Source organism: Bidens hawaiensis, unplaced genomic scaffold, assembly GCF_021521415.1.
Source record: "Bidens hawaiensis isolate Kalapana, Puna unplaced genomic scaffold, B.hawaiensis_p1.1 tig00026942_1, whole genome shotgun sequence".
Taxonomy (NCBI): Eukaryota; Viridiplantae; Streptophyta; class Magnoliopsida; order Asterales; family Asteraceae; genus Bidens; species Bidens hawaiensis.
The window spans coordinates 46,015-116,720 of NW_027494351.1; the positions used below are offsets into that span (position 1 = coordinate 46,015).

At 36.2% G+C, this 70,706-nt stretch overlaps 7 protein-coding genes and 1 pseudogene across 8 annotated transcripts; 5 read left to right on the forward strand and 3 right to left on the reverse strand.

Annotated features, from left to right (window-relative positions):
- Positions 1–8,533: 8,533 nt before the first annotated feature.
- On the forward strand, positions 8,534–10,424 carry LOC143574487 (uncharacterized). Its single transcript, XM_077059094.1, has 4 exons — positions 8,534–8,579; positions 8,682–8,888; positions 9,556–9,759; positions 10,024–10,424. Exons 1-4 carry the CDS (start codon positions 8,574–8,576, stop codon positions 10,078–10,080), a joined length of 474 nt encoding a protein of 157 aa, XP_076915209.1. The 5' UTR covers positions 8,534–8,573; the 3' UTR covers positions 10,081–10,424.
- A 2,363-nt stretch (positions 10,425–12,787) lies between these two features.
- On the reverse strand, positions 12,788–20,256 carry LOC143574472 (AUGMIN subunit 3-like). The gene is made up of 18 exons (XM_077059083.1): positions 19,901–20,256; positions 18,899–18,935; positions 17,955–18,058; positions 17,265–17,460; positions 17,086–17,152; positions 16,875–16,978; positions 16,644–16,728; positions 16,465–16,522; positions 16,239–16,370; positions 16,043–16,112; positions 15,722–15,779; positions 15,568–15,623; positions 15,284–15,436; positions 14,519–14,630; positions 14,309–14,441; positions 13,537–13,612; positions 13,293–13,388; positions 12,788–13,158 (listed from the first exon to the last, which is right to left on the reverse strand). Exons 1-18 carry the CDS (start codon positions 20,074–20,076, stop codon positions 13,027–13,029), a joined length of 1,845 nt encoding a protein of 614 aa, XP_076915198.1. The 5' UTR covers positions 20,077–20,256; the 3' UTR covers positions 12,788–13,026.
- A 1,690-nt stretch (positions 20,257–21,946) lies between these two features.
- Positions 21,947–25,525, forward strand: LOC143574488 (uncharacterized). Its single transcript, XM_077059096.1, has 8 exons — positions 21,947–22,084; positions 23,170–23,326; positions 23,433–23,518; positions 24,046–24,158; positions 24,238–24,303; positions 24,442–24,551; positions 24,639–24,704; positions 24,795–25,525. Exons 1-8 carry the CDS (start codon positions 21,990–21,992, stop codon positions 25,137–25,139), a joined length of 1,038 nt encoding a protein of 345 aa, XP_076915211.1. The 5' UTR covers positions 21,947–21,989; the 3' UTR covers positions 25,140–25,525.
- Positions 25,526–28,573: 3,048 nt separating this feature from the next.
- On the forward strand, positions 28,574–32,767 carry LOC143574474 (asparagine--tRNA ligase, cytoplasmic 2-like). The gene is made up of 8 exons (XM_077059084.1): positions 28,574–29,459; positions 29,908–30,144; positions 30,559–31,164; positions 31,245–31,430; positions 31,836–31,900; positions 31,981–32,110; positions 32,212–32,270; positions 32,381–32,767. Exons 1-8 carry the CDS (start codon positions 29,001–29,003, stop codon positions 32,562–32,564), a joined length of 1,926 nt encoding a protein of 641 aa, XP_076915199.1. The 5' UTR covers positions 28,574–29,000; the 3' UTR covers positions 32,565–32,767.
- Positions 32,768–35,938: 3,171 nt separating this feature from the next.
- LOC143574480 (uncharacterized) lies at positions 35,939–36,367 on the reverse strand. The gene has a single exon (XM_077059090.1). The coding sequence runs from the start codon at positions 36,365–36,367 to the stop codon at positions 35,939–35,941; it is 429 nt and encodes a 142-aa protein (XP_076915205.1).
- Positions 36,368–43,064: 6,697 nt separating this feature from the next.
- LOC143574489 (ras-related protein RABA5b-like) lies at positions 43,065–44,841 on the forward strand. Its single transcript, XM_077059097.1, has 2 exons — positions 43,065–43,461; positions 44,282–44,841. The coding sequence occupies exons 1-2, from the start codon at positions 43,125–43,127 to the stop codon at positions 44,584–44,586; spliced, it is 642 nt and encodes a 213-aa protein (XP_076915212.1). The 5' UTR covers positions 43,065–43,124; the 3' UTR covers positions 44,587–44,841.
- A 6,407-nt stretch (positions 44,842–51,248) lies between these two features.
- On the reverse strand, positions 51,249–52,154 carry LOC143574481 (cytochrome b561 and DOMON domain-containing protein At3g25290 pseudogene; annotated as a pseudogene). Its single transcript, XR_013142596.1, has 2 exons — positions 51,594–52,154; positions 51,249–51,492 (listed from the first exon to the last, which is right to left on the reverse strand). The product of XR_013142596.1 is annotated as a cytochrome b561 and DOMON domain-containing protein At3g25290 pseudogene (transcript).
- A 5,856-nt stretch (positions 52,155–58,010) lies between these two features.
- LOC143574482 (glutathione S-transferase F11-like) lies at positions 58,011–64,918 on the forward strand. The gene is made up of 4 exons (XM_077059091.1): positions 58,011–58,067; positions 59,370–59,535; positions 59,631–59,681; positions 64,179–64,918. Exons 1-4 carry the CDS (start codon positions 58,011–58,013, stop codon positions 64,631–64,633), a joined length of 729 nt encoding a protein of 242 aa, XP_076915206.1. The 3' UTR covers positions 64,634–64,918.
- Positions 64,919–70,706: the final 5,788 nt, after the last annotated feature.

Consider the following 70,706-nt stretch of genomic DNA (forward strand, 5'->3'; position numbering starts at 1 on the left):
CTTTGTAAATAGAAAAGGTTTTGATACTTGTATTCTCTTGTAGGTTGTGCATCGGGTCTTTGCGGATACGTCTTATGACGATGCTATAAGCGCAGCCCTCAACGCTTCTCATGAGGATAGAGAAAAGGCCGGCTTCCTGCTTGGTCTAGGGTTCGTTGAGAAAGGCATCCCGCCTTCCAACTTCCCTTTATTTGATGTGGATACTGAAGCTGTGTACGACCAAGCAGTGAATCAGTATGCCGCCTTCCCGCATCCGGTGGTGGAGAAGGTAAACGAAGTTGCTGCTGCTGATGATGGGCTGGCTATCCTTAAAGCTTTCCTTGAACCGCCACGCTCTACTGATGGTGCTGGTCCAAGTAGAAGTGGCCCTGAAGCTTGATCCTGAAGATCCCTTCCCACTGTTAGGATAGGTTTAGCTTGTATAGATTTTTATTCTTGTAGGCGGGTAGTTACCCGGCCATTCTTGTAATGAATATTATGAAATATAAATCTTTGTGCGGTTAAGACCGCTATTTTCACTGGATTCCTTGCTTTATAAACGTTATATGACTTGCATACTTTAGTTTAAATTAGCAATTTTCCAAGTGTTTAGAATAAGTTAACCTTTGAACGTGGTAGATAATAGGTTGAAGTTTTGCTTCCTCTTTCGTGATTGTGCGGGTAGGACCGTCACTTGCACTTAGTAGGATGGCTAAACTTTACCTACATCTGACCTTCGTGGAGGTTTTCCTCATCTTTTTTGAAATTTCTAAGTGTTTAGGATAAGTTAACCTTTGAACGTGGCAGATAATAGGTTGAAGTTTTGCTTCCTCTTTCGTGATTGTGCGGGTAGGACCGTCACTTGCACTTAGTATGGTGGCTAAACTTTACCTACATCTAACCTGCGTGTAGGTTTTCCTCATCCTTTTGTTAGAAATTCTCTGTTTTGAATAAGTTATCCGTTCGACGCGCGGTTGTCAATAGGTTTGGTTTCCTCTCATGATTTGTGCGGTTAGGACCGGCACTTTCATTTAGTTGACCAAAGTTTACCTATGACTGACCTGCGTGAAGGTTTGCCGTTTTTTGGGTTTATGCGGGTTTTGCCGCCTTCCCCACGCAACGACTTTCCACGTAATTATGCGGTGAAAACCGGCATATCAGTGTTGAATAAATTAACCGATCGACGCGCGGTTATTAATAGGTTAGTGTTCAGTTTCCTCTATCATGATTCATGCGGATAGACCGGCACTTTCATTTAGTGGGATGACTGAACTTTTACCTTTAACTGACCTGCGTGAAGGTTTGCCGTTTTTTGGGTTTATACGGGTTTTGCCGCCTTCCCCACGCAACGACCTTCCACGTAATTATGCGGTGAAAACCGGCATATCAGTGTTGAATAAATTAACCGTTCGACGCGCGGTTGTTAATAGGTTAGTGTTCAGTTTCCTCTATCATGATTCATGCGGATAGACCGGCACTTTCTTTTAGTGGGATGACTGAACTTTACCTTTAACTGACCTGCGTGAAGGTTTGCCATTTTTTGGGTTTATGCGGGTTTTGCCGCCTTCCCCACGCAACGACTTTCACACTTATGTATGCGGTGAAAACCGGCGTCAGTGTTGAAAGTTCATAAAAGTATAAATGTAAAATCATCAGCGTCGATGTTCTAAGGAGAATCATTTCCATTAGAAGTGGCTCTGGGCCTTTTCTTTACAAATTTGGAATTGATCTACATGCAAACTGTGTAATTGAGCTCCCTTCCATGTTGTTGGGATGGGAGTGCCATCGAGCCGATATGCACCTGGTTCGGGATCTCGTTGTTTACGCAGTATGTAGTCTCCAACATTGAAGCTGTAATTTTATTCGTGTTTTCTCCAACTGGGGTTCTACACGCATCAGCCTGCTCAGCGTTCATTGCGCCACGAGGTGCGCGAGCGTCCCATCTCTGACAAATGCTTCGACCATGTCCTTTACGTCTGTGCATTCTTCAGTGTTGTGGCCTTTTGTCCTGTGAAAGTCACAGTATTTGCTCCGATCAGCATTGTGACGATGTTGGATTATTGGAGCCTTTGGCCATGGGAGCTCCTCAGTGGCGAATATCTCGGTGACGCTTTTGGTGAGTGGCGTCCATCTGGAGTTCTTGTTTGACTGTACGTTATCCCTTCCGCCTAACCGATGTTGCAAGCCGGATGAGGTGTCAAAGTTTACCCTTGACTGCCAAATGCCTAGCTTCCGCTTTTTGTTTAGTCGGGCGGTAAGGACGTTGTCTTCTCTTGTTTTCTGGGTGTAGAGGTTTGTGCTCTGGGGGAGATCTCTACCCAGTTGCTTCTCTGTTTCCGCAAAGCGTTTTGCTGCTGTCATGATGGCATCCCATGTGGATGGCATGCCATCTTTACCCGTTAAGGTGCGGATGAGCTCTGGGTCGTTCGCGCCCTGGATGAAAGCAGCGCGAACAAGATCTTCGCTGATGTTACCCAGACTTAGCTTCTTTGAGTTGAAGCGAGTGATGAAGTCTTGCAAAGATTCATCTTCCTCTCGAATGCATTTGAGGATTGTCCATTGCTCTTCGGTATACTTTCTTTGTTGGCTGAAGTGTTGGCTAAACTTCTGTTGGAAGTCTGTCCAGTCGTAGATGTGGTTGACCGGTAGACGATCAAACCACGCTCTAGCTGCCCCAACAAGCGTCATTTGAAACATGTAACACCACGTAGGTTCCGTCCAACTACTGACGGTTGCCCCCGCTATGAACCTGTTCAAATGATCGTCTGGATCAGATATACCATCGTAAGTGCCGATGTTGGACATCTGTTTGGCACTTTTCGGGACGATTGCTTCCGCAATGTCCCTTGCAAATTTGGACGTTCCCGCCTTTGCAGCAGTTGGTGTAAATGTTTTCGAGAAGTCACGTGGATTTCCACCTGTGTTTTTTGGTTTGAAGGTTTCTTCAAAACGCATTCTCGGTTGGGAGTCCGTTTCCTTACGCTTCCCTTTCGCCCTATGACGAGGGTTTGCGTCACTATCGGATTCCTCCGAATCATTGTCCCAGTACTCTCCGAATTCGTCAGCCTGTTGGACAGAACGCAAGCGTTCGTCCAACTCAGCTTGGAATTCCTTCTGACATGCCTCCGCCCACGCTTTAACTTGTTCAAGTGTTTGGCGGGGGAGTCTCGTCTGTTGTCTTTCCGCCTGGGTATTATTGAATCCCAGGGGATGGTTGTTTACTGCACTTGCCCCAGCTTGGGTAACTGGGGTAGTGTTCGTAAAATTTACTACACTTGCCCCGGCTTGGGTAACCGGGGTAGTGTTCGTAAAAACTGTGTAGTCGCCGGTATTCCTCCCAGTAGGTGGGGTTGTGGTTACCGGAGTTTCTTTAACCATCTTTCCAGAAGTTTGAAAAAACTGAAAAAGAAATGAAGTTCTAGCTTTTATGCACGGATGGCGCCAATGAAGAAACACTGATCGGACCCCGGGCAGATTACGGATAACCTGGGGGTTAGATAGATGTTTCCCACGAGGGGTTAGACCCGGCAAAGATGGTTCTTCTGATAACCTGCAAAACAGACACCGTGAGCTCGTCACTGAGAAGGGGGGGGTTCCTCCTTGTGACCACCCTCCGGCGTGAGAATCAGACTAGATTGCTCTTGAATATAAATGTATATTAAGAGATTGCTAGAGCAGATATCAGGTATAATATGTAATACGAGATAGTATATGATGATAATGTGATAAGATGAGATGATCATACCATTTGGGGTATTTATAGCCGAAGGTAGGTTTCCAAGAAGGTGTAGCCGGCTGAATAGTATTCCTGTTCTACCAACTGTGGCCTACGCACGTGCCATGCTGGTAGTTGGTGGGTAGGCAGCGGCTGACAGTGACCAGGCCTGCTGTGTACTATTCCTTTTCCACCAACTGCCGGCTATGCACGTGGTATGACAGGAGTTGGTGAGTAGGCAGCGGCTAATAGTGACATACAGTACAAGAGCATGCTGCTCGCCATACTGTTGTCAATGAGCTGTCGTATCTTTGGTCAGATCTTTTGCCCATACCTCGTCAGGTACAGTACAGAAGATCTTCCCGTATCGTACGGACTGGCTTATTTGGGCGGGAGTATTCCCCCTCCCGCCTTTGTGCGGGATTGTTCCCGGCTTTGCTCATTCCTTCAGGTGACAACTGAATTATTGAGAGCTAAGTGCCTTGTGCGTGTAGCCTTGCTGCGCGGGTGGCCTTCCCTGATGGCTTGTATCCGCAGCTGCGGGAACAGGCAGAGTACTTCACCATTGGGAGGCATTTCCTGCGGGAACAGCTTGCGTACTGCGCGTAAGGACGTCACGTCTCTGAGCATGGTGGGTCCTGCGGATCCAGTTGGTTTCTGCGCAGACGTCTCTCTTAAAGGTGAGTCCTGCGGGTCCAACTGGGCTCTTCTACGTTAATATCGGGGTTCACCTTTCCAAATGATATACCGTTGATGATCATCGCCGGCGACGCAAATCTCACCAGATTCTTCCTTTCCACCGGAGTGAATTTCGGGCTATGGACTCGGGGTTTTGATCTCGAATCAAGAAAATGAGGAACCCACAAACATTCATCTTCTGTTACCCAGACCTTAAACCTCTAAATCATTCCATTTCAGAAGAAAGGAATCACGAATTTTATCACCGGAATTTACTTTAACAGCAACTTGATCGAATGAAAGGTTTCCATCACCCTCCGATCCATGGATACCTGTTGGCTATCAGATCGAAAACAGTTTTATCCCAGGGACTCCCTGGCCTGGATTCGCAACCACGCCACTCTATCAAACTCAATGGCTTGATCACCCCAAAGAAGAGAACATCTCTGGACAAAAAGATTTTGTTGACTTTAAAAGAGACAGTGGTCTAATTAAGTAGGAGTAGCAGATAGATTCTAGAGAAAATAAAATCAAGTTTTTCCTAATTTTACTCTTCATTTTGTACCTTATCATTTATTCATTCAACCCAATTTTGTACCCATCAATTCAATGAGTGTGTGTATTTCATATTTTAAAGTTTATTATTAATACTAGTTTTATTCAAATTATTAATACTTTTGTTTAATAGCAAATTTCATTAAAAAGTTAGCAGAGTGTTAAAAACCGAACAACGATACAAACTAACAACTTAAAATTACGCCAGTTATTTTAAAAAAATATTTATAAGAATGATTTTTTATCCAAACAAAACACAAAGATTTTATGCCCTCCATCGTTTTGTAAAACCTAGCCGACTTGTTTTGAAAGACGACTTCGTTGCAGGTCTTTCATATACTCAAACACCATTGGCAAAGCTTGGACCAAGACAAATAGGGGCCGGACTCAAAATGTATTCAAAATTTCAAAAAACGGAGGGGGTCTGGCTCAAATTTTCGGTCGAAAACGGCAAATTTTACACTACGTATAAAAAATTTCAGCTGAAAACAGATAAATTTACACTATTACACCAAAAAACCGGGGGGGGGGGGGGACCACGGCCCTCACTAACCTTTGCCACTGTCCAACGCGTCGTGAAAATGATATCATATAACACATGTTTTTCTTGTTTCCCAAATTGCTAGATTCATGAACAATGAGCAAGTCTCAAACCTATAAAGCGGAAATCAAAGAGAAACCAAACCACAACCTAGAAACGATAACAAAATAAAATTACGTCAATCAATGCATCTAATGCTTTTGAGTGGATACCGATTTTTTATTCATTTATTTTTACACTATTATAAAATGAAAATTATTCTTTTAATGTGGATGGCATTTGTGATGGTTCACCGCTAATTTATTATGGTTGGTATTAGTTTGTTACGTTTCTTCATGAATGTTAAATCATCGGTAATCAGTTAGTTGATATTGTTGGGAAAATAGGTGAAAATACATAAGAGTTCTTTTACTAACCTAGCTTGGACAGTTGAACACGAATTAACATAATTGTGATTAACACAAAATTGTTTTTAATTATTATCCATGAATAGCTATGATGAATGAGATAAGAGATTTGTGAATAAGAAGAAAAATTATAACTCATTTGTTAAAATTATTTTGACCCATAACCCACGAATAACTATGATGAATGTGATAAAAGATTAAAGAATTAGAAAAGAAATTATAACCCATTTAACAAAATGGTATTACCCGATAACTCATGGATAAGTATGATGAATGGGAAGACATATTAGCCAAAAATAAATGTGAAATTGTCACATCATTCTTATTATTTTCTTTTATTAGTATATTTAGAATTTAGATTATATTAGATTATATATGTCATAAGGCCTAAATGGTTAAAACACACGTTAATATATATTATCAACTATATAAAACATATTATACGTATTATAGTTGCGAGAATAGAAATAGTTGTCACGGCTTTAAGCTGTGTTTACCTGGTCTCCTCGGATAGAAGATTATTGATGTAGTTTAAATGATAAGGGTATTGGGTGTATATATATCATAAATATTGTATGACATGGTTCATTAACTAAAGGTGTATTTCATAGTTCATAATATAAAATACGAAAATGTAAAGACTTTTAAGAAAGGAATGTTGGAGAACGTGATAGGTTATTGGGAGCATAAAGTGTCTGGACTCATCGATAGTAATGAAACAGGCTTTGACATTTTGGATGAACACATGTTAATACGATACATCGCTTTCCTGCTTCTTATTTTTCTTTTAATTGAGTGCCTTGTATAGTCTTTTTTTTTCTTTTTTTGTTTCTTGACGACGTTTGGATTTATCCTCAATATATATGCAAGTCTTTTTAAAACGAGATACTGCCTTTTATAGTCTTTTTTTTTCTTTTTTTGTTTCTTGACGACGTTTGGATTTATCCTCAATATATATGCAAGTCTTTTTAAAACGAGATACCAACAGTTTAAACTAATTTTGATGTTTCTGACCTGATTCATTCACAAACGCCATTAAGAAAGAAACCAATCATCATGTGAAAATCCTTTTAGTTAGACCTTGAACCAGAGATCTTAAGATCAAAGCCTTAACCATACCCTTATATTATCGAATAATAAAAACCAACTGTCTTTTATAGTCTTCAACTATTTTTATATGGCATATGTAATAAAAATATATATAACAAAAAGAATAGAAAGTCACTATTTGGTACTTTTGTACTTGTAAGCTAAACGGTTGATTAAATGATCGTAACCTAACATATTTAACCTTTTAAATTATACTATTCTTAATCATAAAATATTAACATGAGTTAATAATACATATAGCACATAAAGCATGAGTCGTTACCAACTTTACACTGAATATTATTATATGAGAAAACCAATTAATAACCTCGTAATGATAAAATATAGATTTCTATTGGAGTAATATTTATAAACTATTTTGCAAATCTTTGACCATAGGATTGCGAGCTACCTAGATCGATAGATTTAAGTTTTAACGTATGTGACCCTCTGAGGTCTAACGTTGACCGCTTATTCCCCGACATATAATTGTCTTATACTTCTTTTTAATCACTGCCCTATAATTGCTCAACGTTAATACAACCGATGTTTTTTTTCTCCTTTTCTTTTAATTTCTGCAGCTTCTATTTTATCATATTTCTTATTTTATTATAGACTACGATTTTATATGGTTTGGTTATCCATATTTTTGTGTTAAATCATGGTCGAATAAGCAATACAATACATCAACATATTAAAAAAAATACTTTGACTTGATAAACTAGTTTGATAGTTTATTTAGATGTAAGCATTGACATATACGATGAATTTGTCACTCGAAATAACCCGAGAATGATGACCTCTAAAATATGCTTTTTTTATATAAAAAAAAGCCCATAATGAAAACAAAACAGGATCATTACAAGAAGCAAATGCTTCTGAACATAGAAGGAAAGCAAATAAAAGTACAACCGGAAAATTATAACAAGATATTAACAAAATTAAATTTGTTTCTATACTACACCCATAAAAAAGGAGGCCGTTTTTATATCTTTTACCACTTCTATCATAAACCATATAAATCAAATAAACATGTCTATCCAGGGTAATGCACACAACATTATACTTGCTATAGATGTAACTTTACACACATAACATGAAGTTAAAGCATATTTTTGTTATATTTGGTTTATTTATTATTTTTTTATAATAGAATTAAATGAGAATTTATAATATTGGCAATGGTAGGCAGAAAGCTCGAGAAAAAGCCTGTGGGATGTTCTCCCTTTTGGTCGAACTAAATTAATTTATTGAATTGTCACCCTCACAATATCAGTTAAAAACATTTTATCTTTTGTGAACAGTGTGTTTGACCTTTGGATTCTTACACCAGATGCCAACATTCCCTATACACACTACACCCCATCCCCTATCACCATCCCATAGCTTCAACCTCATAATTCTTTCCAAAACATCTATTTACCATTTCACCCTTTACCTCATCTAAGCAAAAGATACACATTCCAATGCACAACATACAACCCACCATTACCAAATCAAACATTCCTTAAATTTAACACTTTCACTCCAAAACCACATTCCCCCTTGCCTATATAAAGACCAACACTCCACTTCACACCCACACTCATTACAATTGCAATTACAAACAATGGATGTAAGTCCAAAGTTTTACTTTACACCCTTCTATTTTTGTTGCTTGTTCAACTCGTATATACACTCATATATACTCATTTGCAATAATAATGGTTTTATGCAGGAGTTTAGAGGTAATCATATTCCGGCATTTGGAAGCTGGGATTGCAACAATCATCTTCCATTTACTCAATGCTTTGAGTCAGCTAGACAAGCTGGGTTCATTGGTTATGGCTATGGGTACCCTCAAGACCGTGATCTTTATGTTGCTGGAGATCTTTATGAGAACAATGTTGTCACTCCGGCCATGATCGTTGTTCCTCGCCGCCGGGTACTTGCTTTAATTTTGTTCTTTGGTTGGTCAATGTTTTTTAGTTTATGTTTCAACTTTTGTCTTTAAAATCTTATATTTTCATAGTTTAGAAAAGTATTAGTGTGAAAATAAAACTGTTGTTCACATTTTTATTTGTATCAGTTGTATTTTTTCTTTAGAATACTATAAAATTTGTTTATTTTTACTTTAAACATAATTTATTTATTTTTTCTTTAAAATACTTTAATTGTTTTACTAAATTTGTAAAACATGTAAAAATGAACTACTTAACTACTTGTTTAAACTTAAACCTTAATATTGTTTAAATATTTGCATAATTTTTTGAAACATCAGACATCTTATTATTCATTTTTCCTTGGAATACTTGCAATATTTTAGCAAAATTCGTTTTAAAACATGTAAAACTAAGCTATTTTCATATATTTACTTTGTGTTAGATGTAGTTTTTTTCTTTAAAGCATTTGTAGCCCCTTTTTATTTTCTAATTATCTGCACCTTTTTATTTATCTTTTCTATATAGTACTTTAAATATTTTACTAAAATTGTAAACCGTAATATGCTTAAAACACTTGTATACTCTCTTTTAGAAATTTTTTAACATTTTCATGTATGTATAGTTTTAATATTTATATATTATTCATGTGTGGTTTATTATAATTAACAGAGAAGAGGTCCGGTTCGGGGATCAAAGAAGGTGGTTTGTGAGTACGACTACGAGTTCGTATACGGCGAGAAAGAATCTCCGGTGACTGATCATCATCACATGAAGAATGCTGCTAATAATAATATTAAAACTGTGAAAACAAAGGCAGTTGATGAGGACTTGTACAAAATTTCGCCGGACCTCCTCCGTGCACCACCGAGAAGGGTATTTTTCCGATATTATTATTATTATTATTATTAATCACATTTTTTATTTTTTAACTTTTCTGACATCTATAAATCCCCGTATTTCATGTTAATTCAGTTTTGTCCACTTTTAACATGACTTTTGGGCCCCACAGTACTCACATGCTACAAGTCAACTTGCTTCACAAAAGTCAAATCTCATAATATTTAATTATTTTAACTTGTTAAAAAAGATTATAAAATTGTATAAAATATAAGATTCTAAATGTTTTTTATTTTGCAGAAGAGCAAAAGGTGGGGGTTGTTTTCAATGTGCATGCAGCCTGCTTGTGTTATGTGAAGTCTTTGAAGAAAAAAAATGCTTAGTTAAACATTAGGGTTTTAGGGCTTTAGATATAATATATGTAAAAAATGGTGAAATTTGGCCATGGATATGATGTTGCAAATGTTCTTGAAGTGACATTGCTTAGAAGGATTTATGTTTTAATGTTTTGGTGCAATACACTTTGGTGTTTTTGTTAATGTAATTTCAAGAATTGAGTTTTGGGCCATTAATTACTATCTTTTAACCATTATTGGTGTATGGTTTATTTTTGTTTCAAGTTTGGGGTAAAATGTGTATGTATTTTAGGAAACGGGGTAAAAGAAAGGTGGAATTTTATATGGTTTGTTACTATAAGTATGAAAGTTTCTAACACATGTCCTAGACCAACCAGCCTTTGATATGTAGGCTCTGATAATACCACTACTTACCTTTATTTGAAAGGGACTTGGGTATGACCTACTTGTTAATTTACACATGTTGCATTGTAGTACCAATATTTATAATTCTACTTTATGTAAAAAGTGATTTGCTCTGTCAAAAATGCAATTTCTAAATAAGGTGAAAATATTAGTATTTTGAAATTATGGTTTCAATTCTGTAGATACAAAAGATAGATTTTAGTCAATTGGGGACCATGAGTAATGACTTGGGGAGTGAGTAGTAAGCTGTCAAAGAGGCAAATCAACAAAGTACTTGCAAAGACAACACTATGATCTGTTGATATATTTGTTTGACATGATGTAATCTATCATTATCATTTAATCATGTAACTTGTCAATCTTTTATAGAAAAAATGTGACTTTGAGATTTGTTTAGATATTAATAGATTTATTTAAAAATAATAAGTTTTAATACTGGAATTGAAACATACATGTATTTATTAAATAAAATAGGTATGATGAAGTTTAAGTTGTAACTATTTTGATACTACCTTTCTTACTACATGTGTGCTTTTTCACAAGAGTTTAAAATTTAGGCACTTTGCTTGCAAGATACAAAAGCTTTGTTTAGGTTATTATAAGACATATTTGAGTGAGACAATGTTAAAAGGGATTGGTCTCTTTTTAGGGAAAAAGGTCAAAAACCATTAGAAAATCTAGTGAAATGAGATATCAAACTAAGACATATATATGTTAGAAATATGTTTCCATAAGACACATCTTTTTTAAATACGTTTGCTAGGCAAAAAAGTACTTGTAAAAGTTTAACAACCATAATCTGTATACGAGTAAACGTGTATCATATGATCTAATCCACCGTTCGTCTAGACAGTTACAAATTGAACTAAAATAACAAGTTGAAACTTTATTGATTTAGATACTACCTTTCTTATGTGTGTGCTTTTTCACAAGAGTTAAAAGTTAGGCATTTTGCTTACAAGATACAAAAGTTTTGTCTAGGTTATTATAAGGGCAGTTTTGAGTGAGACAAGGTGAAAAGGGATTGGTGTCTTTTTAGGGGAAAAAAGGAACAAAAAGGAAAAGAAGATGAAATTTGTGGTGGAGTGTTTCCTTTTGTTGGTGGTGCACATGCAAAAGGAGGAACAGACTTGTATTGAAAGATAGGTGTACACTCAAGAACTTTTCAACATAAGTTTTTTTTTTTTTTTTTGAGAAAAGAACACATAACTTTTGTCAAAAATAAAATAAAAACTATATAGACTTGTTTATATGTTTTTCTAAACATCAACTAAATGAACCAAACATCATGTATCAAGTGACTTGAACAGATTCGCCTACGACGTATACCGGTATATCCGATCCGTATATGATTGCAAATGAAATACACCAGCAACATGCATTAAAAAGTTGATAAAAAAAGCCATTGGGTTATAAGCAATCGTAAACAAGTATTCATTCATAATAGACTAAATTAAAGACTCGTGTATAAAGTAAATATTATGTAGTTTATAATAAATATTTAATATATTATGTTTTAAAGTATAAATATTTCATTTAAGTTATTATATTCAATTTAATACACTTCATACCTTATGTTTAGTACTATAAATACGAAATGGCGAAATAATAAAATCATCTATTATCTTTCTGGTATAGATTTAAGTACGCATTTTCTATTCATATATCACTTATGCAAGGTTTATGCTAGTAACTCTCTCTACAAATGACCAAATACCAGTTCAAGATAGATGAATCAAGAAATAATAATAATAATAATAATAATAGTTGGGTTTTCAGTATATTAATTCGGTGAGTTTCAAGACAAGTTTATAATTCTAGAGTAATGAAATACCAAAAAAGATGGTTTCCCCTACCTATTATATGTCAGCGTATTATGTGCAAAATTGATCAACTTTTATTGTTTTTGTTTTTTTATATATTTATACGCAAAATTTGTCTAGACATCTACTTAGTTTTTGCACATGTACACTTTTCGCACATCTAGTTTGTTTGTTTGTTTGCCTAGACATCTAGTTTGTTTTTACATACTCACTTTTGACATTGCACTTTTAAATAGTTATTCTGCCATTGATTTTTTTGTTTTTACTTTTATTAAAAAGTAATTTAATCTCACATTTTTATAGACCTTTAAAAGAGTTCAAGTACACCAGAAAACTGTCATTTTCTTGATTTAGTGATTTACTTTCTATAAGAAAAGTTTGACTGGATTACCGTGTAAGAAGTCAGTGTTCTGTTCAGTGACAAATAAATGATCATAAAAATATACAGTTAGTGATTCAGAAAAAGAAATACAAAACCAAACTGACAAACTGATATTTATCTTTTCATCCAGCTATATAAGTAAAAATAATAACAATACAATGAGCATTTTACCTGTTCAACCCATAAAACACACTGTAGTTTTTACTTCCAGCATTAACTTTTAATCGCTTTCAGGAGCCGTAAAAGCGTAAACTTAACCACACATAATTAAAAAAGCAAACCAAATCATCAACAACACATGTTAATTAATTCTACACCATACAAACGACCTATATACTTAAGACGCTTGCAAAGCCCGAACTCTTTTGTTTAATTCCCTCACTTGATTTCTTAAGCGATCGGGATTGCAGAAAAAATCCACAAAAACTTGTCTTTGAAGTGCCATTTCTTGAGAGTGATGCTTTACAATCTGTCACACCAAGTGTATCAATGTACTAATTTTGATAATCATATTTAGGACACAATTATTGATTGTTATTTTTTGATATAAAAGTTTTGAGAAAAAAGGGGTTGGTCGACCCGGCTCGACCAGTGTAAGATTACCTCATTCTTCTTGTTGTGCTCGTGAGTAACTTCTTCGACCGCAGCAGACAATTTGGCATTCATCTTTTCCATCTCGTCTAACTCTTTCATTAGAGTCTGAAACAACAAAAAGAAGGTAACTTTCTTTTAGTTTTAAAAATAACACCGTCCTACATGAAGGGCATTTTTGTAAGCTAAAAGTGGCAAAATAGAATTTCATTTCTATCTAAAAATAAATATGTAAAAGTGTTGATGGACTGCGTACCCGGGGTGTCAAAATTGGCTGTGCAGTGGTAGAGGATGCAAATAATAGCTGTTGTAAACTTTGGATAAGAGTGCACCTGTAAATAATATTTAACCGGAAACATAAGATTATTCTTACTTATAAATGGATCCATTTGGAACCAGACATCCTCCTAAAATGTTTTATTAAATAATTTAGATTATTGTTCTAATCATACTGAACGCTAAGAATGTAAACAAGCCGAGCTGCTCGTGAGCTACTCGAGTTCGGATCGCTAAAAGATCGAATCGCTCTAACTGAAGCGGGGCTCGTTTATTAACCAAGCCCAAACTCGAATCCAAACTGGAGCTCATTTGATAAACGATAGAGCCTGAACTTAATATACAGAGCTTGAATAGGCTCGCGAGCCTAAACAATCATATTAATTTATATAAACAGAATATGTTTCATTTAATATATTAATGTTATAATTATATTTCATTGAATATAATAATGTTATAATTAATTAAGTATTATTAATAATTATATATCCGAACTTGAGCTTGAGCATGAAAAAATACCAACAAGCAGAGATCGAGCTCTCTTAAATTTTAAGAGGTTAAGCTTGAGGTTGCAAAAAATACTAATGAGTCGAGCTCGATTTTAGATATAAAGCTTAAACGAGTCAAGCTTAAGCCTAAGCGAGCTCGGGCTCAGCTTGGCTCGTATACACCCCTATTTAATGCATTAACTATAAAGTTCTTAAAAACTAGAGTAAAGGGGGTTTGTGGGTACAACCCATGTGATGACTTACAACTCATTGATGCATCTGTTTCTATCTTCTGGAAGGGCATTATCCAAGTCAGATTGTAGAACCATGAGGTCTGAGTGAAGGCTGGATATCTGCTGCACCAGCCCTGGTGCTGACACATAACCCCCTTGTACATCTATTCAAAAAATTAAACCTCACTAATAGAAAACACTAATATTAGTTACTAATTAATTACAGTTTTAATTTATTTACTTGAATGGATGCTTAGTAAATCTCTGACACCATGTAGAAATGTATCTCGGTCATCAACAGCTCCTTGTTCTTGTACATCTGATGCTGCTTGAATTAATGCCAGACAACGGCCCTACATAATAGCAAACCAATTAAATGTAAAAACATAATTCTCTCAGATGCAATTAGTACACTGCAAAGTTTTAGATTTTTTAATAAAGAAATGTTGAAACCGAAATAACCCAACCCAGCCCAAAACCGTCAGTTTGATTTTAAATTTTCTCAAAAACCGAATTTCTAGTTCAGTTTTGGTCACGCATCCCGGAAAAAACTGAACTGAACCAAACCCATAAAAACCGAAACACACCCCAAATAAACGCTCGTAAACCCGAAAAATTTAGGCTCATAGGTGTATTAATCATTGATTAAATGAAAATTTTAGACCCAAGGTTTAAGCCCAAATGAAAAAACTGAGAAAACTAAAGTCAAAAACACAAAATTTTCGGTTTTTGATTCAGTTTGAGCTCAAAACCGACCCATGCACACCCGCGATCTCAACTTCCCAAATATGTTTACAAAAAAACATAGTACTTTAATGATGATATAAAATTTTAGAATAAAAATAGTTTAGGAGAGGTTTTATGCATATAAAATACACTTTGAATAACTTTCAATCCTCTTTCTTTTATGTGACGATCAGAAGGGTGGTTATGAAATACCACTTGTCCTTATTACTAATTTGACCGGTTATGAAATAAAGCATAATCAGAATGGTGGCGTGCATACCACTCGTCCTTTGGTTGCCGATAGGTAACCTTGGAGTTCTGACTCAATAACTTTGAGTAATGAAAATGCTCCAAGCATTGTCTTCTTTTCAAATTGGCATGCTAATTTCAGTAATTGATGCCTTGCAAGCTGATTAACTAGATGGCTTATGAACTGTAAACCAAAAAAATTGAAAAAAACCCATCAATTAGTTCACTGTTTGGATCCAAATGATTAGGTTTGTATGTTCATTTTTAATTGAAATTCAAACTGTTAGCTTATAGTACAAGTATTAAAAGATATACCGTTTTCTGGCGTTGAATATAGTATTCTTGTCGCATGACCTTTAAATCGTAATCACCTGAATTCAAGATCGATTTACATTCTCATTATCGCTTTCATTACACCAAAATAAATTATTTTTTATAAACACAATTAAAACTTTAATCAAATATATACCTTGCAGAATGTATGTGTCTTGTAGCTGAGCCAGCTCCCAACATAGATTAGGAATAGTCTGGAAAAAATGAAACGGAAATATATAAAGTTTATGCCAATAATTATCAAAATGGGTTCAGGTTAAAGAAAGTAAAATTTCAGTGCAGGCCATAAAGTCGAGACCTTTTGTCTATTTCTGTTTTAATTAATAAATTGGCGCGCTAATTATGAATATATGATTTTAAACAATATACTATTGCAATAACAATTTAAATGTTTGAATATATTGATTTAGCTAAAATAACTAAATTTTATTATTTGAACAATATAAGCAGTGCAAACCTCAGATAACAACTTCTCTTCTTTGTTTTGTAGATTTGAAAGTTCTCCAACTAATTCAACGTGTTTTCTCCTAGAGAAACAAATGCAAACCATTAATCAACATGATGCATTATAAGTTTATAACAATGCTAATTTATAAATGAATATAATTATGGATATATGCTCTGAGAGCATAGAAATAATAGTGATTTTATACCTAAGTGAATGAAGATCAAGGTGAATATGAGCTTCATCTGAATTTACTTGACCTTTCAGTGTTACCAGAATAGCTTGCTGCTTTGCGTTCTCGACTTGAGCTTCAACCCACTGCCTTTCACTGGTTCCAAATCTGCATATTTAACAAATAATGATAAAGAGAATAATACAGACAAATATCAGGAAGGAAACAACAAAAAACAAATATCAAACGGTTACAAGCATACATGGATCGAAGCCTTTGCAATTCTGAAACGCGTTGATGTTGTGATTTTTGTGAGTCGGCTTTATCACAAAACAACCAACAAAAAAGAATTAAAGCTCTTTAGTTAATAAAAAATAGAGCAAGTTAAAGTATAACATACAGAAGTAAAAGATTAACAAAAAGGGTAAGCTTAGTAATCACCTCGCACTAAAGTATTGGAGACGTCATCAAGATTGACCCATGAACATTTAGATTTTCCCTCCTCTGCTACCAAACGGTAAGGACCCTGATTCAAAGTGTCATGTGGTATCATCATTAACAATACCAAAAAACACACCATTTTGTATTTAACTGATAAGAAAATCAGTACATTGTTCTCCTATATGTCAAGTTAAAAAGGAGTAAAACATAGATAAAAATGAAGTATCATACCGTGTCTAGTTGCTTTACAAACCATTGATTTAACTCTTTCATGCATGATGAGTCAGCAAGCAAATACGGATGAAAGTCAGAGTATGCCAAATATATGCCATCTTCTGCATATTAGGAAATCAATACCGATGAAAAATGACTTTCTTATTCAATATGTCATAATTCATAACAATATAAATAAAAATGTAATTTATAAAAATTAAATTAGTACCATCTCCTGAATGGAAATGAGCCAACTCTTGTGCAGTAGAAGCAATCCGTCCAAGAACTGCATTCATCTACAAGTACAATGAAACAAGTTTTAGGACTCATATGTAAGCATTAATCTATATCAACATTATCCTTGCAAAAGCATATTAAGATTAAATAATTATAACTTTGTGAGTGTACCTCCAAGTTTCTTGCAGATAGACTATCATCTATGGTAGTTAGTAATCCATTAACAGTAGATGTTGATGCAACTCTTGCCCTTTTTCCTTGGATTAAAGTTGAAGCTTGTGTACTGAGCATGTCATACTGAGATTGTAGATGCCCAAGTTGTCTTTGCAGCTCAACAGCTTCTGCTTTAAAGGATAAAGTAGCATCCCTTTGAAAAAGAAAAAGAAAAAGAAATCAGAACATCATAATCTTGAAATGCATTATCATTGTTTAGTAATATAACAAAAGAAGTAGCAGATATTGTTAGATTTGGTCAAGTTAGCACAAAACAGGCCCAGTTTAAAATGTTTACTTTGGTAGAAAATGTAGCATCCACAGGTCTATGAGAAAAACAACTTGTTCAACAAAATGTACATTGTATATGATTAAGAAGAGAGACAGAAGTTCAAAACAAACCTATTCATACTTATGGAAACCTTAAAAGAATGTTCTGTTAACACATTTAGATTGTTCTGATTGAGACAAAAACGAACATTTATCAGTTATGTATTTTAAACTTCAGATCCCATGACAATCTTCGCATGCTAGTTAAACCTAGTGATATTTGAATTACAGAGTCATTTGCAACGAAAAAAGGGCTTTTAGTTCATTCATTGGAGTAAAATTTCAATTGGTAAAGCTAAGCCAAGTAAGTAAAATTACCGTATCTCTTTTAGTCCTTCTTCAGCTCCAAAAACAGCCTCCTGATTGTCTCTTCTTGTTGAAAAAGCTGAAATGCTTTCATAGGCAAAATCTAGGTCTTCCCCCTATCAAAACATATGATAAGAAATAAAAAGTAATACTTAAGAAACTATGATGAATAAGGTCTCTTCATTAAATAGAAAATCTTAGAACACTTAACTAATTAGCAAATGATGCAACAGATACATGTTTGACCATCTTAAAAGCCAATTTATTAATGCTAGCTTAAAATTACAAACCAAAATCTGCCACATCCTAGTTTCAAATGCACCAAAAAGCCTTGTATTACTAATTTAGAATCCATGGTCAAATGTGACTTAATAAATAGAACAAGAAGTATAACATCTTGTGAAATTGTGATATATGTGTTGTTTGTCACACTTTCAGTAAGAATGTAAATACTGGGTTACTACAACAAGAAATCAAAACCTTCGACTGCTCACCAAAATCCTTTCGTGTTAAGCAACAAGACATTAACTATCATTGAGCCAGTAAAAGTAAACATCATCCAAATTGATTATTCCTGATGCTTAACATCATTTCCTCCCCCAGTAAGCATGTACATGAACATTAGAAGGTTATAACACAGATATAAAACCCATTCACGACATATTACTTTTACGCTTAATATCAAACTGCTGTACTTAATCTGACACAGAAATTGAGCTATTTTCAACTTGAAATTGATAACCATTTTAGCAATAGTTGTGTTTATTCAAGTTAACCCTAGTTTCATTTTTTCAGGTAAACCGGCTTCAAAGTTAAGACCCTGAAAGTGTCTCTTTAACTATATAAAGTTCCAGAATGGTAAACTTAAGACCCTGAAAGTGTGTCTTTAACTATATCAAGTTCCAGAATGGTAACAACATCAACCACAGAACATAAGCCTTTTGATTAATGATTACCTCCAAAAGCTTCCCATCTTGTATAAACTGATCATACCTGAATACCAATATAAACTCAATTTCAGCATATGCCATATGATACATGATATAATATTAGATTCAGATCCTCTAAATTCTAAGAACAAATCTCAAGTTCACATTGCTACCTAAGTACATAAATAAACTTCACTATGTGCCATATGCTACATGGTATAATATCAGATCTCTAAATTCTAAAGACAAACTTTATTGTGTATAACTTCAGTCTTTTAGATGTCTATCATTACCAGACATATCAAATATCACAAGTTCATCTTAAAACATATTAAAAATTCACAAATCACAACATTACATTGCTGCAAGCACGCATATTTCAGCATGTACCGTATACTAGATGGCACACTATCAGATCACTAAATTCTAAGAACAAACTTACTGTGAACAGTACTATAGTCTCAGTCTTTCAGACTTCTATCATTACCAAAACATATCCTATGTGGCATGTTTACCTCAAAAGATAATGAAAATTCACAAATTACAAGATCACATTGCTACAGACATAACTTTCAGCATGTGCCATATGACACAAGATATAACATCAAATCTCTAAATTCTAAAAAACAAACTTATTGTGTATATAGTACTATAGTTTCAGTCTTTCAGACTTCTATCATTGCCAACACACATCCAATATCACATGCTTATCTTAAAACATAACACAAATTCATAAATCGCATTGCTAAAATGACACATTAGAAACACAATGCTTATAAGTCACAAATTAGGGCAAAGTAAGTCGCATAACTGCATCATACAATCTGAAAATATCAAATTACACACACATGACTCACAACTAACAAATTAGGGCAAAATACGTTCCACAGCTGCATCATTTAAACCGTTAAGTCTCACAATACATTTTACCTGGCTAATAAACAACTGTAAACACATGTAATTATGCAATTACAGTCTATAGAGAGAGAGAGAGAGAGAGAGAGAGAGAGAGAGAAAGTAAGATATTACTGTGAAAGTTCGGAAGCTGAGAGGACGTTAGACGGACGTAAGCTGGAGCAGAGCCAATCGAGTATCGGACGAGCGTCTTCGTACTGAAACGGCCATTCGAAGCTGTCCGGATCGAGTGACTCGTGGCCTTCGAACCCTAATTCGGTCAATAATGCACACAGTCTCGCACCGCTCATCTGTATGTTGTTGTTGTTGGTTCAGGTGAATTGGTTGGAAATTGGAGTGATAGATCGGACGAGTGGTGTAACGTCGGAATGGTTATTGGTTTGAAAATGTGGTTCACGGTGGGGTTTGGCGCCGGCCGGGTTAACTGACCCGGTTGTTTATGTTGGTTGCGAATTGACCCCTCAACTTCCGAGTATAAGCACTTTCAATTTCAATTCATCATTACTTACAATAAAAAGTAAAAAACCAAGCTTTTGGCTTTCATTCATTATGCCAACACTTTCACTTCGGTGGCCTTGTCTCCGGTTTGGTTTATTCAACAAAAGTCAAAATCAGTTTATAATCGATTTTAGTTTGGGTTGGAACCGGATATTTTACTGGTTTATGATCGGTTTTGGTTCGGGTTACGATCAATTTTTGTTTGGTTTTAGCCGGTTTCTGTAGAGAAAATTGCAAACCGGTTTCAAAAATATAGTTTCAATAGGTTCAAACCAGCTTCTGCATAATCGGTTTTGGTTTTATATTCAGGTTGGTTCGATTAATCGATTTTTTGCCCACCTCATGCCTTTTGTCGTCGTATCTCCTACAAATGACATGCGTTTTGAAGTTTACATGTGTCGCCTTGAAACCGGTGACAATTTTGAATTGGGAAAAATCCACCTCAAAGATGTAAGCGAGACTATTGTGTCCGCTAATGCCTGCGTGTCATCTTATGAGGATTCAATGAAATAATATTTAACATTTTTATCGATGTCTATCTTGATAAACTAATAATCCAACCAGCACACAAGCAACCAATTGTTATACCATTCAACTTGCTCATGTTAGTGTTACCATACACAGAGCTTATAAGTTTATACAACGAAATGATAATTTTTGTTGGAACAAAGAAAATAAATGACTAAAATAGGTTAAATGAGAGGTAAACAGGTAATTTATATTGTAAATGGATAATTGTTTTGGTCGCGTGGCAATGTGTGATTACGCCTACGGACTATGGCGGGCTTGGGTTAGGGTTACTACGAGATGTGAATGTTGCATTATCGGGGAAATGGAGGCGACGGTTTAAAGTGGAACGTGATTGTTTATGGAGAAGGATAATCTGGTCAATACACCATTCGTAAAGTATTTCGGCTAAGCTTTCAATGCTGGGTTCGTGGAAATAGACTAAGGGGGTGTTTGGGATTCCTTATTTTGTCTCCTTATAACTTTTCATTAAGTTAATAAGTTATAAAAGTATAACTTATGAAACTTTTCCTCTCACAATATAAGCAATCCCAAACACTTTATTACTTTTCAATAAGTTTATAAGTTATAAGTTGGTGAAAATAAGCAATCCCAAACACCCTCTAAGAGCGTGGCAGACAAGTTGTTAAGTTTTGGAATAAGGTTAGCTCTACTTCTAAAGCATGTGATTAAAAGTGAAAATAACTCTCTCTTTTGCCTTGATTTTTGGATTGGTGACGAACCACCTTGTTTAAAATTCCCTTTGTTGTTCGGCTTTAAAAGGGACAAAGGGTGCACGGTAGCTGATCGATTAGTTATGGTGGATGATATATTTTGTAGCGCATGAAAAATAACTGATGTATGTTCCCTTGTTTCGGGTTACAAAATGAGTGGAATAATTAGGTCCCTGGAGAATGAGAATTCTTGCTTGGCGGATGAAGTTGGATAGGGTCCTGGTCTTGACGTCTTTGGTAAGAAGAAATATTAGGATTAAATTGGTGAACTGCTCGGCGTTATGGAGGAGATGACCGAACACGTTTTTATTCTTGTGGGTTAGCCCAAACGGTTTGGCAAGTAATCACTATTTGATATGCAAAGTTCCTTATATCTATGCTTAAGTGAAGTGAGCCCTAATTAGTAGATTTCCCGCCTTTCTTCTTCTTCTTCTTCGATTGACTTGACCATTGGCGACTGAATCATGTGCGGGCGTTGTCGGTGTTCTATCCGTCCAGATGACATCCCTCGCTCCTGTAACATCGGTAACCGCCCCGTTCGTTTCATCGATACTGATCGGTAACTTCAATCGCCCTTACGGATCTCCTATTACGCGTCTACTCTCTGTTGATGTTGCATTTGTTGTCACTGTTGTCTGTGTCAGTTTATGCTTTTGATATAATCAGTCTTAACGTTTCACTTAATAATTAATTCACATACTTTATTCGATAGTCCTGTATGTAGAACTCGCTAGGCTCTAGTACGGGCAATGGGTACTGACTAGCGATAAATAGGGATTAATCGGATTGGAATTTTTAGGGGTGGGATCCGGTACAAATAAAATTAACATACTAAGCATACAAATAACTAGAGTAATTACAGTTTTGAACTAGAGTAGTTATGTTATGAAAAATAATATATTGTAATTATAATTACTCTAGTTTTTTGTACACTTCTCACGATAAACGTCAAAAGTCATCTGTATTTGATTCAAACCCGAATTTTTATATGTAATTTTTCAAAAACTTCAAAAGTTTTGACCAAAAGTCGACTGATTTTGATCAATTTTTCCCAATCTTGACCGGTTTTCAACAAATTTTGACCGTTTTCAACAAAATTTGACCAATTTTCACTGATTTTGACTGGTTACTGATTTTAGGGGCCGATTAGGCGAAATTGAATCGCTAGCTCTTCAATTTCCTATTAATCGGCGCCTAATCGTGATTTTTACAACACTGATGTTTCGTATGGATTCATGCTAGTTATTAGATGTATATTCACTTGTGGATCGTGAAACTTATCGATTTGTATTGTTGCAGTTAGGTATAGCACATTAATGAATGTTGTACTTGTGGAACGTAAGATATACCTGCTGTAGATCACAGATACATAAATATGTAACGAGGAAAAGTTAAAATCTATATCCGTACACTTTTTTAAGTTTAAAATCTAATCCTCCATACAAGAAGCTGGAACATGGCTTGAAATTGATCTTGATATACTGGTGCTGCCTCATAACCAGTAAAATGTTCAAAATTTGGATGATAAAGAAACACTTGCTGAAGTCCATTCACATTAATATTACATTATAGCCTAGTTTAATTAGTTGTTTTATTATATGTAATGTTTCATTGTTAATTCAATTATGTTGGATGAAATTTTAGGTTCCGTCCAGCATACAATGTTTCACCTGGATCAAATATCCCTGTTGTTCGAAGAGATACAGAAGCTGATGGTCAAGGAGCTGTTGTGCAGTGCATGAAATGGGGGCTTATTCCAAGTTTCACCAAAAAGACCGAAAAGCCTGACTACTATAGAATGGTAATGTCTCAATGCATGCTCTTAGTTGATGACATTATCATAAGCTAATTATTAAAAGTTTGTGATATTATCAAGTTATTCAGACGGAGTATATTTTGTGTTATAGTTCAATGCTCGATCAGAGTCAGTTGGTGAAAAGGCTTCCTTTCGACGCCTTCTTCCTGGAAATAGGTGCCTGGTTGCTGTTGAAGGGTAAGTAGTAAGTTTTGTGCGCGCGCTGTATTGCTGTAAATGTTTTTGTAGAAGTAAAATTGTATTCAGCCTTTCTCATATTCTTGTAAAAGTCTTTATAACATTCTTTGTTTGAAAACAAGAGCTTTAAGAATTGGGTTTTTAGATCAGAGTAATGCCTATTAAAGCTTTAATGCCAGCTTACGATTTAATTTGTATGTTGAAGATTTAGAACGAAGTCCGATGTCTATATGTAAGGAATTATTGTTAGTAAAGGCTTATTGTAATAAGTGTGACTTTATATAGGAAGCTTGTTGCCCGTTTGCGGCGCAGCTTGTTGCCCGTTTGTCTGCCACGTTATTGTAACCGGTTTTGAATTTTATATAACCAGTGATAGGAAGTTGATTTTTTTCTGTTATTAATAAAACCGGTTTAACATTCATCTTTAAATCTTTTCCCTTGAGCTTATAGATTCCATACTTATAAGTATCGGTCAATTATTTGGATATTTATTTTTTCATCTTGTAAACTTCGTTTACCATTTCCAGATTTTATGAGTGGAAGAAAGATGGCTCCAAAAAGCATCCATACTATATTCATATGACGGATGACCGCCCCCTTGTCTTTGCTGCTCTTTATGATTCCTGGAAAAACTCTGAAGGTAGCACAACTTTTTATATATCTTTATAAAATGATGCTTTCTTTAGTTCTCTTGAATGATTTTTTATTTTGTGCTACAGGGGAGATTCAGTACACCTTAACAATTTTGACAACAAGTTCTTCATCAGCCTTAGGTTGGCTGCATGGTTAGTTATGTCTTATTTTATTAAGCATCTTTTTTTTATGCTCTTCTATTTCATATTGACAACTAGTGAGCTAATATAACTTGTCACACTAGTTATTTACACTAAAAAATAAACATTTTGGAATTTTGTCTATTGTAGATAGGATGCCTGTTATATTAGGAAATAAGGAGTCAATTGATGAGTGGCTAGACTGTTCTTCATCTTCCAAGTTTGATTCGTTACTTAAACCATACGAAGATCCAGACTTGGTAAGCGCACATATTTTTAGAAAAGCTGTTTATATTATTGAAGAAAATTAGTAGTTTTATTATTACTATTATTATATAATTTTGCAGGTTTGGTATCCTGTAACCCCTGCAATGGGAAAACCTTCATTCGATGGACCCGAGTGTATCAAGGAGGTATGAAATATGAGTCAGTGCCTGTTGATTTTTATATATTTAAAACTTGTCACTAATTTTATATATTTAAATTTATAACTAAACATTCAGGTAAAGATTGAGGAAACAAAACCGATCTCAATGTTCTTTGCAAAAAAGGTCACTAAAAAGGAAGACCAGTCAGAGCATCAAGAGGTAACCGAAACAAACAAACCAAAAGGCCCAAAAGAGGAACCCGAAACAGACATGCCAAAAGGCTCGAAAGAGGAACCTGCAACTTCTGCGGGTCCCGGCACATTGAATCTCAAACGTGAGTATGGTGACATTTGTTCTGATGTAAAACCTCCTGTTACTGAAGAAGCTGACAAGCAGTTTAAAAGCCCAGCTAAAAAGGGCAACTTTAAGGGTCCAGGTGATAAACAAAAAACACTATTCTCGTACTTTGGGAAAGGTTAGTTTTTATAATTTTCACGAATGTGTAAATATACTTGATCTTTTGTTGTATCTGGGACGGCTTTGTTGTAGGGGTTGAACTTAGACTGGTTGTACCTTTTTGACATGTGGGTATGAGACCCATAGTTATGCTTAAGATGTTTTTAATGAAATCGAATGAACTGTCTAACCGAAGTAAATCGGTCAGTTTGGCCGGTTTGAGATTTATTCAGTTCAGTTCACGGTTTGAGAAAGCAGATTTAATGGTTTGGTTCAAAGCTTGGAACATGGAACAACTTCCTAAAAACCAAATGTTTATTTTTTTTCTTGCCATTTTTGGAATATGTAGCTATGTATATGTATAATATTTATGTATTTAATACAAGTGGACGGTTTTGAAAGAAAAAAATGGTTTTAACTGTTCATATTGCCAAACACAACCCAACTAACTTGGCATGTTTGGTTTGTTGTTTTCCAAAATCTTAGTTGGCAATTCGACGGCAATGTTTTTGTCAAAAACTGACAGAACTGGTATCTAAGTGTGCAGAGTTTTTCTAATGACCATAGGTAGAGGTGCAAATACTGGTTAACCGGTTTGCCATACCAGTTATTGGTCATCGTAGCTAAAACCAGTTATATAAAAAAACAGGTAATAAAAAAACCGGTTATTAAGCAATAAAGAATCTGGTTTCAGTTCCCTTTTACTTACCAGTTCCCACTTGAATAACCTAAACTGATTCTATTCTGCTGTTCATATTGGTTACAAACTGGTTATTAGGTCGGGCTGGTTTCGGTTACTAACCAGTCACGGTTAGGCTAACCAGTTATTTTTTGAAATGGTAACTTTGGTGGGCCAAAGGGGGAATTTTTTGTTCATATACTAAATTGGGTCGGTTTTACCTGAAACACTTTTGTTCGAGTAACAAACTTATGGATAAGGGATCATGCATGTAAGAACCAAACATGACAACAGGTACTAATCAAACAAATGTATCCAGTAAATTCCACTCGCATATGGCAAATATCAAAGCTATTGGTATAAGATCACACAAAATGTTCTTACAGGTCGGCTGACGGTCGGTAATTGAAATTCATAACTGCTGCCTGCATCAGACTACAATCAAATTTTAAAGCTCAACATAACATTTATAACCAAATAAAGTCTAAAAGAACACAAACAGTGGAACATAGTGTAGTCTTAACCTTCAAAGTTCAAACATTAGGTTTGAAGCTAAAATCACAAAATATACCAACTCTTAACACATAGGAAATAGTTGGGGTTTGAGAATCACATAGGAAATAGTTGGGGTTTGAGAATCGGTAACGTCAAATAATATGCTTCCATGAACCTACCTTTTGATACCATCTTCATGATGAACTTCTTCAATATACAGAACGGGTTAAACACAACCCGACAATGTATCACTAATCGGGATCTAGACCGGAGCTTTATACGCCTATATCCCAACCAGACTGTGCTGCTCTTTCTCCTTCTCCGCTGGTGGCGTTGGTGGCGGCTCCATTTAATCATGGTGGCGGTGGCGGTGGCGGTGTTGGCAAACATAGGGAATGTTATAGCTTCTCTTTTATACATGCTTCTTTTCATGTTGTTCTTTCTACTAGTTGGTATTAATAGTGCTCAACTTGAGGAGTTCGAAGCTTAATGATCAATGATCTTGGTGGTCCCATGTAAATCAATGATCATTATCACTATATTAATATCTAAACCCAATTGCTTAGGATATTTTAAACTTCTTTTTTGGGTTTTTACGGAGACCAGAATAACGTAAGTCTCGCAAAGTGTGCATGTCGCGTGGGTTCGGGTCAAAACGAATTCGAGTCGAAATGGGTCGTTTTAAACAACATTTTTTATTAATTTATGTTAAGAGGTTCTAAACATGGTTACAGCATATGTTATATCAGCAATAATATATTTTTAATAAAATGACCTGAGAAGTCTAGCATACTTTTTTTAACGACAAAGAATCTCACGTGTAAACCCCCTTTCGGGGCTATGTCCAAGGTCGACTTCTCGACCGCCGTGAGACCGTACCCCCTTGATACGCGGGAACCGGATGAAAGTGTTACACTAAACTTTTAATAAACTTCTTTTTTTATTATTTTTTTAATCTACTCGTTAAAGATGAAACATAATTAAAACAGCCGTCTCATCAAGACGGAAAAGAGGATAAACCTGATATTAGAAACGAATAGTGTTGTAATAACTAAATTACAAATTAATATCATTTCGTGGTGATTATTTCATTGAAAATGTGTTTGAATTTTGTTTAATTGTGTATTAAGAATGATTATAGGAAAGAATCGTTAATGCATTATTAAGCAGGGGTGAGGGTGGGGGTGGCTACTTGCTCGAGTCATGATTAGAGGGGGATGCACATTGCTTTAAAACAGGCCTTAATGGTCCCAAAGGAATCCGGCTACTATTTGTGATCAAATTAGTGGGCAATCATCTGCTTTATCTTCAAGATTTACTTTTGGTTTAATTATCTATATTTAGAAAAAGTCTAATCTAGTTAATTAAGATGGACTAATTGATCGGTTAACAATAGTCATGGTGGTGTTAACCTGAATCCCGAAGCATCCAGGACGGGTTTTTGAGCAGAGACTCCGGTATGAGATTAGTTTTAAAATATTTTATGATAATGAGACATGCATGACATTAGATGATACTTGGCCTAATAAAATAAATATTATATACATTGGGAATTTGACTAGAAAAGTTAAAATAATAATCTTAATTTGATACATATCGATATGCTAAAAAAGAAAAAAAGAAAAAAAAAGTTAGCAAAAAATGGAAATATTAAGGCCATTGGGTCCGTCCATGTGGGCTTCAACACAATACTTTTTTCTTAGACCATGTGTGATGGCGTCATCACAGTGTCAAGTCATCATGGATGGCGTCAAACATCATTACGGTATAAAAATGGGGAGCGTTAGAGTGTTGGGTGCTACCACGGTGGAGGACGTTAAAGACACATAGCCATTAAGGGCGGGAGAATTCTAATAAAGAAAGAGTAGTTGATTGATGCTTGAGTCATAAAAAAAAAGAATATTAAACCACTATAAATACAATTTTCGGGATCTAATATTTTTCATATTTATTATTTGAATTTCGATTCTTATTTTTTATACTTTGTAATTTCTTAAACTGTATTAAAATAATAATTACTTTCTCTACAAAGGAAACGGTAATAAGAGTGACATATCTTGGAGTCAGGCCCGTGAAAATTTTTACATGATTATTAACCGACTACTTGTATTTAGTAGGGAAAAACAAATGCCGAACTTGAAGTTCTTGTGAAAGACATCTCCCGTTTATCGGGCGTGTTCGTGAAATTTACAAAAAAGACAAGCCAAAATCTTAGAATATATAGCGACAATTAAATTTAGTATTTTTTTTACTCCCGTTCTAGTTTTTTTGTCAGTTTTGTTGTAACTCTTTTGTTTACAAAACCGGTTCAATTTGCACTATAGGTTTCGAGTATCATTAAACCGTTAAAACCGACCCATAAACCAAACGGTGTATATTAATAAACCCGAATCAGTTTTCCCGCGAAAACTAGATAAAGAAGCCAACTTTTGAAGAATACCAAACCCATCTCTCTACACATTGTTTTCTCTAATTTCTTTCACTTAACAATGGCGATTCCCAAATTCCAGACACCAAAACATCTTCTTTCTTCACCATTAAGCTTACCCACAAAGAACCAAATTTATTCTCAAGTAAAGCATCATCCTTCACCAACACATCAGCTTCCAATCACCATAAAACCCAAATCAAATCATTCGATTCAATCACCTTAACCTCAATTCCAAATACCCATCAAAACCCATCTCTTAATTTAGCCTAATTTGCCCATAATGTCTTCTGCACACCAAGTGTTCGATGAAATGCCTAAGCCAAATCCAACACCTGTTTCGACGCCGGTTCCAACACCGATTCCTGTGGATCTTTCCAAGTACTCGAAACGGGTGCTCTTGAAAACGATTATGGACCGTGGAGACGGTGTTTTGTGGTTGATTGATCAGAGGGTTGTGGTTGGTGGATGGGTTAAGTCATCGAGGGAAATGAGGAAAGATCCTGTGCCGGGAGCTCAGCCGCCAGCTGGCGGTGATGCGAAAGCGGTTGATGGTGGTAAAGATGTGAAATGTGTTGAAGTGTTTCAATCGCGAATCCCGTTTCTTCGAAGCATTATTAAAGTGTTCAGTGGGAACGTTGTTCACACCAAGGAGAAACTTGAAACGGTGTTTCCGAAACAAGCAACTCCTTCGGTTTCAATCTTGCAAATTAATGATGGTTCTTCTGTGATCAGCCTCCAGGTATTGTAAAATAACCATTTTACCCTCTAACGTGTAGATTTATGTATAAATATTTGCAGTTTTATGCATTTAGGTAGAAAGCCCGCTTCAAAAACTCTCCGTAACATTGTAAAATAACTGTTTTACCCTCTTAACGTATAAATTTACGTAATTATTCACAGTTTTTCAAATTAAGGTAGAAAGCCCATTTTGAACACCCCCCCCCCCCCAATATCATTGTAAAATGACCATTTTACCCTTGTGTGAATTTACGTAAATATTCGCAATTTTCTACATTTAGGTAGAAAGCCCACTTCAAAAACTCCCGTAACATTGTAAAATGACCATTTTACCCTCGTGTAAATTTTTGCAATCTTATACATTTAGGTAGAATGATCATTTTACCTTCTAACGTGTTAACTTACATAAGCCTTCACAGTTTCATACAACAACTTATTATTTGCTGTAGGTCATGGTGGATTCTTCCATAGCTCCTCCAAGCCAGCTCCTGCCAACTGGAACTTGTATACTAGCAGAAGGTGTTTTGCAAAAACCATCATTGCAGGGAAAACACGTGATCGAGCTCAAAGCCGAAAAGTTGTTGCATATCGGGGTGGTTGATCACGATACTTATCCTTTATCAAAGAGAGGTTTACCTTTAGCTAGATTAAGAGATTGTGTGCACTTTAGACCTCGAACAACCACCGTAAGAACTTCAACTTCTTCGTCTTGCTCTGGATTTTACTGTTTTTTGTTTAATTTGTGGGTGAGTCGGGTCGGTTGTCACGTTGGGTGATGATTAGAAACGGTTTGGGTCAAAAGGGTCATTTTTTTGCTTGAATTGTGCCTTTTTGGTAAAAGTTTATCTTTTTTAATAATTAGTGTGTCAGTATACGAATATAAAAGGTATATTCTTTCAATATATTTCTACTTCGCGTTCACCAGTAAAATTGGCGGGTTGGGCTGTTGGGTAATGGGTCAAAACGGGATTTTGTATCTCAAAACAGAATCTTTTTATATAAAGTTTCAGTTGTCAAAATATGATTGAATAAGTTATTCTATATCAATAGTTGTCTACTTTTTGATGAGGTTTTGTGAGTTAACGCGATGGGCTTTTTAGGTGGCATCGGTTATGAAGATACGAAACGGGCTGAATCAAGCCAGTCACACCTTTTTCCAAAACCATGGGTTTATTCACGTGGAAGTCCCAATTATAACGGCCACCAACACCGAAGGCTTTTCCAATGTCTTCCAAGTTTCAAGTTCAAATTTTTCTGCTAAAGATTCAAAAAAAGACGAACCAGTATCAACAAACAATACAGAAAACATTGATCTTGAAACCGTAAAGCTTGCGATTGTTGAAAAAACCAAGAAAGTTGAAGAACTTAAAAGAACTGATAGCAATAAAGAAGCGCTAAATGTAGCTGTTCAAGATCTTCATAAAACAAACTTATTGGCTGCTGAACTAGAAGCAAGGTCAAAGTCAAAGTTGAGGTCGAAGTCAAAGTCTAAGTCAAAGACGGAGAATGTTGTAAAGGATGATGGGTTCTTTTCTAATCAGGCTTTTCTTACTACTTCTGGAAGTCTTCATCTTGAAAGCTGTGCGTCGGCTCTCGGACACGTGTATGCGTTCGGGCCAAGATTTCAAGCGGATAAATCAGATTCGAAAAAATATGTAGCGGAAAAATGGATGGTTGAAACCGAGATAGCGTTTTCAGAACTTGAGGTTGATATATATGGTTCTTGCTTAAAAACTTTTGATTTTTTCCAGTTTATGTTTAAACGCCTTTTTGTTGCGGTTTTCAGGAAGCGATGAATTGTGCTGAAGATTTCTTGAAGTTTGTGTCGAATTGGATTTCTGAAAATTGTTATGAAAGTCTTCACTTTCTTTCAAAAAGAGTTGACCGAACGATTCCCGATCGCTTAAGTTCATTGGCGTCAACAGTATTTAAAAAGATCACGTATACAACCGCAGTAGAAGTTTTGAGCAAGGTAAGTTTCAAGATTTCACTTAAATAAGCAACTAAAGGTAGCACAATGGCGGATTGGGTAACGGACCTAAACATGTTGTGGTTAAAAAGTCAACCTTTTTATATGGGCCGCACGGGGTTGATCTAAAACACTTTCTTTTTTTGTCAAAATATAAGTTTACTAACTCTTTGCACAAAAAAATTCATGAGATTTGTGAATCAAAATTACACTTTTGGCAACTTTTGACTTGTTTGACCCATTTGATATGTTTCTTCTTAAGCAAATTGTTTTTACCCGTTTGACCCACATAACCCAAATCGGCTCATTAGTAAGTAAATGGGTCGAAATCGCCACATCGGCAAACAAAGATAGTATTGTTATAATCAAATCAATTATTATACCTTACAATTGATTATTATCTTTCAGGTTACAGACAAAACCTTTGAAACCAAAATCGAATGGGGCGTTGCTCTAACAGAAGAACATGAAAGGTTTGACCCAAACAAACAAATCGCTTATTATACTATTATTATTATTATTATCAACCTTCACATATAATTTTTTAATGTAGTTATTTGGTTGACGAGTTCTACAAGAAGCCCGTAATTATTTATGATCACCCTAAAGAATTAAAACCGTTCAATGTGAGATTAAATGATGATGGGAAGACCGTTGCATCATTCGATGTGATTATACCAAAGGCAAGTTTTTTTTTCTATTTCATTTTAACGGGTCGAAAGTTGACCGTTAATAATCAAATAAGTAAATGATTGTTCTTAATATTATTAATTTTATTATACAGGTTGGAGCTGTCATAAGAGGCAGCCAAAAGGAGGAACGTTTAAGCCAGTTAAGTAAAAGGTAATATAATAAAACTCGCTTGTTAACGAATACTTAAAAGTACTAAATATGATTTTAAAAACTATATTGTTACATTAATGATCTAATTTTTACGGGTTTTTTATGTCCAGGATTACGGAATTAGAGTTGAAGAAAGATCAATACGAATGGTATTTAGATCTTCGAAAGCAAGGAACAGTGAAACATTCTGGGTTTAATGTTACGTTTGACGTTATGGTTCTTTTCGCCACGGGTCTTAATGATGTTCGAGATGCAGTTCCGTTCCCCCGACATCAAGGAAAAATCCATAATTAATCACGCTTATTGCTTAAAGTCATAAAACTTTAGTACAAAAGTGATGTTCTATATACTTTATAACATGTATACATGTAAAAAGTTGAAAAGTGAAATAAATTTATGGTTTGGTTTGTAACCTTTATAATACTTGATTGATCCTATTAAACCTTTTGGATATTTACTCAACCCGGCCCATTTGTACATATTTATTTATAAATATAACAAATTAGATTTTAATAATTTATATTATGACTCATTGGTCGACAATAGTCTATATTGCCAATTAAACAAGTAACACTTGTTCTCGGTTTGTGGTCAAATTAATCACGCTTACTCGCCAAATAAATCGGATATCCCCATGTGTCCATCTCTAAGAAAGAATCGGACATCTCCATGCATATGGGCTATGTGTATGGACTCCATATGCTTGATATTAGGCGCATGGACACAAATCTATGCGTATGGAGTCCCATACACATACAACTCAAGTGCATTAGGCGTATGGACACAAATCTAGAGCTTATGGACTCTATAGAATGCGCATGACCCACCACACACTTACATCCAGGTGTATGGGCTCAAGTCTAAGCATATGAGGCACCATACGCATACAATCCATGCAAATGGGACAACACAATACATGTACACAACACTAGACTAATGAACCTTGTTCTATTCGAACAGTCCTAGACACAAAATACTTCACTAACACACTCTTTGGGTCAAATCCACATTTTTTTGCAAATTTTACAATTTTAAAATTTTAAACCATGCTTTGGTTCGTCTAAATAACATCCATGGTGTATATGGGATCCAACCTCGCACAATTATAATTTTGAAATTTTAATTTAGATGAAACCTTTGACGTATTTAACTTGTTTTAAAAGTTTTGTTAGATTCTTATATATGCAGTTTTATCAAACTAAGGGGGTGCGCCTTGATAGTTAATAACTCAATATACGATATCATTATATGGAAATGAATTAATCATACCTTTAAGTTATAAAAAAATATTTTTCGCAATGTTGGAAGAAATGAGTTATGTTCATGTGAGCCGACATACGTTGTGTTATATCATACTGCTCGTAAATACGTGAGATATTGTTTAGAATTATTTTTTGAATTAAAACACAAAGAAAAAAAAACTCAAATCCATAATTTATCATTTAGTGATTTTTGTGAACACTCAAGTTGAAGAAACACTAGGTGACCCCGGCAGATTACGGATAATCTGGGGGTTAAGTAATGTTTCCCACGAGGATGAGGTCCAGCTGAGAAGGTTGTTCTTCAGGTGACCTGCAAAACAAACACCGTAAGCTCGTCACTGAGAAGGGGGGGTTCCTCCTTGTGACCACCCTCCGGCGTGAGAATCAGACTAGATTGCTCTGAATATAAGTGTATATTAAGAGATTGCTAGATAAGATAACGAGATATCAGATGATGTCCTTACCATTCCAAGGTGTTGGAGTATTTATAGCCGAAGGTAGGTTTCCTAGAAGGTACAGCCGGCTGAATAGTATTCATGTTCTACCAACAGTGGGTTACGCACGAGCCATGCTGGTTGGTGGATAGGCTGCGGTCGACAGTGACAAGGTCGGCTGTATACTGTTCCTTTACTGCCGGCTATGCACTGTTCCACCAACTGTAGGCTGCGCACGTCCCTCAGTAAGGGTTGGTGAGTAGGCAGCGGCTAATAGTGAAACAGTACTAGAGGGTGCTCCTCCTCGTACTGTTGTCGGTGAGCTGTCACCCTGTGATTGGTTCATGGGCTGCTCTGGTCAGATCGTCTGTTTTGCCCATACCTTGGTAGGTATAGTACAAAAGATCTTCCAGAAGCATACGGACTGGCTCATTTGGGCGGGAGTATTCCCGCCTTGCTCATTCCTTCAGGTGACAACTGTATTTGAGAGCTAAGTGCCTTGTGCGTGTAGCCTTGCTGCGCGGGTGGCCTTCCATGATGGCTTGTATCCGCAGCTGCGGGAACAGGCAGAGTACACCATTGGGAGGCATTTCCTGCGGGAACAGCTTGCGTACTGCGCGTAAGGACGTCACGTCTCTGAGCATGGTGGGTCCTGCGGATCCAGTTGGTTTCTGCGCAGACGTCTCTTTTCAGGGTGAGTCTTGTGGGTCCAACTGGGCTCTGCTGGGACCTACCTCTTCAAGTCCCCCCAGTCCAATGTTCTTCTCATGAATGTTTAATAAAGTGAGGTGAACTTTTGGACTTAAGCAAAGGGTTTTGAAAAGGGTTTAGTTTTAAGGTTTTCCATGGGGATTCTTCCCGCGGAAGTCCTTGTCACTTGCAGAAATTCCCGACTTTCCTGCTTGATCTTTGGGTATTATGCGGGTAGGTCTGTAACCTCCTCGCAAGTCAGGAGCGTTGAGTCCCACGTGTGGATTCTCCATGAGGTTTTGGTAGTTTTGAACATAGTGATCAATTATGTTAAAACCACCAATTCCATCCTGGAGCTTCAAACAATGTAGTTCTCGACGTTCCCGCTATGCGGTGATGTTATTCCCGTTTCCGCAATCATTGCCCAAAAGATCCTTCTTGGTTTCAATTCCCTGCGGAACGCTAGGTATGTGAAGGGTTTTGCCTTAACACTGTACCCGCACTCGTCTTACGGTTACTTTACTTCCAAGGTGTTCCTGGCGTCAATTCCCTGCGGGTGCTAAGTATGTGAAGGGTTTTGCCTTAACACTGTACCCGCACCCGTCTTACAGTTACCTGGTTGCCAAGGTAAGGGGTATTTTCCCGCTTACTTTTGAATCTTTTTGAAATTTTTTAAAATTCGAAGAGTTGGTGAAAGGATAAGAACAGTCCAAACTGCTGAAACGTCGTGCGACGGTTTCTTCTGACTGTGTCAGGACGTGCAGGAAGTTATGGTGACGTGACAGTACCTGGTCATTCCAGACGCTTTTTCAGGCGCGTGGGCGCGATTTTTCGGGCGCTTGGCCGCGAAATTAATGGTACGCGTCCTTTCAACAGCTGTTGCCAGCTTGCTTTTTGCCACGTGTCATAGTTTCATTGCACCTTCGATTTCTCTCTCTTCCGCATTAAATTCATCGCATTAATTGCGATTAGTATATAAAGGGGGAGAGAGAGAAATCGAATGTGCAATGAAACTATGACACGTGGCAAATTAATTAATCATACCTTTAAGTTATAAAAAAATATTTTTCGCAATGTTGGAAGAAATGAGTTATGTTCATGTGAGCCGACATACGTTGTGTTATATCATACTGCTCGTAAATACGTGAGATATTGTTTAGAATTATTTTTTGAATTAAAACACAAAGAAAAAAAACTCAAATCCATAATTTATCATTTAGTGATTTTTGTGAACACTCAAGTATTATCTAAAGATACGTGTCACCTACTCATATTATTTAAACTACGACCAGTTATACTTTGACACCCATGAGATCGGGTTATCTTTTGAAAAAAAGAAACCATTTGTAGTTACTAGCCAAAAGCATTTATGCTGCTTTATAATGCTTCGACCGCATTCTCTCGCAACATCATGATCGAAAACATTAAAAGTAGCCTTTCGCAAAATTGAATTGTCATCATCTAGCCATAAAAATTCCCCAACAAACTTAGTTGTTTCACGAAGATTCATACGAAAGTTCCAATGGAATGCGTCTTTTATGGTCATAGTTTTGTTTCCAAGATCATCTTCCGAAGAGTACACATGAGCAGCGAGATGCTCGATGTTACCATCAATCACTTGACACCAATACGGGTCGAATGAAGATGTTACAAAGTAAACATCAGATAATGTTAAAATCGAAAGAAATAGAAAGTATGTTGTATGACTCATGTTAGGTTTGTTAATGGTTAGCCTATGAGTTTGTTTCCTTTAATAGATGGTATTTGAATGAGAGCCTAATGACTATTTATTATAGTAAAAGTTGTTAAGTAGCTTTTTAATTGCCGATCTTTAATTATACAAAATGGTTTTAAAGACAAACGCTTATCTAGGTTTTACGTTTAAGATTTCTCGATATTAATTAATAAAAATTTATGTTGCAATAATAAACGTTATAATGCTTAAGTTGGAGTTTTGGTTAGCTATCACAATGTTATCAATCTTTGTTTGTTACATAACTGAAATTCTGAAAATATTTTTTTCCCCTTAAAAATACAAGTAATTCAATTTCCTATTTTATCTTGATTTATCAACTATCTTGTCACGGGAAGTCCCAGTACTTTTATTAAATATCTAATTTAACAAAATTACTAAGATCTTAATCACGTTAAATGCTTCAAATAGTTAACACATATATACATACTAGTTTTTATCCCCTGTATTACGGGGGTTGCTTTACATTATTCGTTTTTAATATATATACACTTTTTCGGAGTTTAATTTTATTTATTGTAAGTAAATTTATAATATATTTAATGATAAAATGGTTTCACAAATAACTAAGATGTGCTATAACCCGGTTTAAAAGTTATCTTGGTTTGGTGAGACTCAAGACACACTTATTTTTTTTTATAATAAAATTGTTTCTTAATTATAAATAATATCTTTTTTTTTAAAAAAGTCAGATAATAATTTTTAGTATATCCTATTTTATAGGATTTCCACATTAATAATTTGGTGAGAATAGTATTTAATTTAATAAGATGTTATAACCCGTTTAAGAAATATTTGGGTTTGGTAAGACCTATACCCGTGAATTCGGGTCAAATGCATAAGAAGCCTCCATTTAATAATCAAGCAAATCTGGTGACTCCAAAAAAAGGGGAGCGACCACATCACGACACTTAAGATTTTTATGTTTTCGGTTATATATATTATAGATTTGTAAACCTTTAAACAACAAATATTCATCTATATCAAAACTCTTATAATCATTTGTTAGAATTCGATGTTACATTAAAAATATATAATTACAATAAAATCATTAGGTGGATATTTTTCGTGATTATAAAGAAATTGCATGAAAATGATCACGTATTCATATAAATATTCATTAGGATATAAAATTTGAACTTATTAAATTATTTAATTTGATAAAATATGCATTTTTTTAATTTAATTATTATACGGGTTTAAACTTTAAAGTTAGTATAATAATAAACAAGACTTAAAAAAATGGAAATTAGATGGTAACGATGGACAAGTATGCATGTTAGGATTCCGTATATCACGCATTTATTCCCTGATAATTGCTACACACCCCTCCACTCTTTCCCAATCATATGCCAACTTTTTTATTATTTTGGAATAATTGCAGATAATTTTTTGTAAAATAATGGGATTTATCCATAGCTAAGCTCCTTTTATTTGCCATAATTTTCGTGATTTTACCACCATAACCACAACTCAAAATTTTTGTAACTTTTAGAATCCGTAGATCTAAATATCTCTCCGAACTATGTATACGTTGATTGGGTGGTTACATTTTTAGAAAACTAAAGTCAACCAATAATAAATTAGTTTCCACTTACCACTACAACCCCATATCATTTTTCGTTAGTTATCACTTATCAACGAAGATTTAAAGTGGTAAAAAAACGGGTACTGTATTGAAATACCCAGACTTGTACCATACCGAAAATTTGGTATGAGTATTGATACATGTTTTTATTGATTTTTGGTATGAGTACAATTGAGTACGAATACAAGTATTGTCTCAAGTTTATCCCAACTGACGACCGTTTGCAACTAATCAACAATAGACTAAAATTCACGATTACCATTAGTGTTAGTTATGACTTATGATTAGTTTTCAATTAATTCTCAATTAATAATGCAAACACAAAGCACTTCAAGTACCATTTCAATAAGACAATGAAAAGTTCTTCCACGTAGACTCCACTTACTTTTGGTTTGATGTGTGTGTGGGGGGGGGGGGGTCTCAAACGTCAAAGTTGACATAACAAAGTCAGTAGTCTTCACAAGTGTTAATGTTATGCTAGTTTACCTCACATGGTTTTCTATTATTATCATAAATATATAAAAGTATCAAATAAACACAAATTATTATTATTATTATTATTACACAAATTCTATTATTATTATTATTATTACACAAATTCTATTATTATTATTATTATTATTATTATGGGAAAGTGAATATAGGGCTGTTAGGCATCTAACCTTAGATGCGAAACCCTCAAAACTACGTAGTTTTAAGTCAAATTCATTAAAAGTTAATTTATTAATTATCATGTTCCTGTTTCTCCCCTGTAATATTTCATCCCCAATCTTTATATGAACACACCATTGCAATACGTCCATGCACTACTAATCATAAATCTTTTTTAAGATATAGTAACTATTCTTAAATCTATTGCAATCCATGAATGAGTTTGGCGGACTACCCCCCAAATCCTCGATTCTAGCCCCCGTAAACTTTCTTACAGATCCTCAAGAAGGAAGATCTACATTACGACCGGCCGATATATTTGTTTTTGGGTGGGTAGGTGGAAAACACACTTGTGTCGACCTCACAGGAGTGTCCCCTCTTATTGGGATTAGGGACACTGGATTTGTAGCAGGCCAGGCAGCATTGAAGGCGGCATCGGGCAAGGTTGCTAAACACGAGAGAGCTTGTTTGGAGAATCAACACGTGTTTATCCCCCTCGCCTTTGACACTTTTGGTTTCTTAGCTCCGGATGCCGTTGACCTTTTGAATAGGGTTCAGAAAGTTGTGTATAGTAACGTATCAGCCCATAAGAATCAAAACTTTGTTTTTAGTCGGATTGGGTTTGCTATCCAAAAGGGGGTTGCGGCGCAGCTTGTTGCCCGCTTACCTGCCACTTCATTGTAAATCGTTTGAATGTTTCTATGAAATATAGAAGGAGCGTTTCTTATTTTATTTAAAAATTGCTGTAGTAACAATGAATATTGAACCATCTTATGCTAAGCCATTAATTGCAATGCAAATGGATGACATTACGTGCTCAATTTAAGCCGGAAAATGACTTTTTTTCCTATCTATTTGATCAGATCTGATGTACAATTGAGAAAGAATATTACTTGCAAGTACAGTTTGTGATCTGTCACACCCCGATCAAAGGCGGCGGAACATGCCGGGGTGCAACGTGATTGGACAAATACACAAGACACTATTAAAGTGACAATATTTAATCAACTCATTAATTTCATTCAATCACCAAAGTAACACATATTGTTCATATAAATAACATCAAAACATAAGAAATAGATATTGTTCATTTTTCTAATAACCTAGCGGTATCAAAATAGAATGACGTCTTCAAACTCCAGCTCAAGTAATAATCAAACCTGTAACATGCATAAAATAACATTTGTCAACACGTATGTTGGTGAGCAATTTCATAGTTTTGAGTATATATAATATGAGTGAAATCCACAAACGTATATGAGACTATAAATAAAAGCATCAATCATGGTATATAAAACATATGTAAATGAGGATCCTTTCTAATCCGTAAGAATACCGACATACTTGGATAATGAGGCCCTATTCTACTAGCACAAGGCTAAGTAGTTAGGGGAGCGTATGATCATACTTAATGAGGCTCAACAACAACATAAAAATAAACACTCGCGCACGTAAAGCATATGAGACATATAACACACAATAGAGCAAGTATTCTAGCATCATATACCCTAAAGTTTGTGGTTTGAGAAATGAGTATAATATAAATCATTTTTGTTTGAATAAGTATGCATGTTACCCCCAAAAGATAAAAGTGAAAACGGGGGATGAAATGTACTCACGTTAACTAAGTAACTTGAAAGATTGATTCGTGAATAATCGGAGATCGGGTTTAACGAGCAAGACCTAGATTAAACGGGTCTTAAGTTAGTAGGTAGTCTTGGAAGGGTTTAAAATAAAATATGACAAGTAAAGTAAATAAATGAAGTTTATGGTTTAAAAATGTAAATACTTGGGAAATTAAAAAAATGTTCTAAAAAGTAAGTTTACTCGAAACCGGGTCTTGGTATTTCATTCATAATTATTACTCAACCTATGTTAAGTAACTTATGTGGGTTATAATGCACTAATGCAAGACCCTTTGGGTATATGAACACCAAAACAAGGTTTTAATCGAGTGTTCGGATTTGTTAACTTGGGTCTAGATAATTAACTAAACTCAAAGTTAACTTTCCAAAATGTTTTGAGATAACTCAATAAAATCGAAAGACTTAACCAAGTATATAGTTCTATTATGAAGAACCTTAACGTCCGTTAAGTGTGTATTTGGTATCACCGGTCCAAGCTTGTTATAAGATCAAGTTGGATACCGACACACCAAGTAAGTTGATAAAATACTTAAAATTAGTTTAAAATACATTCTTGAAGAAAAGATGAGTTTCGATGGCCAAAAACACACTTGTGTGTCTTAGGCAAGTGAACTCGGTTTAGTCCGGTTTTGGTTCGGTCCTTGACTCGGAATGATACCGAGGATGGTTGCCACATACCCAAATACCATAGAACTATCAAAATGGTTTTAGAAGTTACAAGGTTCAAATCTTTCATAAGCATGTTTATTTAACTATTTTAAACAAAGGCTAGTAAACAAACTATTTTAAACAAAGGCTAGTAAACAAGAGTTCGGTCTTGGTTCGGTCTTGATTCGGGTCTAATCTCGGGATAAAACCGAGACTAGTGACTTCATACCCAAGACCATGAAACTCTTTAAACATGAATTAAAACTAAACTATTTTAACTATTTTAAACAAAACTAGTAAACAAAACTATTTAAAACAAAAGCTAGTAAACAAGAGTTCGGTCTTGGTTCGGTCTTGATTTGGGTCTAATCTCGGGATAAAACCGAGACTAGTGACTTCATACCCAAGACCATGAAACTTTTTAAACATGAATTAAAACTAAACTACTTACAATATAAACAAGACTAGTAAAGCATTAAAGGAAAATAGTATAATCAAGAACTACAAAGAGTTCTCCATGAAGCCTTTCCTTGTATCATATCACCTCCCGAAGAAGATGAAAGCCGAAGGAAACAAGGGGTGCATATTATATATATGTTGTACCACAAGATATGAATTAGTAAGTAACAAAACAAAAATAAAGAAGGTTGTTGTTAGATAATTATGAACCTTGAAGGTTAGAGATAGTGTTCTTAGTTTGAGAGAGAAAGAAGATGAATGAGCAAGAAGAAGTGAAGGGGATAGGGTTGTTTATATAGGGAATGAGTCAAACTTGTTTTCCTTGTTTTATAGCAATACTTGCATGTGCTTTTTTTTTAAAAAAAAAAGGTTTAAATAATACAATCTAGTAACAAATCCAAAAGGATAAGAGACAATTATGAAACATAAAAATCCAACATTTTATATTAGTGAAAGATTTGGTTTACAAATCGGGTCGGGTTTTGATACAAATACAAATACAAAAAAGGACCGAAAATGACGAATGTTACATGATCGATGGGTGGACAAATTAAATATTTAGTTATCAAATTAGCATGAGTATGTATATGCGAATGAGTGAATCCGTAAGATAGATGAGGGCAGTTGGGAAGAGATTGATGGAGAGAAATCAGGTATTTAATAAATAAAATTAACTTTTAATGGATTTGACTCAAAACTACGTAATTTTAGGGGTTTCGCATCTAAGGTTAGATGCCTAACAGCCCGATATTCACTTTCCCCTTATTATTATTATTATATGCATACTCCAACATATCCTAGTATTAGTATACCATCACAAAATACATACCAACCTACCAGGTGTCCAATCGAGCTAAGCTATTCAATATTGGACCGATAAACAGTTCGAATTGAGCCATGCTTTTTCGAGCTTAGGCCAGGTCGAGCCTCAAACAAAGCTAGCTTAGTTATCAAGCCATGACTCAAGTATTGTAGGGGAAGCTCATTTAAACTTCTATGTATTAATTTCACACTGCACAGTCAAATTCGACCCGAATTTGTCTCTTTTAAAGTACCACATTAGCTCAAGTCGACCTTAGGCTCATATAAACTTATTACACATCTTACAAAAATGTATATAAACTTGTTATAAACAAGCCTAGTATGAGCCCGAGCATTTAAAAACGACCCAAGAATCAATCTTGAGATTTAGGAAAAGAGCTAGAAACGAACTGAATTCGTGTTAATATAATTCAAAACAAGCCTAGTGGATCTTAGGCTCAACTCAACTCGTTTACGGAACTATTGTCTTTAATGGCCGAAAAACATAGAATTACCTAAGTCCTCCGTGCTGGGTGACCCAATTGCAACAGCCACCGCCAACTTGTTTAACTCAGACGTACGAAGCTTTTAAGCGCCTCCAAGTTATGTTTGGTTCTGGGGAAAACCCACCTGCTTAAAAATTCACTGATAATAAAACCTAGACACTCTAATGATTGAAATAGAGGTCACAAAAATCTCAAATTTTCTTAACCGAGGAACCCAACCCAATTGGAAAGTAGTTACGACACTATTATATACAAGGATTTTGTTCCTAAAAATAACCGAAATAAAATCTTTAAAAAAAAGGAAAGAAAGAAAACGCGGCCCAAATTTCCTTTAAAACGTTCCCACGTTATCCCTGTCAATCACGCCTCTCTCACTATCTCTCTTTAAAACCCACTTTCTCTCTCTAGAAACCAAAATGGGTGAACCCGAATCCGAGTCCGGAGATGAGTATCTGTTCAAAATCGTGGTGATCGGAGACTCAGCGGTGGGTAAATCGAACCTCTTATCTCGGTTCGCAAGAGACGAGTTTGACGCACACTCAAAGGCCACCATTGGCGTAGAGTTTCAGACGCAGGTGGTGGATATTGACGGCAAGGAGGTGAAGGCTCAGGTGTGGGATACTGCCGGTCAAGAGCGGTTCCGTGCGGTTACTTCTGCTTATTACCGTGGTGCGGTTGGTGCGCTTATTGTTTATGATATTAGTCGGAGGACCACCTTTGACAGTATTAAACGCTGGCTTGGTGAACTTAATAGTAAGTTATTATTATTATTATTATTATTATTATTATTATTATTATTATTATTATTATTATTACATTTGGTTTTGATTTGATTTGTTAATTTTGTGAAATTTGAAGAGATCTAGAAGATGGGATGAATAGTTTGACTAATTAGGTTTGGATTTAGAAATTGATAAGAGTTTATATAAAGGTTTGTTCGTTTGTGTTCGTGAACGTTCGATATGTTGGTTAATGTTTGTTTGTTTTTTTTACGTTTTTCATTAAAGGTTTTCAATATTTTTTTAATGATTTTTTAAAATTTATTATATGGATTTAAGCAAAATTATTAACTGTAAAACAAAAATGTATGTGAGTATTATGTGATTAATTTATAGATAAGGATAATATATGAATAGTTAGTTGGAGAAAACACTAATACAAATTTGGTAGCCGGAGGCCTGGTGCGAACCGTTGACACTGAGTCATTGACATTCTTGGTTAGTCAAATCAAACAAAACGTTGTTTTTTTAATACGTGTTCGTTCGTTTGTGCCCGTATACCATTCACAAACAAGTTCATTTCCTTAATAAACGAACACAAACAAGAAATTTTCTTCGGTTAGGTGTTCATGAACCGTTCGCTTGTCCAATAAAAGCTCGATAAACAAACATGAACAAGACCTTCCTCGTTTCATGTACATCCCTAGGTTTGGCTGGTTTGCATATTGTGATTATGCTTTATAAGCTTCAATTAGGTGTTTTCATTAAGCAGATTGAGTATGATATTAGAATATGCTTAGGCTTCATCTTTCTAAATATCTACTTGTGTCTAAAATAATTTAATGTGTTTGCAGCTCATTGTGATACCGCAATGGCGACAATGCTGGTAGGAAACAAGAGTGATTTAGAGAATATTAGGGAAGTAAGCGTTGAAGAGGGCAAAAGTCTTGCAGAAGAAGAAGGCCTGTTCTTCACGGAAACATCTGCACTCGACTCAACTAACGTTACAACGGCTTTCGAGATTGTGATTCGTGAAATTTACGATAATGTTAGAAGAAAGGTTTTGAACTCAGATTCTTACAAGACAGAGGTGTCGTTGAACAGTGTAAGCTTGGTTAAAGACGGGAACACGAAGCAAAGTTATTGTTGTTCCAGTTGATTATTATTATTCGGGTTTGGATGAAAAGTTGCTAGTGGCATTACTACTCTCGTTTAAACACGCTTGGTGGTGGTGGCATGTTTGAATGTTGGTCTCTAATGGGGAGGTTTTTTGGTTTGGTAGTTGATTTTGATGTATGTGTTTTAGTTGTCTTATTTATTTGGACTGTTTTGTGAGTTTAATTTATATTTATAATCAGGGTCGAGGCCCAGTTATATACAATGAGAACCGAATAAATCGGTGTTTGTTCTTTTTTACTCGAGTTCAGTTGAGGCTTTATTTTCAAAGCTTAATTAACAGGTCAATGTTTTCGAATCTGTGTCAACAGGCCTTGATTGTTACTATTAAGATGTTACATAATATTAAAATAATTAAGAAAATATAACGAACAAAAAATATGTTTGTATTGCACTGCATTGAAGACATTGATCTTGGAACATAAATATCATTGTTGGAACTCGTAACACTAAAGATCGCATACCAACTCCAAAGATCTTGTGATGGCACAACTTCAAGCATAATCGTCGGAATCGGATGATCACCACGTTGGTACTGAGTACTGACCTCGCCAAGAAGTGGGGCAGTTTGGCCACTAGCATGCTAATGCTAATGTGTGTAATCAATGCCACTAAGCATCACAGGAAAGTCGTGTTTGGCTTAATGTAAGTCATGTATCTGCTGGATGTCGTCCCACGTCACTATACGTAAATATTTCATGACAGAGATATTTATCACGCCTTTACAAAATATGCAAATATTTAACCTTAAAGTTTTAGTTGACATCTTTAAGAGCTTGTCTTATGAGTTTATGCAATCCCTGACCCGTACCCCGATTCGTCGAATTGACGATGTACAATTTTGTAATGGTTTAAAACCCCATCGACTATTTGTAGATCATACTTTTTTTTTTCTGAACTTTGACTTTTCTCTTTCAGATCCTCAACTATTTGTAGGAAAAGTTCATACAAAAACACGGCTTAAACATTTGGTTAGTATATAAGACCATAAAAATAATCGTGCACCAAAAGTTCATGGGCGGCTTGATGATCCTGATTTAAAAGCAACATTTTTTTAGTGACGACGACGAAGATGATGATGTCATGGCACTTCTGCGATGACTTTTTCCTGATTGCACCAACAGTATGAAGAAGGTAGACTGAACGCATCTAGGAAGGCTACATTCCATGAGTGAGTTCGTGGATCACAGTCTCATATGATGCACAATGGCTTGATTTATTTTCTTTTTAGAATTCATCATCCAATGCTTGTTCTCACACTCACGCACTTTCTAACCATGCTCCACTCACGACTATGGGCATGGTGTGTCGTGCTCATGAACCAGCATGGCACGTACACTCATGATAACGCTATTACGCCCCACAGCCTCAATATCAAGTAGTTTGTGAGTTTCGCGTCTTATCACCAACCCTGATTTGGTTATTTGATATTCTTCTCCTTTTGATTTATGGCGAATTACAATCACATTATTGGGAGATTTAAGATTTGTTTAATATAACAATTTTCTTATTAAAATTGATTGAATTTGAAGAATTCATGAGAGTTAATATTATCTACCAATTTATTATTCATTAATACCAATGTAACTACATCAGCAAATATCACATGGAGAGTTATTTATGCCTTTATGATGGAGTAGTATAAAAGAAACAGAAACCAACTTTATTGAAGTTGTACAACTTTGAATTGGGGATTTTGGCGACACTAATGCATTGCCTACAACCAAAGTATAAAGGTTAAAGACAACTTTAAAGAGAGATGTGAGATCATTGTGAGTTGTTTCCATAGTACAATGTTTGAATGTTTCTATAATGTCATTTTTGAAAAAAAGGATAAACCACTCTTAAGAAAGTGTCCTTGATCAATTTAACTACATATGCATACAGAAGGGAACAAGGGAATGTAGTGTCGTGTCATCCGTATATATGCTCACACTAAATCAGACTAAACTCGCCCTACCATCCCGACCAACAATGGTTATAATACAACAAATCTACCATCCATCCGGAGTTCGTCCAGAGAATATTATGTCATCCAGACAAGTAATGGCTCGGACGATACTCATTATGCCAAACCAGTTGTTTATTACATACCATTCTTAATGACTATCTTGAGCATCTACCATACCCGTCTAAATCGATTCTTTAGAGGAACTTTTTACTTTTTATACGATTCCGTCTACATAAATCATAATTGGGTTGATTGCAAGTTCAATCCTCTAAAGGCAACTTTTTATAGGATTCACTATTTCACCTAAATGATTAACATGCTTAGTCAATGAAACTATACAGTTTAAACCTCAAGTTTAATGTCTAAGCTTTATAAGACATGTGGTACAAATCTTAATTATTGAAGGAATTCTTTATGATTAGCCATAGGATTCTTTAATACGCATGTCTAACCCATCATAGATTCATCCATACAGGAGACAACAATAATAATGATCATAATAAAATATTCATAACTACATTCTCTGCCTTATTAAAAATTTGCAGTCAACCAATATTTTAAATTTTAAATCAAATTTATTAGGATAGACAAAGTGGGCTCCGGGATAGGGGGGGGGGGGGGTGGGTACTGACGGGAACACCGCCCCACCCTCCCGGATACCACACAAAAATCATCCCGAGCAGCATCCACACCCTGATATCTTAGATAAACAAAGAAGAAATTTGTCTATGCAGGGTGGACTTTTTGGGTGAGAACACTACCCCACCATTCTATGGGCGAAGCAAGATGTTCGGGGTGCCAATACATGGGGCGGCGCGGGGGGGGGGGGGGGGGCTAAGCAGGTTTCTTAGACTGAAGGTTCTTAGTCTAATCAGAGAACCCGTCTGTAACCACAATGACTATATGCTTAACACACACCACTCCTATTATATGATTTTTGTAGACATAACTGTCGAAACATGAAACGAATCTGACCTGATCCATGACGATGTTTCCACGGATTTCGAGATGAAACGAACCACGTCCTGATCTTCTTCTCCGGTTGCTTGAGACCTGCAATGGCTTTCGGGGGTGTGGAGGTGACTGCTAAGAAATCTCAAGGATCTCTTGTTTACAGACACAAAAATATGGTGGTGGCTCTTATTGAGCATGACCCTTTAATAAGGAGGTGGAGACCTCCTTATATAGAGAGCCTCATGGCCACCATCATGGTACCCTAATGGGCCTAGCCCAGTTAGGGTTACCTCCACAAAACCCCCCCAGCCCAATAACATTGTATTAGTCCATGTAATAAAATAAGCCAAACATAATAAATTTAGGGTCGTAAAACCGGGTTTAGTACCATACCCCTACAAGCCCCCCAAGTCCAGCGTTGCTCCTGGGCGCGCAAGCGTCTAGGTGGAGCGCTGGACTTTATGAGGTGTGTTAGGCCATGAGGCGGTTTTTTCCCTTTTCTTCGGCCTTGTCTTTATTGCCTTTGAGTTTTGGGAGGTTTTCTTCATGATGGTGACATGTTGTGGTCCTTATGATAATGATGGTGCCCTGGCATAAATAAGATATAGCACGCATCATAGTGGCGCGAGGCCTGATAAAAGATGGAGCGCGCATCTCGATAATAATGTAACATAACTTGCGCGCAAGGCAGCTTACGAGCTATGAGAATAGTAAAGCCTGCGCGCGAGGCGACTTACGGATCTGAGAATAATAAAGCCTGCGCGCGAGGCGACTTACGGATCTGAGAATAATAAAGCCTGCGCACGAGGCGACTTACGAGCTATAAGAATAACTAAGCTGGCGCGTGAGGCGACTTACGAGCTATAAGAATAATAAAGCCTGCGCGCGTGAGGCAACTTACGAGCTATAAGAATAATAAAGCCTGTGCGCGAGGCGACTTACGAGCTAAGAATAACCAAGCTGGCGCGTGAGGCGACTTACGAGCTAGAATAATAAAGCCTGCGCGCGAGTCGACTTACGAGCTATAAGAATAACTAAGCTGGCGCGTGAGGCGACTTACGAGCTATAAGAATAACTAAGCTGGCGCGTGAGGCGACTTACGAGCTATAAGAATAATAAAGCCTGCGCGCGAGGCGACTTACGAGCTATAAGAATAACTAAGCTGGCGCGTGAGGCGACTTACGAGCTATAAGAATAACTAAGCCTGCGCGCGTGAGGCGACTTACGAGCTATAAGAATAACTAAGCTGGCGCGTGAGGCGACTTACGAGCTATAAGAATAATAAAGCCTGCGCGCGTGAGGCGACTTACGAGCTATAAGAATAATAAAGCCTGTGCGCGAGGCGACTTACGAGCTAAGAATAACCAAGCTGGCGCGTGAGGCGACTTACGAGCTAGAATAATAAAGCCGGCGCGTGAGGCGACTTACGAGCTAGAGTAATAAAGCCTGCGCATGAGGCGACTTACGAGCTATAAGAATAAAGCTTGCGCGTGACCATGTGGGATATTATTAGGCTCCCGCCCTAAGATTCGGATGTCTTCTATTGCGATAACGTGGTGGTGGTATAACACGATAGTCCCCTAGTTCATTGCTGCTAAATAAGGTAGTCCTTATCCTGATTTGGGATTAGACTATTCTCATTTGTTGTGTTGCTTACGCATAGGTTTTGGCTTTGTGTCATGCGCAGACGTTTCATGCGCTTGCGCATAGGCTTTGGCTTTGTCATGCGCTACGCGCAGATGTTGCATGCGCGTGCGCGTAGACTTTATGTCCTGCGCCACGCGCAGATGTTGCATGCGCGTGCGCGTAGACTTTATGTCCTGCGCCACGCGCAGATGTTGCATGCACGCGCGCGTAGACTGTGTGTCATGCGCAGATATTTCATGCGCTTGCGCATAGGCTTTGGTTTTGTCATGCGCCATGCGCAGATGTTGCGTGCACTGATGTGATATGCGTGAGCATGTGATGCGTAAGCATATGTGATATGCGTGAGCATATGTGATGCGTGAGCATATGTGGTGCATGAGCATATGTGGTGCATGAGCATATGTAATATGCGTGAGCATATGTGGTGCATGAGCATGTGATATGCGTGAGCATATGTGGTGCATGAGCATGTGATATGCGACTGTGCTCAAGCATCATGGTGGTGCGCATGTTGAACGGAGCGGAGCCGCGTTCGGTCTTGTATTCGGCGCGAAGCCGTATGGGTTTATGAGGATTCCCAACCTTTAAGTTTGGCGCATAGCCTTATGGGTTTATGAGGATTCCCAACCTTTAAGTTTGGCGCGTGACCTTATGGGTTTATGAGGATTCCCAACCTTTAAGTTCGGCGCTAGGCCTGATGGGTTTATGAGGATTCCCAACCTTTAAGTTTGGCGCGTGGCCTTATGGGTTTATGAGGATTCCCAACCTTTAAGTTTGGCGCTAGGCCTGATGGGTTTATGAGGATTCCCAACCTTTAAGTTTGGCGCTAGGCCTGATGGGTTTATGAGGATTCCCAACTTTTAAGTTTGGCGCTAGGCCTGACGGGTTTATGAAGATTCTCAACCTTTAAGTTTGGCGCGTGGCCTTATGGGTTTATGAGGATTCCCAACTTTTAAGTATGGCGCTAGGCCTGACGGGTTTATGAGGATTCCCAACCTTTAAGTTTGGCGCGTGGCCTTATGGGTTTATGAGGATTCCCAACCTTTAAGTTTGGCGCTAGGCCTGATGTGCGCATGCACGGCGACGGAGTGGTGACTCGCGGTGCGCGTGCATGGCGAAGGTCTTTTGCGCAAAGCCCACATGGTGGTTTCCGCGGTGGTTTCCACGGGCGCTCACGCATGTCGGCGGAATGGTGACCCGCTGGCGAGCATGCGTGGTGGCAGTCTTCTGCCCAAAACCCACATGGTGGAGGTCTTTTGCGCGAAACCCGCATGGTGGTTCCCGCGGCGGCACATGCTTGGCTGCGGAGTGAGAATCCGCGGGCGCGCGTACATGGCGGCGGAAGTCTGGCAATTTTTGGATCTGCAATTTGAGAGTTAGATCTGCAATTTTAACCCTAAAATCCAGGTCTGTAATCTAGATCTAGATCTGTAAATCAGATCTAGATAGATCTGAAGCTCGGAGCGGATTTAAAACCATCACAGATCCGGAGGCTTGATCTTTCGAATCAGGAAGTTTCCTTTTGCACAGATCTGGAAGCCTCTTTTAGATCTATGGATCTTTTTGAGCTTTAATAGAACAAGCCTTGAAGCCTTTTTCTGTAAACTTCCAGATCTGGGTTTTTTCTGGGAGAGATCTGACAGCCGAGACGAAAATCGAAGGGTAGTTCGTTGCCGTCCCACGGATGGCGCCAATGTCGAAACATGAAACGAATCTGACCTGATCCATGACGATGTTTCCACGGATTTCGAGATGAAACGAACCACGTCCTGATCTTCTTCTCCGGTTGCTTGAGACCTGTAATGGCTTTCGGGGGTGTGGAGGTGACTGCTAAGAAATCTCAAGGATCTCTTGTTTACAGACACAAAAATATGGTGGTGGCTCTTATTGAGCATGACCCTTTAATAATGAGGTGGAGACCTCCTTATATAGAGAGCCTCATGGCCACCATCATGGTACCCTAATGGGCCTAGCCCAGTTAGGGTTACCTCCACAGAACCCCGTCAGCCCAATAACATTGTATTAGTCCATGTAATAAAATAAGCCAAACATAATAAATTTAGGGTCGTAAAACCGGGTTTAGTACCATACCCCTACAAATTGCTAGTATGCGCCTTCTCCGTCACTTCCAGCTGCAATTTTTTTTTTCCCCCTTGGCATTCAAATTCTCCAGCTGAAATTCATGTTTCACCGGCATTCCGTCCACAACCGCACCACCGACCTGCCAGACATGATTAAACTCCTTCATCGTCTTCGGCAACTTCACCGTCGCGTAGATCTTCATAGATCCAGCACTAAACTCCGCTCTAGAGTTCAAAACCTCATACAAGAGCTTACCTATAAGAGAATATATGTATTTAATAAAGAAAACGTTACAATGATAATCAATTATAATTTAAGTCAGTTATATTATGTATTAAATACATATACACTCCTACCTTCAACGATTGAAGAGTACGAACTGATGTTGTACGTCTTCAACGTCATCTAGCCATTGGAGTCCTTAAAAGCCACAATTGCTTGGGAACCAGCCATTCCGGTTCCTTTAGGGTTAATCGCCCAGGCGATCCACCCGTCTGGTTTCGACGGAGGCGCAACGAATGCGATTGAAAGCGAGGAGGTTTTCGCAACATGATTCCAGTAAAGAGATGCTTTAAGAGTTGGTAGATCGGTGCAGTTAGTGTAGAGGTTGTTGCTAAACTTTTGTGATGAGCAAGTGGTAGAGTACGCCGGTGAGATTAGGAGAAGGAGAGATGCGTAGGTTAGTAGGATGACACGTGGCGGTGGTGGTTTTGGGTGGTGAAATAAGGCCATGGTTACCGGTGTGGAGAACAGAGTTATGTGGAAAGGGGACATTTATAGAGTTTTTTTGGTTGATTTGAAATTAAAAGGGGACCAGTGTGACTGTTGTAGTATGGTGTATTGGTGACAATTAGTTTTGAAATAGTAAATGACTAGTAGTTTTGAAATGAGATTGTGTTTTTATTTCAATTTTTCTAAATTGTTGGTTATGTGAAATATTTGATAATAAATGGTTTATTGAGTGATTCTGTTACTCCGTATTATATACTGGTTTATAGGTTATAATGGTTTAAAAACCAGACTTTTTAACGGTGTTACTTTTAACTCTGCGGCAAGCTATTAGGCCGACCGATCATTAATACTTAAGTTCAAGCTTGATAAGGAATTTCAACCATCCGTTATTAGTTTGACGGTTCAAAGATTGAACATAGGAACTCCCAGATAGAGAAACCCCTAAAGGAAAACCTCATATATGCAGAGAGAAACCATGATTAATAGTCTGATAGAGTAAAAAAACAACTAAATAGAAATGAATACTTGCTACGGGTGAAGGAGTAAAGAGTTTCAATTAAAAATATCCTTAATGCAACTGCGGGAAGGCTGTTCCTGCTACATTTCACTGGGGAAAAAAGAAGGAATTGAGTATTTACTAGAGGCTTGATAGCTTTTAGATAGAGCATATCAAAAGTACTTAATTTGACCGTTTATTATATTTTCTGATCAGTTTGATTTTAAGATGTTTTATATCATCAATCTACCAAATTGTTGCATAATACGTGTATTTAAAACGTTTAAGATGTTTAATGCATATATACTCTCATCATAATACACGTGCCTTTCATAAATATCAAAGATTCCGTCTTAAGTATTGAATGAAGATCTAACTATATAGAATCCTAAAAAATAAACAAATTATACATATATAAAATATCAGGAAGATATAAACTACCTACCAATAATTCAAACTATTTATATTTGAATCCTCCATTGTAATTTCATGCTTTTTGTTTGCTCTAAATCTCAATATATCATCATTTATAAGTCAAATATATGGGGTACCAAGAGTGCTCCTTTTTATCATAACACATCTTAATTATATGATAAAGTACATGAATGTCATAAAGACATATGGTATACTTAAGTGTTTCCTAGTAATTACGGAGTTGGTCTCTATGGTCTATATTAGAGGTGACAATGTGAGTGGGTTGGGTTGGGTTGGGTTGGGTTGGATTTGGGTGATGGGTCAGGATGGATTTTTAAAAGAGGGTTAGGATGGATATGGGTCAAGATGGGTAAAGCTAACCCATCTTGGCCCAAGTTAAGGTTGACATACAAAGGGTTTTAAAAACCCCTTAAAAATATATTCAAAAAAACTATTAAAAAAATAATAACTCAAAATATAAATAAAAAATGCAAAATGTAAAGTAACTAAAATTTTTCTCCCGTCATCCTCGTTCATAGAAAAAAAACTCGTTTTGTACCGGTTCAGGTTCGAGTTTTTCGAGGGGTTTTTTTGGTTCGGTTTTGTTTTTTTTTTTTTTTTCATTTCGGTTGGTTTCGGTATTTGCTCGGTTTCAATGATTTCGGTTTCAATTTCTCAGTTTTCTCGCTTTCAGTGTTGTTTTGTTTTAGCCAGTTTTTTCGGTTTCGTTTCAATTCATTTTGTTTTATTTTAGTCGGTTACGTTTCAGTTTTTTGTTTCGTTTTGGTAAGTTTTTTGATTGCATTTCGCTTTTCTTTGTTTTGTTTTTGTCAGTTTTTCGGTGTCATATCGGTTTTTTTGTATCGTTTTGGTCGTTTTTCTATTTCGGTTTCGTTTCGTTTCAGTTTTTTGTTTCGTTTTAGTCGGTTCGGTGTTTTTGATTCGTTTTGATCCGGTTTTTAAATTGCATTTAGTTTTTTTATGTTTCCTTTTAGTCAGTTTTTCAGTTTCAATTCAGTTTTGTTGTTTCGTTTCGGTCGTTTTTCGATTTCAGTTAAGTTTCGTTTCAGTCGTTTTTCTATTTCAGTTCAGTTTCGTTTCGTTTTTTTTTGTTTCGTTTTGGTCGGTTCAGTGTTTTTGTTTTGGTCAGCTTTCAGTTGCATTTCACTTTTTTTTGTTTCATTTTGGTCGTTTTTCTATTTCGGTTCAGTTTCGTTTTGTTTTTTTTGTTTCTTTTTGATCGTTTTTCTATTTCAGTTCAGTTTCGTTTCGTTTTGGTTGTTTTTCTATTTCAGTTCAGTTTCGTTTCGGTTTTTTTGTTTCGTTTTGATCGTTTTTCTATTTCAGTTCAGTTTCGTTTCGATTTTTTTTGTTTCGTTTTGGTTGTTTTTCTATTTCAGTTCAGTTTCGTTTCGGTTTTTTTGTTTCATTTTGGTCGGTTCGGTGTTTTTGTTTTGTTTTGGTCAACTTTTCATTTGCATTTCGTTTTTTTTTTTGTTTCGTTTTGGTCATCTTTTCGGTTTCATATCGGTTTTTTTGCTTCGTTTTGTTTGTTTTTCTATTTCGATTCAGTTTTGTTTCGGTTCAGTCGATTCGGTGTTTTTGTTTAGTTTTGGTTAGCTTTTCGGTAGTATTTCGCTTTTTTGTTTCGTTTTGGTCAGTTTTTCAGTTTCGTTCCGGTTTTTTGTGTTTTGTTTTGGTCGTTTTTCTATTTCGGTTCAGTTTCGTTTTTTTTATTTGTTTCGTTTTAGTCGGCTCGAGATTTTTGTTTCGTTTTGATCGTTTTTTGGGTTTCGGATGAGTTTTGTTTCGCACGTGATAGTTTGGGTATTTTGAATTAGATAATTTTGGATAACTTGGATATTTTGTTTTGACCCATTTTAACCTATAAATGAAACTCACTTGTATATTTCTAACCCATCCTGACCCACTTGAAGAATTTTTATGATCCATCCTAACCCATTTTACTTTTAAAGTTTATATATTTTGACCCAAAACAGTCCATTTGGGTTGGGTTTGCCACCCTTAGTCTATATAATAACAAACGTTAAATGCTTAAATCAGTGTGAAATGACCATGATTCATTAGAAAGGCATAAGTTGCAAGATGTTAAAGATAAATACAAAACACAACTAAAACGAGGAATTACACAAATCAGTCTAAGACACAGACTTAAAGGACGGTCTGTTTTTAATCCTAATTCGAGAAAACATACACAATTTCATGGTGTCCCACTGCCCTAGTATAAAAACATTAGCATTTAATATCTATTATCGTATTGGTAACTCACCATTTGAACCAGCCAAAAGTCTTAAAAAAAAGAAAGCAATAGAAGCTTTAAAAGGAATAACAAACAAAAGGAACATAACTTGGGTCATCCAACATTCCTGTGTATTGTTACCAAAACAAATGAAGGGTATACGCCACTTTGAACCAGTGAAGGGTCCCCTATGTGGTACCTAATTTAGAGAGTGGCATCATTTGAACGTCACCCCCTTATATACCATTTTATGCATGAAATGAGAAGAATGACCATGGTTATTCGGGTCATTCTCACTTGCCTAAGTCTAATCCAATCTTTTTTTTTTGTTTTCCTTTCCATTTATTTATATTATTAAATAATAGAATGGTAGAGAATAAGGAGAATGATCCATGCCCCTAGATGAAGGATGTTGTAGAATGATGGAGAAAAAAATGATGTGACGCATATGTGACAAATGAGAGGGAATGATTCAAATAACCCATACCCTTTAGCCTTATAAGTATACATCACTACACGTTCTACACCAAAATAATCTAAATTAAATAAGTTAATAAGAAGGGAAAATTTCCAAAATAAGTGTTTATGAAAACGTTTTTCAGGTTTTAGGTGCCATTTGCGAGAAATTCTCAAAATAGGTATTGTAATTGAGTCGTGACGAGTAGTTTGTATAACCAATTATAATATGACACATGCCTTTAAACTAACCGTAACGAGACGATTTACTAACCATTTACTCGTCACGACTAAATAAGTTTTATGCCTCGTAATCAACGTCCACGAGTAATTCATAAGTTCTTTAGTCGCGACGAGTAGATTGTAAGGTTAGACTAGTCGCGGCGAATTAACTACTAATAAACTACTCGTGTAGGGAATGTAAAACCAGGTAAACTAGAGTGGTAGCACATAGTCAGCCACCACTCAGTTCTTCTATTTATTTTGTCGGTTTAACAGCTAGCTAACTAACGGTCATCCATTCCCTCCATTCCTATAACTATAACTATAACTATAACCCAACCAACCAAACCCTCACAAACCTTAATCCTTCAATTCTAATTCAATGGCAACACTTCAATTAAGCAATGGTGAACTTCCAGATAATTCTTCTCCGTTGCGAAAATCGCCTCGGGTTTTAAAAAGTTTATATATACAAATGCAAGAAATTTAATATACACAACTGTAGTGTGTATCATCTGTTTCGAGCTTTTTCGAAGCAAGCTTCAAACAAGAGGGAGCCAATAATAGATTAAGGTTTGTAACCTGTTTCTATTCTAGAAGTCTAAAATCATGAAAACTATATATAAATCAGCAAATATGCCAAGATGCAGTAAACGTATATATATGCAAATAACATGCATATCTTAGCCAAACACAACATTCAAGAGAGAAAATCCACCAAATACATAGAAAGGTTGGAGATCCAAATTCAAGGCCGTCTCCGAGAATTTAAATACCTCGGCCGAACAAAAATAAAAAAATGTCCGTGTGCCTTAACGAAAAATTTTTATTCTCTATCGTACATAGATAAAGCTTATATCGACCGGTTTATTATAAGCATAAACCATTCTGAGTACTTATCTCATAAACCATTGCAAATAACCTTATTTTTAACACCAAAAAACATATGTATGCAATATTTATAAAAAAGTTTGAGCCCCCAAACTTTGTGTGCCCCGGCCGATGGTGCGTCTCACACACCCTCCGAGCCTCCCATGTCCCAATTCAAAGTTGAAGGTTATTAGTAACATGAAATTTAGAAAGTAGCTAGATGGAGTATCTTATGCGACTCCCCCCAGCAAACTCTTCACCCTCGGCGTTCTTTGGAACAAAAGCACCAATTGAGAAACATTTTGCATACGTTTGTGCAGCAAAAAGCAGAAGTTGCTGATCACGTTCTCCGACACCTTCCAAGGAAACCTTGTAATGATAACAAACCAGATATTATTAACAAACTAATAAATATGAATCAAAGCATCTACCTATATAATAAAAAAATAGGCTTTTCAACAACTTGCACTTTTATATTTAACCAGATGTCTTCAAAGTGCCACTTGGCAATTCCTAATTATTTTTTAAATATTTTAATTCCAATTCAAATTCAGTACTATCATGTTCAGAGCATCCACGCTTTCATCGCTGACATCTTCTAACCCTAGCAATCACCTAAACAGGTAACTATCAAACCTTTGTAATCCAATTCACATATTCAATCATCTTATCTAAACAGATTCATTTCCTTGATTTTCAAAATTCTTTAAGACACATCTTTTGCTATACATAATTGAATTTTTTTGTACCGGGGTTTATAACCTACCTAGTATAATAGTAATTAATTAAAAGGGGGGATTAAGATTAAGCAAGTAACCTCGGGATAACAACTGGCCCGGATCGCTTTTCTTCTCAGTAAATTTAACCTCCGAGCCCTCACCGTCTGACGCTGCAGCTGACACCGACCATGTGCTCCTCAGCTGACGGCCAAACATCGCCTGAATCAATAGTCTAGATTAGTAACATAACAATAACAACAAGGTTATGATTCAATCGAATCGGTTTAATTTAATCGTCACTTACGGTGGTGGCGGATGATTGACGGATTAGAAACGCCGCCATATCTGGATCTCAAGGAAAGGAAGAAAAGGGGAAAATATGAGAGAGCCGATTATGATATAAGTTGCTAAACCAGTATTTATTTTAACCATGCACGCTCCATCATATACCTGATTACATTTCTAGTACCTGAACCCGTCCCAAACACTTCAAGCTTAGCAAACAACACACGACAACAACACCGAACAAGACAATATTATACGTTGAAACAACCATAATTATACCTCTTAATGAGCAAGTAAGGAAACTGGTCGGATGATCCTCATGATACAAGCCGTTTGCATCTTTCAAGGATTCTCATTATGGGGCACGCCAAGCCATGTATACAATAGAACGGCCATTATTGTCAAGGCTGATTACGTCATGAGAAAAACATGTTTTGTTTAGGCTAATGACATGTTTTATAAAAGAGTCCAACACACACATCTTATAAGATGGGTAGTTATCACAAATACAACTCATTAATAAACATGTTAACCTATATTTTTTTTTGAACGGTGACTTTCATAGTGGTTGAATAATCAGCCACAGCTCTCGGAGAAAGAGCCCCAACCGCCCCACTCGGGCCAAGACTATGTTGTCTTAACCGGGCCCACGCTTGGCATCCGAGTTTGGCTAGGCGTTCCACGAGAAAATTTCGAGCCCCCTGCCACTTGACAGGAGTTGTCCGCCCACAACAGCAAGCTCTCTGGGAAAGGACACTCTAATAGAAAACTCGTGTCGCCATCAAGATTCGAACTTGAGAGGCCAACCGACATCAAGCTTTTACCTATAATTTGACTGACCACTTGAGCTAGCCCAAGTGACCTATTAATCTATTTGAATGTTTTTAAAAAGTTAATATTTATTTCTTTTAAAAGTGTTATAATCTAAAATTTGATTTTTTTTTTCTAATTTCACTGTATCAAATTTAAAAGGTGAGATTAATTTCCATCTTGAAATATTATATCACCTCTTAATTTTCAGAGATTTTATTCATTAGTTTAACCATCTATTTTCCAATCATTTTCTCAGGCCAAAGTATATAAAACCAAGCTTGTAATTATTCAAAGAAAAAAAGGGGGGAAAAACAAAAACAATTAAAATAAAACTATTTTAAGTTTAACCATCCATTCTCCAATCATTTTCATTTGCTTATTCTAATTTCAAGCTAAATATATAAAACCATTTGAGACAAACAAGAAAACAATTAAAACGAGACTAACTACAAAAAAGTGTGTCATTTGAGATCGTATAACTGATTGTTTAATTTCTTATCAAATTACTAGATATCTTCCATGTTCCTAAATAATAACAAACAGTTCGACTCGAAACATTACATGAGTAAAACATATGAGAAATATTCGAGTTGAAAAAAATTTAACCCGCCTACCCAATATTATTGACATCCCGAAGACGAGATTTAATCTAACTGTAGAGCTTTTAGTGAATAAGTACACAAATTCGTTGGTTGATGCATTCGGCTAGTGGTCAACCACCATTTTCCATCCAACCCTCTTAGTCTTTTTGTTTGTTGACAACCCCCAACTAGCTAACCCCCACACCACTCCACTCCACACCAAGTCAATCTTTGTATTTAAGTATGTTTGATGAACCCACTTCATATTGTGGTCCATAAATAAGAACTTAAAAGCTTCTAATAACATAGTAGCCAAGGTTTATGGTCCGATCCGGTCTGCTTGTTCACAAAGAGTATTGGCTTGCTTTTTCGAGTTTGGGGTTGACTTTGAGCTTATCCACGTTGACTTAGATTCCCAAGAGCACAAACAACCTGATTTTCTACAAAAAAGGTAAATTTTATTATTAACTATTGAAACGATATCAGGTACTTATAACTTAATGTGTCTTTAATATAAGATGTGAACTAATAAAAGTTTTTCTTGTAACCTTTTGGACAAGTGCCTGTTGTTGAGGATGGCGATTTTTGGTTTTTTGGTAATGTCACGTTGCCAGATTTTCTTTTGCAAAAATGGTTTATTTTTTTAAACCCTTGTTTAATATTGCTAATTCAAAGAGGCTGAAACGATAACAGTATTCGCTTCTCTTTTAATACTTAGTATTTAAAAATAAAAATATCTAAATAAATCATTTTTGTTTAATCTATTCTGGCATCTTCATATAAACTTTACCAAAAATTTAAACTTTATATAAATAAAAAATGTATCTTAAATAAATTAATTTTTCTCTCGTAATATAAAAGAACTACTATATTTTGGATACATTTCAATCTTTGATTATATATATATAGGGGTGAGTTATTGTATAATAATGACTTATCGTACATTACGTACGCGACACTGCTGGTCATCGATTTCAATTTCACACAATGGCAGTTTGGTAAATAACCCAAACAGTAATTCGCGATCAAATTCATCGATTTAAAATCGATTCCGATCCAAATTCAGAACTCCTTAATCTATCTCATCCAATTTCTAAACTCTAATCACAACTTACAGTATGAAATCTCAAAAGTCAAAACCCAAAATTGAAAAGAACGTCACTGAACATTAAAAATCTTCAAATTGATGATTTAATCAATCGAATTGATGTGTAAGAGGCTTTAGAATCATCAATCGATTATGAAAATACAGATTAACACACTTAATTGAGCTCTGATTAGGGTTCATGTTTAAACGTTCTGCTCAAAGTTTAAACGTTCTGACCAAAATGATGATTTAATCAATCGAATTGATGTGTAGAAGCATTTAGATTCATCAATAAATTATGGAATTGCAGAAATAACGCACTCAATCGAGCTCTGATTATGATTCAAAATATTATGTTTAAACGTTCTGAAACATAACTGAATACCTTTAAACGTTCTGACAAAAAAAGACACCTTTAAACGTTCTAATACATTCAACGAAGCACTGGGTGTTTAAAAAAATGAACATCTTTAAACATTCTAATACGTTCTAAAAAAGTTCATGTTGTTTAATAAAAAGTTTATAAGTTCTAAGAAGTTCTGAGTGTTCAAAAAAGTTTAGAAGTTTTGATAAAAAGTTTAGAAGTTCTAAGAAGTTCTGACTGTTCAGAACTTCTAAAACTAACAAAAAAAAAGAAATTAAACACATGTAAACATGAAATTGAACACTGAAATCACTTCATATAATCTCATAATCATCAAACAATCATCAATCGACTGTTAATTTGATCATTGATTCGACCATATGAACAAAATATGGAACGTCTGCAACTAAGTTTCTTCAAAAACTCAAAATTGATTAATTGAAATTCAAATTGATGATTAATTGGACCAATTTCAAAGTTTAATTGATCAATTAGTTCAACAATTTTAATTTCAATTGGGCAATTTAATCAACTGACATGTGAGCAACGATCGATGGTTGTGTCGGAAGAAAATGGTGGTCGCAAAGGTGGATGGTGGACGTAATCGTTGAACGGCGATGGTGAAGGTGGACGGAATCGACAGGAGAAGAGGTTGAAGGAGGCCGGCTCGCGTAATTGTGAAATTAGGTTAGGATGGTTATTGAAGATGGACGTTCCAGACACTCGCGTACCTATTGTACGATAAACGATTTTCGTATTCCATCCTTTACCTATATATATATAGTAGGAGGTTAAAATAAAAAGTGAAGAGTGTCTAAGAAGAGTAGGAAGTGATCTGGTGCGTTGGATTGTGTGATCTAATGATTAAGATTCATTGTAGTGTTTTTTCGGGGTGTGTTTAATTTTTAAACTTGTTTTATAACACTTTAGAGGCATAATCGTCTAGTGTTTTTATTATATATGGAAACATTATCAATCTATAATTATCATTATTTAATCCAAATTTAAAACACAACATCACAAGATATATTACAGTGTGTTTTTTCCAAATAATAATCAAAATTTAAAAACAACGCCAAATTTTAATCCAAAGTTAAAACATAATACCAAGAACACCAAGAACAAAAACACTTTCATTAAAGAAACCACACCGGTGAAATAAAAACACACTCATAATTCATAGATCTTCCATAATATGTTTAACAATATAATATTTTTTATTATTCAAACCAAAAAAGAATCTCAATTATTCAATCCAAGAAATACTTTTATACAATCTAATATATTTTCACCGTCACATATATTTAAACCCAAAAAGGACTTTCAATTATTGGGGACATACAAAAAAATTGTAGCAGACGAAGATGGAGTTATTTTCAGTTATAGGCCACCACTCCACCCTCTCAATCAGTTAGTGGGGTGTGTGTTTTTTGTTCTCAATGGTGGCTATTTGAAACGGTGATGCTTATGATGTTTTATCAATTGGGTGTAAAGTTCAATAATAATGGAGAATCAATGTGTGTTTTTTTAATAATTGTTGTATTGTTAAACCCCCAAATCCTAGGGTTTTAATATTTTTACAGTGTCTTTGGTGTGGTTTTAGTTTCTAACCACATGTTTTATAGCAAATCATTCAAATTTTTATGACAACGAACTATTTAGAAAACTTTCTAGATTACTGTTGTGTATATATGTATTGTGAAAACTTGAGTTCAAATTGTTAGTTTATCTTCCACTCAACAATTTCACCCATGGCAATCTTTAGTCTGCATAACACTTCATCCGTCCATAAGGACAATAACTCACTTTTGGCTTTATACATTAAAAATTTTAAAAATATGGACCAACATTAATTAGTTATTTACATACCATAATAAGCTAAAAAACAAAGATTACCATCCTACCCTTATTTGATCATCTTAATCTAAGGGTCCATAACTCTTCTTACACTTTATAGGAAAAACTTACTTTTTATTATAACCTTTCTCTCTCTCTCTCTATATATATATATATATATATTATTGCAAGAAATGTGAGAAATAAATATGGACCACTAGTTTTGTTTTAAGTTTTAAATGCTTAAAGTTAAATGAAGAAAATATTAATTATTCTCTTTCTTCAATTAATATAACTAATAAACCATAATACTTATTTATTTAATTAATATAACTAATTAAATTATTATAATTAGAAAATATTAAGAACTCATTTATTTTCATAACTTACTTTTTGTTTCTTGAATTTTTATCCTACACAAGTGTAATTTATTCATACATTAAAATTTCTTTTTATCCAAAACTAATTTCTTCCAAGTCAATATATTAATATCCATCAACAAATACTTACATTATGATGAATAATACCAAAAGACAATTTTACATGTGTTTGCATTAGATATCAACTAAAAACATACAACCTACACAAAAAAGTATAATCTACACTTGTTCTAAGAATAAGACAACATATAACCTACACACGAAAAACATTTAACCTACACACAAAATTCATCATCAATAAAATACACACGCACACGAAAACATATAACCTACACACGAAAATTTTATCTTACACAAATACAATTTATTCATACATTAATGTCTTTTCAAAACCAATTTCTTCAAATTCAACATATCAATATCCATCAACACGTAGTTACATTATGATGAATAATACAAAAAACTATCTTATACATGGTTGCATTAAATGTCAATAAAAATTATGCAACCTACACAAAAACATATAACATACACTTGTTCTAAGAATAAGAAAACATATAGAGCTTACATATGAAAAACATATAACCTACGCATGTATAATGTATGTGTATCTTTGTGTAGTTTATATAATTGTTGATGTCGAATTACATATGTAAGTTATATGTTTTTTGTATGTTGTACGTTTTTATTGCTCAAAACAAGTGTAGGTTATATAACTTTGTGTAGGTTGTATATTTATTGAACTTAAATACGTTGATATATGCTAATATAATGAGTGGGAATTATTTTTTTAATATAAATAAATAGTATTATATGAATAAATTGTATTTATGTCGGATAAAATGAAAAATGTGTAAATAAAAAATAAAACTAAAGTAGTGTTTTTATCATTTTAATTATTATAGTTAAATTAGTTAGATATATTTCTTATGGTTATATTAGTTGTATTAATTGGAGAGAGAGAAAGAGAGAGCATTTATTGTTGTATTTACATCTTTTTTATTTATTTTTAAGCATGCAAAACTTAAAACAAAACTAGTAGTCCATATTCATTTCTCACATTTATTGCAATAATATCATTTCTCTCTTGAACTTAAACCTATATATATATATATGTATGTATGTATGAAAAAAATATCTAAAAACATTTCATATTAAATTTTTTATGCATCATATGTCATATGATACATATTATTATGAAACCGCGTGACTACAAATGCTTCATTTTTAAAAAGATAAAAATTTATCACAAAGGGGTAAAAAATGGGCATTTATAGAAAATGCCATGTACTTATCTCTACCCATAGTGTAACTTATCCTTTGTTTTTTTCAACGATAAACTGTTACATCTTTTTCTAGCTAATAACATTCTTCCTTTTTTTCTTTCTCTTTTTTCTTCTTTTCTTTTTGTTTTAAACGTGTGTAGAATCAAGGGCGATCATAAGGTATTATGCAACAAAATACAGTGACAAAAACCCAAACCTTTATGGAACCACATTAGAGGTGAAAGCCTTAGTTGACCAATGGCTAGAAGTTGAAGCACACCACTTTAATGACATGGTTTACACCATAGTTTTTCAAAAGCTAATCATCCCAAAGATGGGTGGGAAAACTGACATTGATCTGGTCCAGAATTGTGTGAAAAAACTTGAACAAGTGTTGGATATTTACGAGCAACGACTATCGAAGACTCGCTACCTAGCTGGAGAGTGGTTCACCCTTGCTGACCTGAGCCACCTTCCTGGGACTAGGTACTTGATGAATGAATGTGGGCTTGACCATTTGGTGAGAGATAGGAAGAAAGTGAACATGTGGTGGGATGATATTTCAACCAGACCAGCTTGGGAGAAAGTTATGGAACTGTTTAATGGGGGAAAGTAATTTGCAATCTATGGTCATTAATCTTCATACTTGTTGGTTGGCTTTTATATCATTTTAATGTGTGAGAATCAGAAGTAAATGTTTTATGTATTTACAATGTAATGCTTGTTGAAGTAATGAAAAGTTTCACTATCTTTTTTTTATTAAGGTGCATATATTACTCGTTCATCGTTAACTAATCCATACTGATAATGTATCCAATGACACTTTGAATTTTTACTATCGTTGTCAACGGCAACCGCACTTACACTTGATTTCGCTTATATCTAATTATGAGTAAAATGGAGAAACACATATGAAGAAACGTGGATCGACTCACTGGTAGACGATCTACTTTCCTCGGGTGTGATTATACTATTTCACCAATGGTTTTCTTGGATCTGTGTTCTTCCACCTACAAAATGAACAGCACCGTCAACTTACCCCTCAGAAAGGGACAGAGGGGTCCTCTTTGGGGTAACCCTCCGGTGTGAGAATAAGTATTTGTGGGAGAAGATAATAATATCAGAGTAAGGAAATCTGGAGAGTATTGCTTAATAGCTGAATACTATGTAATTTGCTGTGATTGTGTGTGTTACTAACTGTAACTGCCTGTGAGTGAATGTGATTGAATGTGAATGAATGTCCCTCCTTGTGGAGTTGATGCTGTATTTATAGTGCTAGGGTTTCCACTGATTGGGCTCAGCCTTGTTGGCCTCCTCCAATTGCTCTGCGCCACGTGTCCTCTGGGACACCTGGTGCTTTCTCATTGGTTGTACTCACGTGGTAGCACATGGGTTATGCTGAGTTGTCCACCTTTCATTTGGCAGCTGTCAACATCAGCATATTCTTATTCCTTAAAAAGATACCTTCTGGAAGGTTGTCTGACGTGCACAATCAAGGTTGCCCTAATCCTGATTTGGATAAGGATGAGGTTGATTATGTGCATGTGTGATATGCGCCTATCCTGAGGATGCGCGAGGTCTTCTCTTTATTCTCACGCGCAGATGTTTCATGCGCAGATGTGATATGCACAAGCATGTGATATGCGCCACGCGCGGATGCGCCACGCGCAGATGTGATGCCTGAGCATATGTGATGCCTGAGCATCTGTGGTGCCTGGGCATATGATGCCTGAGCATGTGTGGTGCCTGGGCATATGATGCCTGAGCATATGTGATATGCGCCATGCGCATAGGTTTTGGCTTTGTGCCTTCGTAATGTCTTGATTTCAAGACTCTTGTCTATATCTTGTGGGTTGACCCGCCTCGCTCGGTGTTGAGGCGGGTACATACCTCTTCAACATATATCTATGATGATTATGTGAGTGTAATTGTCATTAGCAACAAAAGTAAAAGTTAGGAGTGTCAATGATTAAATTATTATCGCCCAATGTGACTTCATATATTCACACTAATATATATGTATTTATCTGGAATGTAATCTTAAAATAGTAACTCGTTATGACCTAACGTGACTTCTTGTAATATAAATCAAGTTACCAACGGCCCATTAGCTACACATTACCATGCCCATCAAGGCCCACTAACTACACACTACCATCCCCCAGGGCCAGGCCCAGGCCCATTAGCTATCATGAAAATTATGTGTGCTTGCTACTTGCTAATCGTCACTCTAATTTTCTTACTTTAAACAAACTAATAACCTTCTCCGGATTAGCTAGCATGTATGTATGTATTCCCCCATGGCGTGGCGTTGGTTGCCGCAACAACTTTCAACTCTCGGCCGATCACTTCAATAAGTGCTTTCACCTCGGAAGCATCATCACCTTCTAGAACAAAGGTTGCTTCACCTGGTGTCAGTAGATTGCATCGGACACCGACCATGTGCTCCTCGCCGTCTGACATCGCCTGAATCAATAGTCTAGATTAGTAACATCACAATAACAATAACATTATGATTCAATCGAATCGGTTTAATTTAATCGCCACTAACGATGATTGACGGAATAGAGATCGGATTACAAACGCCGCCATATCTGGATCTCAAGGAAAGGATTGTGATGGTCACAAGGAGAGGAGCGTGCTCCATGGTGATAACCATACTGCATATTGTATTAGGGTTTTCTTTTTTTTTAAAGAAAATTAAAAGGGCAATCTTGTCAATATGTTTAATCCAGTACCCATGGGTGACCCTCTTACCCTTTAAAGGGTAAGAAGATCATTTTACCTCACTAACGGACCAAAATTGGAATCGAGCAATATGTTCCCACAAGAAATATCAAGATGAATGATAGCCAAATGATGCAAAAACACCAACCCTTCTGCAACACCAACCGCTATCGAAAGCCTGACGGGTCAATCAGGCTTATACCCCTCTTCTTTACTCGACTCGTGCAGAAACCAGGCCAATGACCCGTTTGGTAGAACTAGTGCAGTAGAAGTGCCACATCATCATAAATAGCAAACCCGATGGTCTGATCAAATTATCATGAAAAAGATTACTAAGCCCCTCAAGTTCCCGAATCATCTTGCTTTGTTGGTTAAGTATCGTTTTGTCAACTGATTTTAACCGTTTGACCGATAAAGTCAAACCCAACTTACATACATGCTAGGCCACAAATAATTAAGTACTGAGGATATGTTATTTTTGAAGACGAGTCTGGATCAGTTATCCTTCTGAAGAGCTCCGAAGTTGTGTCAGGATCAAGGATCCTCAGTAACTAATATTATTAACAATTGTTTCTTGTGTGTAGGTTGATATTTAATACGTGCAACGTCTACAAGACCTATTCCACAAGAAATCTCGCTATTGGACTTGTCAAACACGTGGTCAAAAGTCATGGATGAAGATAGTGGGAAGATGGCGGATTTGTAGGAGCTTATTGTTAGTTGTTACTTTTGTTATATATTGAGTTATGATCAAAGTTGGTCACAGATACACTCTCAGTCGCAAACATATTCATTCATTGACGGCAATTATTCTCTCACGAACTCCCTAAGCAGTTCATACACACACTTAGATATTTTGTAATCTTCGATCAAAACTCCACCTTTGTAACCCGATTTTTACATTAATAAAGTGGTGAAAGACGATTTGTCATCACCCGGGGTTTTTGTGCCGGCGATCCGACCAAGATCAAGGGCTTTTCCTCGTCGCGACTAAAGAACTTATGAATTACTCGTGGGCGTTGATTATGAGGCATAAAACTTATTTAGTCGTGACGAGTAAATGGTTAGTAAATCGTCTCGTTACAGTTAGTTTAAAGGCATATGTCAAATTTTAATTGGTTATACAAACTACTCGTCACGACTCGATTACAATACCTATTTTGAGAATTTCTCGCAAATGACACCTAAAACCTGAAAAACGTTTTCATAAACGGTTATTTTGAGAATTTCCCCTCTACATGTATGGTATTTGGTGATATCCGTTTTTATTACCTGAAATCATATGTGTTTACCCGAACTATATATAAAGATAATTTATGTTTAGTTTTTATTTGTGCTAGACCATTATCTTTTTCTATTATTGGCATTTTGAACGCATATTCACAATTTCACATACTTTCTTTATCTACTCCTAGGTTATTATTTTGTTTTACAACAATATGACTTGAACCCTTCATCACTTGAAAAGCCAGAGTATCATCTAACACCCTGATAGGCTGATTGTTGATACTAATCAACCAATTGCCATTGGTTCTTGACCCTTGTCTAGTACTAATAACTGTCCCGATATCATTCTTAAAAATATTATACTTACAAGTATCATCACACAAACACTATGTATATGCTTGTCCGTAAAATGATAATAATCACTATTGTCTTTGTCTAATACATTTGATCGAAGATGACATGTTACCTGTCTCTAATTACACTTGACGTGACCATAAAATACCTCTCTAATATGGCAGTGATTGCCGCTCAACATTGAATACACATTACAAATTTTAATTATCATATCAAACTTATTTTATTGTTTGGATGGGATATTGAAGAGGTAGGTCCCAGCAGAGCCCAGTTGGACCCGCAAGACTCACCCTGAACAGGGACGTCTGCGCAACGACCAACTGCTCCCGCATGACCCACCATGCTCAAAGAACCTTACGCGCAGTACGCCAGCTGTACCCGCAGGGAAAGCCTCCCAATGGTGAAGTACCCCGCATGTTCCCGCAGTTGCGGATACAAGCCATCAGGGAAGGCTACCCGCACTAACAGCAAGGCTACACGCACAAGGCACTAGCTACTTCAGTAGTCACATGAAGGAATGAGCAAGGCGGGAATTCTCCCGCCTAAATGAGACAGTCCGTATCTTCTGGAAGATCTTTTGTACTATACCTACTAAGGTATGGGCAGAACAGACGATTTGACCAGAACAGCCCATGAACCAATCACAGGGTGACAGCTCACCGACAACAGTACGAGGAGGAGCACCCTCTAGTACTGTTTGTCACTATTAGCCGCTGCCTACTCACCAACCCTTACGATGGGACGTGCGCAGCCTCCAGTTGGTGGAACAGTGCGTAGCCGACAGTAAAGGAACAGTGTACAGCCGACCTTGTTACTGTCGGCCGTAGCCTATCCACCAACCAGCATGGCCTGTGCGTAGTCCACTGTTGGTTGAACAGGAATACTATTCAGCCGGCTGTACCTTCTAGGAAACCTACCTTCGGCTATAAATACTCCAACACCTTGGAATGGTAAGGACATCATCTGATATCTCAATCTTATCTAGCAATCTCTTAATATACACTTATATTCAGAGCAATCTAGTCTGATTCTCATGCCGGAGGGTGGTCACAAGGAGGAACCCCCCCCCTTCTCAGTGACGAGCTTACGGTGTCTGTTTTGCAGGTCCCCTGAAGAACAACCTTCTCTGCTGGACCTCATCCTCGTGGGAAACATTACTTAACCCCCAGATTATCTATAATCTGCCCGTGGGTTCATCTAGTGTTTCTTCATTGGCGCCATCAGTGCATAAAAGCTAGAACTAATTAATAGTTTTTTCAAAATTTCTGAAGAAATGGTTAATGTTACTCCGGTCCTAAGGCCAGTAATCGACCAAGAAATGGTTAATGGTAACCACAACCCCAGCAACTGGGGGGAACACCGGCGGTTATACAAATCTTACGAACACTACCCCGGTTACCCAAGCCGGGGCAAGTGCAGTAAATATTCCACTGGGGTTCACTGATGCCCAGTTGGAAAAACGAACGAGGGTCCCTCGCCAAACACTAGATCAAGTTAAGGCGTGGGCCGAAGCACGTCAGAGAGAGTTCCAAGCTGAATTGGATGAACGCTTGCGTTCAGCTCAACAGGCTGACGAATTCGGCAGTACTCGCCAACATCTCAATATGAACAGTGAGTGCGAGTACTCAGACGATGAGAGGGAAGAATCCGATACCGACGCAAACCCTCGCCATAAAGCGAAAGGGAAGCGTAAGGAAACGGACTTCCAACCGAAACGGAATTTTGGGGAAGCCTTTAAACCAACGAATGCGGAGAGAAACCCGCGTGACTTCTCCAAAACCTTTAGACCAACTGCTACAAATGCAGGAAAGTCAAAGTTCGCAAGGGACATTGCGGAAGCAATCGCCCCGAGAAGTGCCAAACAAATGTCCAACATTGGCACTTATGATGGTCTATCCGACCCAGACGACCACTTGAACAGATTTATTGCGGGGGCAACCGTCAGTAACTGGACGGAACCCACGTGGTGTTATATGTTCCAGATGACTCTGGTTGGAGCGGCCAGGGCATGGTTCGATCGTTTACCGGTCCACCACATATATGATTGGGCGGACTTTCAAAACAAGTTCAGCCAACACTTCAGCCAACAAAGGAAATATACTGAAGAACAGTGGACGATCCTCAACTGCGTCAGAGAGGAGGATGAATCTTTACTAGACTTCATCACTCGCTTCAACTCCAAAAAGCTAAGTCTGGGCAACATAAGTGAAGATCTTGTTCGCGCCGCTTTCATCCAAGGCGCCGAATACCCAGAGCTTATCCGCACATTGACGGGTAAGGACGGCATGCCATCCACATGGGATGCCATCATGACGGCAGCCAAGCGCTTTGCCGAGACGGAGAAGCAACTGGGAAGAGATCTTCCCCAGAGTACACACCTC

What these genes read in the sequence shown, in the direction of transcription:
- LOC143574474 (XM_077059084.1), top strand. Translation starts at nt 29,001, where the DNA reads ATGTCTTCTGCACACCAAGTGTTCGATGAAATGCCTAAGCCAAATCCA. An exon ending in CTTCTGTGATCAGCCTCCAG is followed by an intron (nt 29,460 to 29,907) that starts GTATTGTAAAAT and finishes TATTTGCTGTAG; the next exon opens with GTCATGGTGGATTCTTCCAT. An exon ending in TCGATGTGATTATACCAAAG is followed by an intron (nt 32,111 to 32,211) that starts GCAAGTTTTTTT and finishes TTTATTATACAG; the next exon opens with GTTGGAGCTGTCATAAGAGG.
- LOC143574487 (XM_077059094.1), top strand. An exon ending in TCGTTGTTCCTCGCCGCCGG is followed by an intron (nt 8,889 to 9,555) that starts GTACTTGCTTTA and finishes TATAATTAACAG; the next exon opens with AGAAGAGGTCCGGTTCGGGG. An exon ending in TCCGTGCACCACCGAGAAGG is followed by an intron (nt 9,760 to 10,023) that starts GTATTTTTCCGA and finishes TTTATTTTGCAG; the next exon opens with AAGAGCAAAAGGTGGGGGTT.
- LOC143574489 (XM_077059097.1), top strand. Translation starts at nt 43,125, where the DNA reads ATGGGTGAACCCGAATCCGAGTCCGGAGATGAGTATCTGTTCAAAATC. An exon ending in CTGGCTTGGTGAACTTAATA is followed by an intron (nt 43,462 to 44,281) that starts GTAAGTTATTAT and finishes ATGTGTTTGCAG; the next exon opens with CTCATTGTGATACCGCAATG.
- LOC143574482 (XM_077059091.1), top strand. Translation starts at nt 58,011, where the DNA reads ATGATACAAGCCGTTTGCATCTTTCAAGGATTCTCATTATGGGGCACG. An exon ending in TATGGGGCACGCCAAGCCAT is followed by an intron (nt 58,068 to 59,369) that starts GTATACAATAGA and finishes TCCATAAATAAG; the next exon opens with AACTTAAAAGCTTCTAATAA. An exon ending in ACCTGATTTTCTACAAAAAA is followed by an intron (nt 59,536 to 59,630) that starts GGTAAATTTTAT and finishes AGTTTTTCTTGT; the next exon opens with AACCTTTTGGACAAGTGCCT.
- LOC143574480 (XM_077059090.1), bottom strand. Translation starts at nt 36,367, where the DNA reads ATGAGTCATACAACATACTTTCTATTTCTTTCGATTTTAACATTATCT.
- LOC143574488 (XM_077059096.1), top strand. Translation starts at nt 21,990, where the DNA reads ATGTGCGGGCGTTGTCGGTGTTCTATCCGTCCAGATGACATCCCTCGC. An exon ending in AGCCTGACTACTATAGAATG is followed by an intron (nt 23,327 to 23,432) that starts GTAATGTCTCAA and finishes TTTGTGTTATAG; the next exon opens with TTCAATGCTCGATCAGAGTC. An exon ending in AGCCTTAGGTTGGCTGCATG is followed by an intron (nt 24,304 to 24,441) that starts GTTAGTTATGTC and finishes TGTCTATTGTAG; the next exon opens with ATAGGATGCCTGTTATATTA.
- LOC143574472 (XM_077059083.1), bottom strand. Translation starts at nt 20,076, where the DNA reads ATGAGCGGTGCGAGACTGTGTGCATTATTGACCGAATTAGGGTTCGAA. An exon ending in TATCTGCAAGAAACTTGGAG is followed by an intron (nt 17,153 to 17,264) that starts GTACACTCACAA and finishes TTGTACTTGTAG; the next exon opens with ATGAATGCAGTTCTTGGACG. An exon ending in CTTGATCTTCATTCACTTAG is followed by an intron (nt 16,113 to 16,238) that starts GTATAAAATCAC and finishes TTGTTTCTCTAG; the next exon opens with GAGAAAACACGTTGAATTAG.